At 45.2% G+C, this 72,089-nt stretch overlaps 1 protein-coding gene across 1 annotated transcript; it reads left to right on the top strand.

The window, feature by feature from the left end:
* Window positions 1–33,727: 33,727 nt before the first annotated feature.
* LOC308105273 (uncharacterized protein) lies at window positions 33,728–64,478 on the top strand. The gene is made up of 3 exons (XM_080455917.1): window positions 33,728–34,022; window positions 51,243–51,350; window positions 62,932–64,478. The coding sequence occupies exons 1-3, from the start codon at window positions 33,746–33,748 to the stop codon at window positions 64,359–64,361; spliced, it is 1,815 nt and encodes a 604-aa protein (XP_080312043.1). The 5' UTR covers window positions 33,728–33,745; the 3' UTR covers window positions 64,362–64,478.
* The last annotated feature ends 7,611 nt before the right edge of the window (window positions 64,479–72,089 follow it).

Genomic DNA, 72,089 nt, shown 5'->3' with positions numbered 1-72,089 from the left:
TGTAAACAATACTTTACAAAAAAAAAGAAAAAAAAAAAAGCTTTTGGACACATTTTATCACACTTTTATCACACCGTTTCAATGTCAATGGCATTTCAACTCAAGTCTTTCTTTTCAAAGTAATAGTGTGTGTGTGTGTGTGTGTGTGTGTGTGTGTGTGTGTGTGTGTGTGTGTGTGTGTGTGTGTGTGTGTGTGTTGGCTCAATTGTTACAGGGTTATTACAGGGTTGTTACAGGACATACTGAAGCAAGAAAACACAGAGTTGATCCATCATCATCATCATCATCATCATCATCATCATCATCATCATCAGTCAGTCCTTGACTTCTCTGGTCAATAGTTGCCCATGTTACATGAAATGCAAAAAGAGTGAAAGCGTGTGTGTGTGTGTGTGTGTGTGTGTGTGTGCATGTTTTTCAAAAATACTTCTTCTTACAGTGATACACCGTGTAGCAAAGAGGATGCAAGGGGACCTTGCAGACTTTGCATGCGTACCTTGTCTCCTTCCGTTCCCCCTGGCGCATACAGACTCGGCATGCCCTAGTTGGACCAGACTTGTTCTCAGTGGGTGGGTATGTGACCAGATGATGGCCTGCAGAGCGATCCAGTCTGGTCTCAGGGTCATGGCCCTTTGGGCCCGCCTCCGCCGCCGCCTCATCCGGCGACCACTCCGCCCACTCCACCTCCTCCTCCTGCGCAACCTCCTCATGCACCTCCTCATGCACCTCCTCCTGCACCTCTTCCTGCACCTCTTCCTGCACCTCTTCCTGCACCTCTTCCTGCACCTCTTCCTGCACCTTCTTCCGCTTCTCAGGAAGCGGAGTGCCGGTCCAAGACTTCACTACAGCATGGGTGAACTTGAACAATGTTTTTACACGCTCTGCTGCCCCCTGGTGCTTTACTTTGTAAAGCACAAAGCTATTGTACAAAGCCAGCTGGATCAGGTACACTGCAAATTTCTTAGGCCACTTCTTGGTCTTCCGGGTGAAGAGATAGTAGGCCAGGTTCTGATCGCACATGTCCACACCATTCATGTAACTATTGTAGTCTACAACGCACACTGGCCTCGCCTCGGACACCTTCTCGCTGTGGTGTTTCTTCTTTTCAGCCACAGTGGTCATCTCATCTTTGTGGATGGTGGAAACCATGGTCACAATCTTGGCTTCCTTGGCCCGCCATGCCACGACCATCACCTCCCCCTGATGACGCATCAAAGTGGACCCAACTGGCAGCTTGGACTTTTTCACATTTGCTATGGCTGGTGGCTGCCCTCTACTTTGGCGGAGGGTCCCGCACACATGGGTGCCCTGCTTGAGGAGGGCTTTACTGTGCTTCACACTGTTGTAGAGGTTGTCCATCCACAATCGGTACCCTTGACCTGCAAGGCCTCCTAGCAGGAAGGTGACGGTTTCCGGGATGGTATGCTTGATGCCACAGTATGGCTTCATGTTGTGAAGATAGCCGGTTGTGGAGTCACAGAGCATATATGATTTGATGCCATACTTTATGGGCTTACACGGGTTGTACACTTTGAAACTTAGGCGACCTCTGAAACACAGTGTTCCCTCATCAATGGTGATGTTCTGGCCTGGTGTATACATTTCCTGGAAATTTGCCAGGAGGGAGTCCAGGAGTGGGCGCACTTTCCACATCGGGTCTTCAGAAGGAGTGTCATTGAAATGAAGGTTGCTCCAGATCAGCTGGAAGCGGTTCCTGCCCATGATCCTGCCGAAGAACGGCGTTGTGAGGTTCTCGTCGGTTGACCAGTAATGTGAAGTCTCAGGTTTGGAAATAAGCCCAGTGAGAAACAGCAGCCCCAGGAAACGCTTCAGCTCTGCAACGGTCAATGCTATCCAAACGTTTCCTCTGGCATGTGGCTTCTCTGAAAGTCTCTGCTTATCATATGTGTTTTTAGCATATGTGTTTGTATAGTTGCATATCTCCTGGAGCAGAACATCAGGCAGGAGTAGCTCTAGATAGTCAGCAGGGCAGTCGGAGTCGAGCTCAGCAGCAGCACCCTGAGGGCCCGGATTCACGGCAGTAAAGGGGATGAGTTTAGGCTGCCAGTCTGTGTCAGACCACACATCCACAGGAGCTGCAGCTGTAAATATACATAAATAAAATATCACTTTAGGCTTTTAGCAAACACTCTTATCCAGACAGAGCGACTAAAAATAGCAGATGTTGGTGGTGCTACAGTGTTGTGTGTGAATTTGTTGACATGAACTGGACAGGACAGGATCAAAATGTTGTTTACTTCAAGGTTGTTTACATGACCTGACCTCAAATTCCCTTTGAAGCATTTCATTATGACAGAACAGACATGGTCAGAGGGGGGGGGCTGTGTGCACCTGCATCCCCCTCCAAAATAAGAATAAAAAGAGCAGATCTACAAACTCGCGACAAGTTTGTAGATCTGCTACTTTTATAAAAGGCATCACACACATGCATAGTAAATATATAGGCTACATTTACCCTTGCGAGATGACTTGCGAGATGACTTGCTAGATGACTTGCGAGATGATCCAGCCAGGGGTACAGCCACCTCCTCCTCAACCATGTCTGCGCCTGCAATAAAGTGAAATAAGAATGTAGCAAACACTCTTCCAGACAGAGCGACTTACAATAAAGCCCACCCACCTACCCCCCGCCCCCCCAAAAAAAGAATAAAAATAGCAGATCTATTGTATTCCTGTGTACAAGTGTCATACAGAAAAAGTTCTTACCTCTGCTAGATGGTCCGGCCAGGGCTACGTCCTCTACATCCTCAACCATGTCAGAGTCTGAAATGAAATATCAAATACTTGGTAAATATTATGAACATCAAATCAATTTAGGTATTTAGCAAACACTCTTATCCAGACGAGAGTGACTTACAATAAAGCACACCTGCCTACTCCCCCCCCCAAAAAAGAATAAAAATAGCAGATCTACAAACTCACAACGAGCTTGTAGATCTGCTATTTTTATAAGGCATCACATAATATAACATAGTAAATATATAGGCTACATTATCATCATTCATAATCAGACAGAGAGTGTCGGTGGTGCTACAGTGTTGTGTGAGAATCTACTGTCAGACCAATTCAGATCAAAGAGGATTTTTGACATGTCAACAAAAAGTTTGTTGACATGAACTGGACAAGACAGGATCAAAATGTCGTTTACTTCAAGGTTGTTTACATGACCTGACCTCAAATTCACTTTGAAGCATTCAGAGGGGGGGGGGGCTGTGTGCACCTGCATCCCCCTCCCAAAAAAGAATAAAAATAGCAGATCTACAAGCTCACACCACACTTGTAGATCTGCTATTTTTATAAGCACAGTAAATATATAGGCATCATAATCAGAGTGTGTCCCTACGCTGCTCTGTGTGTGTGTGTGTGTGTGTGTGTGTGTGTGTGTGTGTGTGTGTGTGTGTGTGTGTGTGTGTGTGTGTGTGTGTGTGTGTGTGTGTGTGTGTCTTATAACTTATAAGCAGACCTGGCAACAACTTATCGTGTCTAGTCCACCAAACACACAATAAAACACAATAAAAAAATATTCTTACCACTGCTGAAGTGAGCAGTAGAAAGCTTTCTCTTCCTTGGATCCCAGCGATCACCAGAGCCCTCATCACTGCTACTGGAGGAAGAGCTGTCGCTGTCGCTGTCGTTGTCTGTGACAACTGGGCTGCGAACGGGCTCCGGACGGGTCCTGCCGCTCCGACGAACACCGTCGGTCGGTACCGCGGCAGTAGATGGGCCCGCTACGGCCGTAGTGGAGATCGCCCCCACTAACTGCTGCTTGTCGGGCTCCGGACGGGTCCTGCCGCTCCGACGAACACCGTCGGTCGGTACCGCGGCAGTAGATGGGCCCGCTACGGCCGTAGTGGAGCTCGCCCCGACTAACTGCTGCTTGTCCTCGCCGTCCACTGCAGAAGAAGGGCCCGCTGCGGCCGTAGTAGAGATCGCCCCCACTAACTGCTGCTTGTCCTCGCCGTCCACCACAGTAGAAGATGGGCCCAATCCCAGTAACTGGCGTAACAGTTTCTTGTCGTCCACAGGAGGTGGACAAAGCGGCTCTGGTTGCACTGGCACTGCTGGTTGTGTCCGAGGAGTAGCCCGAGTCAACGACTCCAACAGTGTCTGCTGGCGTAGCGAACCGGACGCTTGTTTAGCGCCCCTGTTTGAGCGTTTTTTGCCCCTCATCTTGACTTATACTACACTATATCTGATCTCTTTTTTTTTCTTTCTCCTCTCCTCTCCTCTCCTCGATCACTATAACTGACCACTTCTCCTCTCCTGTCTGCTCCGCTCTCCGACCACACCAAATGATCTCTCCTCTTCACACTCCTCTTCTCTACAAGCTTATCTCCTCTCTCTCCGACTACACTACACCAAAAGATCTCTCTCCTCTCCTCTCGATCCTCTCCTCTCCTCTCCTCTCCTCTCGATCCTCTCCTCTCCTCTCCTCTCCTCTCCTCTCCGCTCCTCACTCGACTGAAATAAACTAAACTGAACTAAACTAAAGACACTCAACCGCTCACAATTTCTAACACACTCTCATGCAGTCTCACACACACACACACACACTCAATCACTAACTGACTCACAAACTGTCTCACACACTGACTGACCTGTCTCAAAAAATTGCTGTTACCAACCCTCACTCTTTTCACTCCGATCTCCGTCTCTCTGAAATGTTTGGGCGCACAGGCCGAGGCGGCACCACCGTCTCCTTTATAAAACATTTGGGCAAACAGCTGTTTGTGATCAGCTGACTGATCACGTGTTTTTTCGGTTAACCCCTTCATCTACAGGTCCAATATTAACGTACAAGCTGCGCAACAGTGTAATATACAGTAATCAGTGAAAAAACCCATCAACGGTTTAAACCGTTGATGGGCCCGTGGCAGTTAAAGGGGTACATTTTGATTCACGAGTATAACCGTGGATGGCAGGTAATGTGTTAAGAAGACATAAAAAGTGTGTGATGTCTTGTTGTTTTCTTTGGATAGTTTCTGCTAAAGTTGGTGAACCAAGTCAATTGCAGAATATATTTCACACACACACACACACACACACACACATGCACGCACACGCACGCGCACACACACACACGCACGCACGCACGCACGCACGCACACACACACACACACACACACACACACATTCCATCTTCCGTCATAGCTTTTTACCCACTCAAACACTCTATAATTAGTATACTGGACATGGTGGTGTGCTCTTTTACCCTAGTCTACTCCAAATCTATTTGCCAAAAATAGCCAATCTGTACCCAGTGTTGTGCTAGTTACTGAAAACCAGTAACTAGTTACCATTACTAGTTAATTCATTTAAAAGTAACTCAGTTACTTTACTAGTTACTTACTGTTATTGCATTGGAGAATAATACAATCTGTTGATCAACTTGACATGCATTTGCATCACTGAACTCTGCTAAGCAATGTGGTCTATACCAGGGGTCGCGCTATAGGATTGTAATATGCTGGTCCCAATGTCCGGAATGATTCAAATTTATCAGACATCTGATAAAAAATACCGGTCATAATTATGTTTAAGCATTAATTACAAGCAGGTGCGTAAATACAGCCTAACACTTAGGCCTACAGCATTATATTTTGGATTGAGCTATTTGAACATAAACCATGATGAACGAGTAATATACACATTTTATATACAGTAGCAGGGTCATCTTGCACAAATACATTAATTACCTACACTACCATTTGCGCCAGGCAATCTCTGCTTCTCACCCAAGATTCTCACCCTAGATTTAGAAGAGATTTTGAAGCTCTTGCTCCTGAAATGATCGATTATTTTTAAGGAGAAAAGCCATCATTTAACATGCAAGTCAACACACACGTGCATGTTAAATGATGGCTTTTCTCCTTAAAGATAATCGATCATTTCAGGAGCAAGAGCTTCAAAATCTCTTCTAAATCTAGTCAACAAGGCCTGCAGTAGGCTATGCACTGGAAAATGTTAGTCCCAACACTGTCTGTACCCAACAAGCTTGTAGACCTGCTATCGTTTGGTGAATGTTCCCCTGAAACTGAATGCTTGGGTTCATGTGGATTCCCCATTCACCCTGTCTCTCCATCCCCTAGTACACACGCTAGCAGCCTGAGAGACAAGTATCTCTGTCAGCAGTGTCATTGTTACCAAACAGACACACTTTAATGATTAGTCCGGTTAATGTCAATGATTGTCGAGTCTCCTGTCACAGTCTGTCATAGAACTTGGCTAAAGCTTTTATGGAATAAACCAATATGCCACCAACTGCTGATGGTAAACCACCTTTTCTAAAGTTGTTTTATCTTAGCCTATAGGCAGAGGTCTGTCTGTCTGTCTGTCCGTCCGTCCGTCCGTCCGTCCCGTCCGTCCATCTTTCTCAACTAGGTTAAAAATCAGCAACATTTCCCTTTAATAATGCAATTTCACACTCTCTGTTTCTCTTGTGGCACAATGATCCTCTCTCTCTCTCTCTCTCTCTCCCTCTCTCCCTCTCTCTCTCTCTCTCTCTCTCTCTCTCTCTCTCTCTCTCTCGTGTGCAATAACTTACTCAGAGTACAACCCTGTCAGTATTTTTGGCAACAGGCCAATTCCAAGTTGCCACATGGATGTAGAACTCTTTCACCAGACGCTCCATGGCACAGTAAACATACACGGATGTCAGAATAACAAAACAATATCTTACCTTGAAATTCAAAGAGGAACACAAATCCAGGGATCCAAACGGCGTGTATCCAGAAATAATCCATGATGGTCCTTTAATCAGGTCCAAATGGAGACTCCCTCACAAACGTCACAGGTCTTCTTTATGAAGGATGGGTTTCACACTGTGTTTTCTTGAAGCCAACCTGCTGTCCTGTGAAGAGATGCGGCTGAAACAGTGAAAACCTCACAGGCTGGTCTGTGATGATGCAGAGTGATGCTGAGCACACAGTGAGTAAAGAGATGGAGACTGAAGAACCAAGCAGCAGCTCTCTCTCTACAGACATGACACTACACGGTACGTGACACATGTGGTCGTTTCATGAAAAAGGCCAGCTCAACTGTGCAATGCTTTTAGGGCGGATTCACACTATGGTCCCGGGTGCGCACCCTGGACCACTTGGCTGATGTTGTGATAGTGTGAACGTTGCGTATCGTTCCCCGAAACGGATCACCGTACCGTACCCGAGACCGCCTCCGGAGGTAGTCTCGGATCCGGATCATGCGTATTCGGGTACGGAACGATGCAATGTGAAGCCATCCGTACCAACAGGAGGAAGTGGACTGCTAATCATATATCATTTATATATTTTTATAGTGACACATTATTTTAGCTGGGTTATACCTTCTCATAGTTCTACTTGAATGTTGACAAGAAATAATAATCCCACTTGTGTTTGAGTAGCACGAGCCGTGAAAAATAATAAACAAAAAACTCATGTGTAGCGAACGCGTATATAAGGATAAATATACTAAGGATTAGTCTGTGACGTCACTGCTAAAATACCAAGGATGCGTCCGTGACGCCAATATCATATTAACAGAGACAACGTTACATTTCGAGGTTTCAAAGACCAGTGCACACACTGCTTTGGTTGTGTATTGTTGATCTGTTGTTATTATAACTCAAGACAACGTCAGGAACACAGTCAAACTTTATTATTCACTCTAGACTCTGACAAGTGACTTTTCTTCTGTGAATGACATTCTCTCTCCCTAAGCCCCATAGTCCACACCATTACTGTTAAATGAAATGGTCTCGAGTGCGGAAGAATCTCTCTCTCTCTCTCTCTCTCTCTCTCTCTCTCTCTCTCTCTCTCTCTCTCTCTCTCCCTCCCTGTCTCTCGCTCTCTGTCACTCAGTCCAGTGTAATTTTACAATTTGCAAATCGAATTTTGATCGATCACAAAATTCTGTTGTGACACCTCTAAGCACATAAATGCTTAAAACACTTAATAACTGAAACTGCTCATATTACTTTGATAACCAGTAATTCAAGTCTACTGGATTGTTAGGCTGGAAACGCCCCCGCGGTGCGCCCCGCACACGCCGGATTGATGCCATCACCAGGGACTTACAACAAATGGGCTTGTCGCTAGCTGAAGCCGAGCCCCTAGCACAGGACCGACCCAAATGGAGAAGACTGGTGAAGCTGATTGGCTCTACGCATGGCGACGCCCCCGTCGTCGAGCAAGAGACCTGATGATGATGGATTGTTAGGGCAGGCTGGGAGTTGTTGTGGCTCTTCTTGCAAAGATTGTTTTTGTCAATGTCCCTCATGATCAGGGCAACAAGGTTGTGTCCCACTGTTGTAGAGTAATATGCTGAATTGCTAATATATTTTTTTCAGTATAATCCTCGATTCCTATTGTTAATTTAAAATGAGATATTCCTCTAAACCTGGGTAGAAATGTAGTGGTGCCCTTTTGAAATTCCAGCCCCTGCCTCTTCAAATCCCTCTGCACGTCCCTGGCCAAATTAGGAAAGTTAGGCTCACAATCAGGAAAGGATTCAGGCCTGGGGTTATGATGAGACATTTAGAGGCTAGGTTTAGGGCTCAAAGTCAAAGCATAGATACTGCTGGGTAAATCTCACTTCTTAACTACAAGTGATAAGTTAATAGTATTAGCCTACATGAGGCTCTATTGAAATATAGCCATTTCCCCCACAAATAATAAAACAAAATGTTTTGAAAATTGCAGATATGCAAGCTCTCTCTCTCTCTCTCTCTCTCTCTCTCTCTCTCTCTCTCTCTCTCTCTATATATATATATATATATATATATATATATATATATATATATATATTTATATTTATATAAACATACATATATATATATATATATGTATGTATATATATATATATATATATATATATATATATATATATATATATATATATATGTATGTATATATATATATATATATATATATATATATATATATATATATATATATATATATATATATATTAAAAACTTTTGAAAATAGCAGATCTACAGCACAAAATGCGACGCATTGTGAGCTTGTAGATCGGCTATTTTCAAATGGCCCAAAAGTGTTTAATGCATGTTTTGTAATAATAATCAAAATCTACAAAGTAACTATAGTAACTAAAGTTTTCAAATAATTATAGTGGAGTAAAAGTACAATATTTGCCTCTGAGATGTAGTGGAGTAGAAGTAAAAGTATTGGAAATTGGAAATACTCAAGTAAAGTACAAATACTTCAAAATGTTACTTAAGTTCAGTACTTGAGTAGGGTACAGTAGTTAATTACTTAAAAACTCAAGAAAGCCTATATGGCTTGTTTCCATTGGGGTCAATGACAGTTACACAGCTCCTCCACCAGGGGGGGCGAAAGGCATTGAGCTAACAGTGTCTGAATCATTTATTGCGCATGCGTGAAACAGTTAACAACTAACCAAGGAAATTAGAAAAGAAGGTAGGGTCAGCCTAAGGGCCGGGCAGACGCCATTGCATGCATAGCAGAAGCCATTGATGCGCATGGGAGCCAAAACTGGAACCGGAAGTTTGGTGAAATATATTGAAGTCTAGGCAGCCAGCTGGACCAGCTTGTGAACAAACACTATTTCTGAACGATTGTGTCCTTTGTCAGATAATCGGTTCAGGAATATAAAGGAAGACATATCAGAGTAACTACACACATGGACTCCCGCGGCAATTCTATTGGAAGTGGTATAAAACCCCTCGCGTAACTGGGGGTTACTTCACTCTGCACAGCGAACTCTGCACAGCGAATGCGCACGAGCCAAGACACAATCTACGGAGAAACCTACCTCGAAATCCAGCTGATCCCAGAGCGAGGGGACTTGTGTTACTCCCGCGGCTATTTATCTTATTTTATTTTAATTTATCTTTCCTATCCTCTCCGTTTTCCTGCGTGGCTTCGAGCTAGCTTGGAAGCTATTAGCAAGCTAGGCTGCGCTAAAAGCTAAAGCTAGGCTAGGTGGCTACTTAGCCTTTTGTCTCGCCACGTGTCGGAGAGAAAGAGAATGGAGTCTCCGAGGGAATGCGGCCTGGAGGGCTGCTGCCTCCTCGTCGCAGCGGATGATGCACACCGCGTCTGCATGTCCTGCTTGGGGGTGAACCACGCATACGTCGCCCGCTACTACCCAGGTGACGAGGAAGCCTGTAAGGCCTGCGCGTGCTTCACCGTTTTCCACTTGGATCATCGGCTCGCGAGGGCCAGGAACCTCGCGGCCTCGACAAGCAGCGGATGCAGCGGTGCTTCCCTCGCCGCGGGGCCTAGTGCCCCGCTAGAAGACGAAGGCCTTGGGGCCATGGGCCCACCATTGCACACCGCCCCGAGGAGCAGCGGTGCTGCTAAAGGCCGGCGTGAGGTCGCCTCCGGGGCAATGACTTCATCGCCGGTCTCCGCCATTGCTGCTGTGTCCAGCGGAGTGCAGCTCCACTACAGCAGCGGCGCCTCTCCCTCGCCCCCCCCCCCCCCCTCTCCTCCTGGGGCGACTCACAGACGCCAGAGGGCAGCGCCTACTCCGACGTCGGGGAGATCGACGATGATGATGATGATGGCCCAGGAGATCACCATGACCATGACCAGCCCAGGGCCGGCCGATCCTCCTGGACCCACAGTGGTGGCCTCTGCCGAGGACACAGAGCCCCCCGAGCCCGTCTCGGCCATCTTCAGACGAGCCATCGCCATCTGCGGCCTTGAACAGCCGATGGAGACCCTGAAGGTGTCCGGTGGAGCCCCGGTTCCAGGTTTCCAGGGTCTGGCACCCCTTCCTATCCGGCAGGTCGAGTCGAAGCAGCTACCCGAGGCCAGCGGCATCAGGGAGGCGTTGCAGTTCTCGTGGACGGAGAAAAGAGAGCCCACCAAGCTAGGCTTTGTGGTGGAGATCATCTCCGCAGCGGACCTGGGGATCGCCACTCTCCCCCCAATGGACCCAGTCCTGGCCAGGGGCATCGAAGACGGCAGGAAAGGCTCCGTGGCGCGGTCCTCGGAGGCCAGGCCCGTCTTCGCAGACAACGCCAGGAGGGCCAACACCGCGGCCTTGAATGGGGTCTACAAGGCCTCGGGTCTGGCAGCCAAGGCCTTCAACGCCGTGTCTCTACTCCAGGGGTCGGCCAACGTGAAGCTCGAGGAGCTGATGGCCAAACCTGTGGGGACCAAGAGCGCGGAGGAGCTCCACTGCAAGTGGGTCGGAGACGCGAAGGAGCTCTACCGCCTGATGCAGCTCTCCATCCTCTGTACCTGCAACGGCGTGATGTGGACGGGCCGGGCCATGTCTCTCTGCGCGGACTTGGAGAGAATGAAGTGGCTCGACCTCGCCGCGAGCTGTGAGAGGAGCATCGCCTCGGAGCTGATGCGTCTCCCCCTAACAGAGGACAACTTGTTCCATGGCGCCTCCGAGCTGCTGCGCAAGACATCAGCGGAGGAGAAACAACGAAAGGAGGCAGCGTCCGGCCTCCTGGCTGCAACCCCCCCTGCTGAGGTTCAGCCTCGCCAGCAGACGTCCGCAGGTAGGGCACGGGCCCCCGCTCGCCAGCGGGGAACGTCCCGCTCCTCTTCGAACAGAACCTGCTCCCGGGAGGGTCGGCCCGGTTCGCTCGGAGTAGGCGACGTCAGGCGTAAGGACGAAAAGCCCCCCTCCCTTTTGCAATGAATCAAATGTCTCAAATGTGTTGCTTTCAAGGTATAAAACAAGTGCCCGATGTAAACGCCAGTTTTTTCCTCCGTCCGGCAGGCGCCGTCCAAGCGCCACTGTGGGACGGGGGGAAATCAAAATGGCCGCTCGAGCCTCTCACAGCCCTTCCAAGATGGCGGGCGAGGTTGATTCCATCCCAGCAGGCCACCTTCATAGGGATCTCACTGGACTCGACCACACTGATGGCGCGTCTGTCTCAGGACAGAATAGCCGGCTTTCAGGCATGCGTGAGGTCTCTTCGCCTGGGGCGTCGAGTCAAGTACAGAACATGCATGCAAGCGGCGGGTCTCATGGCTTCGGCCATACACCTGGTTCGGTTGGGCAGACTCCACATGAGACCCTTTTAGAGGTGGATGCGGGCTCTAGGGATCCCGCACACCATGGGTTCTCAGAAGGTGGTAGTGTCGCCACGGTGCGTGGAGGCACTCCGACCGTGGTCACAAGCGACCTTTCTGTCCGAGGGGGTCAGAATAGGCGCTGTGGTGTCACGGAAGGTTATTACCACGGACGCCAGCCTTTCAGGTTGGGGGGCTGTCCACGAGGGCTACTCGGCCAGGGGGACGTGGGACTCCGATCTGAAGGAGGCCCACATCAATTACCTGGAGCTGCTGGCTGTCTTCCTCGCTCTCGAGCATTTCGAGAGCCGCATCCTGGGGTGTCATGTCCTGGTCAGGACGGACAACACCACAACGATGTGTTATGTCAACAAACAAGGAGGCTTGGCTTCCCGTGTGTTGGACAAGCTGGCACGCGATCTGACGCTTTGGTGCGACTCGCGCCTAGCGTCGATACACGCCTCTCATGTACCGGGCCTCCTGAACAGCGGGGCGGACCTGCTGTCCAGGGGCGGGCTTCGGTACGGGGAGTGGTCCCTCAACCCACAAGTAGCGGACCTGATTTGGGCCAGGTTCGGCCGGGCTCAGGTCGACTTGTTTGCATCCAGAGAGAACGCGAAATGCACACAAGTGGCCGAACGTACTACTGTATGCTTTCCCGCCTCTAGAGCTGATCCCTCCAACTCTGGAGAGGGTCAGGCTCCAGGGCCTAGCAGTATTGCTGGTGGCCCCGGCGTGGGGCGTGTGGAGGTCGGAGATTACTCCCCTCCTTTACGGCGAGCCGTGGCCCCTCCCTCTGTTCAGAGACCTTCTGAGACAGGGAGGGAACGAGGTGTTCCACGAGAACCCCCAGGAACTGGACCTGTGGGTCTGGCCCGTGAAAGGGCGAATCTGAGTTCGCAGGGGTTGCCTCCTGATGTGGTGGCTACCATACAGGGGGCTAGGGCCGTTTCCACGAGATTGGCGTACGACGTCAGGTGGAACATGTTTGTGTCCTGGTGCTTGGAACAGTCACCGTCAGTGGTGGCTTTCCAGGCACCGGTGGGCAGCATCCTTGTTCTCCTGCAAGACAGGTTGAATCAGGATCTGGCTTTTTCTACCATTGAGGTGTACCTGGCGGCCATTTCCGCTTGTCACGAGGGGTTCGATGGCAAGACGGTGGGTCATCATCCGCTGGTGCGCCGTTTCATGAACGGTGCTAGGCGGGCCAGGCCGGTTAACAGGCCTCTGTTCCCGAAGTGGGACCTGACGGTGGTGCTGGATGCACTCTGCCGTCCTCCTTTTGAACCGTTTGAGTCTGCAGATCTGAGGATCGTGAGTCTCAAGACGGTCCTCCTGGTGGCCCTGTGTACAGCCAAACGGGTCAGTGACATGCAGGCACTCTCTGTGAGCTCGGAATGCATGTGGTTCTCAGACGACGGCAAGAGGGTTTTGCTTAAACCCAACTTGGCGTTTGTGTCTAAGACTGGCATGGCCAGGCCAGGGCCCCGGTTGAGCTGGTGGCTTTCCATCTGCCACCGTTCGCGTCGGTGGAAGATAGGCGGCTGCACTGTCTTTGTCCAGTAAGAGCGCTGAAGCTTTACTGCCAGAAGACGGCGGCCGGCCGTGGGTCGTCACAGTTGTTCGTCTCTTTTGGCCGGTCTGGTCAGAGGAGGGCGGTGGCTAGGCCGACTTTGTCCAAATGGATCGTAGAAGCGATCAGATTGGCCTATGTGAGTAGCGGCTCTACAGTCCCTGTGGGACTGAGGGCTCATTCTACTCGGGGTGTAGCTGCATCTTGGGCCCTTTACAAGGGGGTGTCGATGCAGGAGATATGCTCGGCGGCGAACTGGTCGTCTCCTTCGACCTTTGCGGCCTTTTAAAGCCTGGACGTGGCGGCATCTGCGATGGCGCACACGGTCTTGGGTGTAGCGGCTAATTCAAGCCAGGGGAGAGATGAGCAGGCCTAGGGGCATGCTTCTCTTCCAGCTTGTTCTTCCTCTTAGGCCTCCCCTGGACCAGCTAGGCTTGGATCCGGGGGGGAGGAGGCCCTGGTTCTCATGTCAATATGGGGTAGACTGGTGTCTGTCCATTAGTTGAATGAGGCAGACCGTGTGGTCTGTCAGGGCCTTTCCTTCTGGTACCTTCTCCGCATCCTGGCCCGGTGGGCCGGGGCGCCCATGAGGCTGGGGTCTCGCCTGGGGGCGGGACCTGGGGCCCAGGGCATGCGGATGGGTAGGGTTGTGTGACTTAGCTCCCCAGGGGAGTTTATGTGTCCCATAAGTTAATATATTACAAAGAAGGGACAAGATAACTAGAGGTTACGTATGTTAACACAGTTTCTTTACCTTCGAAGAAATATATTCACCTAATACCCCTTCTGTGCGCATTTGGCGTGCAGAGGGAAGTTATTAGAGGGCGTATCCCAGTTACGCGAGGGGTTTTATACCCCTTCCGGAGTACCAGTTTCGCGTAACATGACCCTATCCAATAGAATTGTCGCGGGAGTCCATGTGTGTAGTGCTCTGTGCATCGCCAGGGGGCGATGTTATCCCATAAGTGAATATATTACTTTGCAGGTAAAGAAACTGGGGTTACATATGTAACCTCTAGTTTTTATCCAATCAATTATTTTTAGATTGGATTTTTTTTAGCACACTGTATAATTCTATTGAGGCATCTAAACAGAGGCATGTATCGTTTTTGGCAGTGTTGCCAGATTTTGTGAGAGAAATAAGCAACCAGGTCTAGGAAAACAAGCCCAAAAGAAGCACCGGGGGCCAGGGGTCTTCAACGTTTTCCCAATTGTGTTTCATAAACATACATGTTATTTTGCATCAATAATCAATACTAAGTTATTAAAAATAGACATATTAATATATGCATGCTTTTATTTTAAACATAGATGTAAAAGGTACAGTGAGTATGGTGGCTGTATTACTGCCATTTATAAACATACCTTATCAACTGAGAACAACAATCTGTCAATTGCGCAATAATCATGTATAGGCTATTCAAAATGGACAAATCACGATTTATTTCATGCATAAATGTGGAAAATGTTTTAAAAATATATGAAGACAAATGGAAATTAACTGGAAATGGAACTAACTAATGGAAATATACATACACATATATAAAACATAAATATATATATATATATATATATATATATATATATATATATATATATATATATATATACATATATATATATTATTTTTTAATTGTCAAATCAAGCAACGATTTCGTGGACCCCCTGCAGTACCTCACGGACCCCTTAGGGGTCGCGGACCCCTGTTGAAGACCTGCACTAGGCCATTATGAGCACTTTAAACCTTATACTTTGAAAATAGCCGATCTACAAGCTCACAACGCGTCGCGATCATAGACCGTAAAAAATATGGACGAAGGGAACGGTGACGTCACCTATTGGTTTCTACAGACCGTAAATGAAGCCGATTGTTCAGAAACGTGCAATCTGCCATCTTTAATATATACCATTGGGCACGGCGTTACTCAAACGCTATTGCTTGAGACCAGACATGTGACCAGGGAACCGGAAAACGATCCCCAAAGAGTGCTATTGGTTGGGTAGCTTGTCAATCAAGAGCGGGGGCGGGGAATGAATGCTATTGGTTGTGTAGGTTGTCAATCAAATCACCCCGCCCCTCCTGGAGCATAACCTACTTTATCACTAATTTTAGAATAAATGGGACCATAATTTAGCAAAACGCATATGATGATGATTGAAAGGAGACTTTAAACTAGCGACTGGAAGCATATAGTATTTATGACAATTTTTATTAAGGTAAGAAAATCTAGTCTAAAGTTCGTCAGAAACCCATCCGCTTACAATGAGAGAATATTCCTTCTGACACCTGCAGGGGTAAAACAGCGCCATACAGGCCATTCATATGAACTGTCTCTCTTCCGTATCGGCCTCATTGTATATTAGTGGGGCAGTTAAGGGATATAATCGTTCACTTCCGGATACAAGCGCCAAAATTGGTGCACATACTCCTTGGGTAGTACTGTTTTGATAAAACCCGTTAGCCACCTGAAAATTCAAGATGGCGGCCATTTTTCAAGATGGCCGCCATTGAATATGCAGTAATTCGCAGTAATTTCACAATAAAATGTCATAGATATGCACCAAAATTGGCACACACACTCTTTGGGTATCGCTCTTTTGATGAAACCTGTTACCCATGTAAAAATCCAAGATGGCGACTATTTTTTTCAAGATGGCCACCACCTTAGTGGAGCAGATGGTGATATAATCTTTCCGGTTACACAAGGATGATATTTGGCACAAATACTCTTCAACGTCCACTCTTGTGAAAAGGGGAGCAGGCCACCCAAACAATTCAAAATGGCTGCCATTTTCCAAGATGACTTCCAGGAGTTGTACCATTATGTCTTATATACTGTAGCTTATTATAATAGAGTGAATGTCATTGCACAACCAGGACACAATGGTGGCATCACTGCTGTGTAACTCAGCATGGGGTTCAGTGTCAGCTAATCTAGTTTTTGCCAGACCCAAGGGGTCGGGCTTACATGAGGCTTTGTATCTGTTTCGTCCATACATGGGCAGGGGTCATTTGTCCTCCGGCCCCAGCCACAAAAATGTTTGTGACGTCCCCTTTCGTCATACATGGGCAGGGGTCATTTGTCCTCCGACCCCAGCCAAAAAAAAGTTCTTGACCTCCCCTTTCGTCACAAACTATTCATGACATCATGAACTTCAGTTATAAAGTGGTTTGTAGGTGTGTTACATACTAGGACTTCATTTTGGGTCTGGCAGAACCAGGTTTCCTGGTCTTGTTACTAATACTGTAGTAATAGTATATCTTATCAGTGTCCCAAATGCTGTCTAACAGCCCGGGTCAATTAGCTAGTAATAGTTAGTAGATGTAGTTAGATAGCCGTGCCTGAATTGACAGGGTGTGCCAGCGCGGGAGAGCCGAGCCAAGGGTAAGCGGAGCTATTCATGACCTGTGCATGTATACTTACCCGGAAGGTGTACAGATCACTCAGGACTTAAATGGCACTGGATGAATGATCGGGCTAGGTGTAGGTCACCCGAACCTAGTTGTATCCCATACCTGAATGTGCGGTATCACTTTGATTAAGTTGGTAAAAGGATAGCCCCTCGGCCTTAATCAGATATCAATCCACCAAAAAATGGCAAACGCAAATCCAATGTTAGCCAACAGGCAAACTGATTGGAAGAAATGTTGTCTTTGTCAGATAGACAAAACTAATGATGCCCTAGTATCACCACCAACCCATCATGTTCCTCAACATGATGGCTATACCATGCTTGCCACCAATGTTCCACTCTTTCGTGAGATCAATCAAATGCCAATGATCCTGAACCCAGCAAGGCTGGATGAAGGTGGTGGCATAGAAGCTACTTTGAGAAGAAACCAGGCCAAGTATCACACAAGTTGTCAACTAATGTTCAACAACACCAAATTAGATGGAGCGAGGAAGCGACAGTCAGATGCTCAAAGTAGTGAAATAGATGAAGGCCACACAAACCGCCGTACAACCAGTCATGATAGTCTGGCTTGCATATTTTGTGATAAAATATCCCCTGAATCTGACCTAAGACAGGTAATGACAATGAACCTGAACAACAGACTACATGAATGTGACCAGACACTAAATGATGGCAAACTATTGACAAAACTGTCAGGCAGGCTGCATATGGGGTCAGTCCAGCGTCAGCCAGAATCAGAAAGTCCAGCTGAATGGGGATAGAAGAAATTTGGTGAAGAATGGCAGGTCTTCTGGACAGCCAATTCACCACTTGCAGAGAGTTGTCAAGAACTCACCAAATGTGGCTGCCAAAAAGGGTGCAGTGGAAGGTGCAAATGCTTCAAATTGGGTTTTGTCTGCACAGCACTGTGCAGTTGCAAATGTGAGTAAAACTAATTGGGCAAAAACAACATCTTGGAAAATGGTCACCATCTTCACATTTCATGTGTTTGTGATTGTTTTATTGTCAAATGACTTTTGGAGACTGTTCCTCCCAATTTCCATGCTTGTATCACGACCTGAAAGATTATATCACTATCTGCTCTGCTAAGTTGGCGGCCATCTTGAAACAAATGGTTGCCATCTTGGATTTTTGAGTGGCCAGTGCCTTCTTCCATAACAGTGGCCCTTAGAGTATGTGTGCCAAATTTCATCCTTGTATCACAACCTGAAAGATTAAATCACCAACTGCTCAGCCAAGGCGGCCATCTTGAAAAAAATGGTCGCCATCTTGGATTTTTGAGTGGCTAGCACCCTTTTCTATAAGAGTGGCCCTTACAGACTATATGTGCCAAATTTCATCCTTGTATCACAACCTGAAAGATTATATCACTACCTGCTCCACTAAGGTGGTGGCCATCTTGAAAAAAATGGTCGCCATCTTGAATTTTTAAGTGGCTAATGGGTTTTATCAAAAGAGCGCTACCTAAGGAGTATGTGTGCCAATTTTGCTGCTTGTATCCAGAAGTGAACAATTCACCTGTAATTCGCAGTTATCTACCCTACTATATGTCAGGCTGGCCCCTTGGCCGTGACGCGCGTTGTGAGCTTGTAGATCTGCTATTTTTTTAAATATCTGAAATATTTGAGGATTTTTGAAACACTAACAAATCTGGTACAGGGCTCCCTGGCACAAAACATTTTCAGATGGGGGTTATGGACAAATACATAACATTAATTTGAGGGTCCATCACATAAACATAATTGAGAACCACTGGTTAAAATAATTCCAGTCCAAAGTCCAAATAATCAACTACACTTTAGAAAACAGCCCATGAAACCGCAACCCGCAACTACCAATATTTACAAGCAACTTCACAGAAAAATAAGCCCAAAGTCGCTTATAATAAGTGGACATGGCAACACTGGTTTCTGGCTCGGCAGTATCACGTACTTTGTGCTCTTTAGATAGCTCAATAAACTTATACAGAGGACACATCGAAAAGCAACACAGCAGAAAACAATGTGTGATATGTCTTCTTTTATTTTCCAGAAGCAATTACTTTACAAAGGTCTCAGTCATTCAGAAATATATTTTGTTCATGAGCTGATCCACCGGGCTTTCATTAACTCCAATGCATAGAGACACACGGGGACTACAAATTTCACGCCCACTTTTGAGACAGCGCCGCTACTCGAGGTCCGTTAGAACGATGAACAGCAGCTGCCAATGCATTCCCTATGAGAGGATATGAAAGTTAGCCTACTTTTAACATTATCCTGCATTAACTGAAGACGATATTGATTTAAATAAAAATATGTTTCCAAATGTATGGAGTGTCTTTGTCAACATATCTTCTTGTTTTCTTAATACTTGATGTGTTTCACATTTAATTTGCCACTTTAACGAGTTACCCATAATGCTAACACAGCAGAGGGTAGACAGCAGACGGGCATTTCAGTGACATCACTGTCTTTACGAGTGCCGAGCGCCGACCAGTGGCGTACCCACTGTAGAGGCAGGAGAGGCGGTCGCCTGCCCAACTAAGATCTCGCCTCCCCTAAACAAAAAAAAACCCGAAAATGTGTCATTGCGTGCTTAATGTCCTCAAAGTCACGCATCCAACAAGCTTTGAACTGAGCAGATTGGACCTTCTGTTCCAGAGATAATGACCAAAACCTATTGAAAACGGCCACTTTCGCCAGTTTTCTGGGTATTGAAAACCTCAAGGGATGCGTCCGTGACGTATATACCATGCGATCACTTAAACTCTAGATCTCCGATGCTAGCGATTTTGACATACTGATGGAGTATATTATAGTATATTGTGGGTAGTATATCGAGATGAAAGATATGGGACATTAAAAAGGACAAATTAAACAAATGGCACAGATTATTAGAACACAAAAAAAATCGCTACAGCCTCAGTAGTTAACCAGTGAAATGACGGTATTTTACAATGCCTCTCATAGAGATTGCATTGAGAGCTGCAGTTCATCGTTCTAACGGACCCCGAGTGTCAAAAGTGGGCGTGGATTTGTAGGCCTTCCGCTTCCGGCCGTGTGTCTCTATTCCACTGAACTCATGGCTGCAGTCTGGCTCCCATGGTGCGACGAATCTGCCGGCTGGAATTGCATGATAGCGAAAATGACGTAGATGACCCTACCTTCTTTACATATACCTTGCAACTAACAAGGAAGTACGACGTGTCGTTTTTCAGCTCCGTTCCGGTAGCAAATATAACACATCCGGTTTCTGAGCTAGCAAATATAAGGTTTCCGGTTGCCTTCAAAGTAAGAGCATCGCATTTAATGTTTTATGAAAGACATACATGCATTTCGAAAAAGACATTTATACAGTGGTGGAAAGTAACTAAGTACATGTAATCAATTACTGTACTATGCATTTTGAAAAATACACGTATACAGTGGTGGAAAGTAACTAAGTACTACTCCACTACATTTCAGAGGCAGATATTATACTAGTTACTTGTTACTTTGTATATTTTTGATTATAATTACAAGACCACTTCAGCCCTATTTAAACTTTGGAAATTTGAAAATAGCCGATCTACAAGCAAAATATTTTTATATTTATACAAGACCACTTCAGCCCTATTTAAACTTTGGCAATTTGAAAATAGCCGATCTACAAGCAAATATTTGTATATTTAATTACATTTTGATACCAGTACTTTTACTTAATTACATTTAGAATTCAGGACTTTTACTTTTGCAGAGTATTTCTACATTGCAGTATTGATACTTTTACTTAAGTAAAACATTTTAGTACTTTTTCCACCACTGCATTGATGGATGTATTTATAAGAATTAGCCTACGCCCTAACAGGTCGTTATTGAAATTGGCCTTTGATCCACATTCAATGGGCACTTAGCACATTTTCCATACACCCATGTTTAACCACTGTGATTAGACTGTAAACAGGTTTCAGATTTAAATTGGAATGCCAAAGATGGCAATCCCCTTTCTATAAATAATAATAGTAGCTTGTACAGGTGTAACATGTGGGGGGTTTATAAACATATTTAACAATACAATACAGTGTGTGTGTGTGTGTGTGTGTGTGTGTGTGTGTGTGTGTGTGTGTGTGTGTGTGTGTGTGTGTGTGTGTGTGTGTGTGTGTGTGTGTGTGTGTGTGTGTGTGTGTGTGTTTGTGTGTGTGTTTGTCATGGCATGGTGTTTTTTCCCCTCAATTTCTTTAGAGCACAAAGCCCAAATACCATTGAATATAATATATATGTATATATATATATATACGTATATGTATATGTATATGTATATGTATATGTATATGTGTGTGTGTGTGTGTGTGTGTGTGTGTGTGTGTGTGTGTGTGTGTGTCAATGCAACAACTACAGTTGTGTGTGTGTGTGTGTGTGTGTGTGTGTGTGTGTGTGTGTGTGTGTGTGTGTGTGTGTGTGTGTGTGTGTGTGTGTGTGTGTGTGTGTGTGTGTGTGTGTGTGTGTGTCAATGCAACAACTACAGTTGTTAAAAAACAGTTTTGTCTGAATCCAGCCACTGTAGTCCACACACTAAACCTATATTTTCTACAGAGGTTGTGAATATTTGATTGTTAGGTTAGTGCATCAATGATCTTGTTGTACAGTATGTTAAAATGTTTTGTTGAAATGTATATACAAAAAATCTGTTATTTCTAATTATGCTGCCGGTATCGTGTCTGTGATTATAATGAGCAGGGGATTTGAGCAGGTCACAGCTGATTAGAAGGTTGTAAAGTAAGGGTTTTTTTTAGGCAAACTTTGCAGCATTGGGTAAAGAGTAAATAATATATATATATGTGAGTGTGTGTGTGTGTGTGTGTGTGTGTGTGTGTGTGTGTGTGTGTGTGTGTGTGTGTGTGTGTGTGTGTGTGTGTGTGTGTGTGTGTGTGTGTGTGTGCGTGTGTGCGTGCGTGTGTGTGTGTGTAAAAAATTAAGCACATTAAAATGGAAATGGTCATTTTCACTAAATGTCACTACATTTCAAAGTAAAAATGTTAAATTATAAAGAAAAACATTACTTAGTGATGTGGTATTAGTAATTAGGGCACATATATATGTTTCTTAAAACAAAAGATGACTAATATATTTCAAGTGTGTGTATGTACACATATATATATATATATACAAATCACAATCACATCACAGAAATAGATCACCATTCCCCTGCACTTCTTGACGAAGACGAAGAGCCTTTTGTGGAAATAAATAACTCTCCTGCACTTCATGAGAGCCCTGTAGATGAAGTTCTTGTTGTGGAAATACCGGTAGATCACGCCTATGCACTTAGTGAGAGCCCTTTAGATGAACAGGATGACATACAAATGCAGACTCTAGATATTAGTACTGTTCAGAGTGTCATGGGACCTGGTGCAACATTAGGACCCTTCAAACACGATGCCCTTGAACCTGCTAGCTTTACTTTGCAGGCTTCTGATTGGAAAATGTTTCACTCCTACAGACCCAAAGGAAGTAAACATTTTACGAGGTTTGAATGGCAAGAGTTATTTGCCAGAAAGCTGAAGGAATCAAATCCTTACTGTATAATACGTTTTGCTAATCACAACTTTTCTATTGCTACCACCAGAAAAACATACAAGCCATGTCTCACGATCAATGGCTCCTGCCGGCATACTTCATGTGAGATGACTTTCAAAATACTTCTCCATTCAGTCGAAGAGGGCATATTTCATATAGTTTACACTGGCAACCTATATCACACAAAGGACAGATTGAGAAGTAGATATATTAGGGGCCAAGAACGTAAGGAGTTAGGGATATCAATGAAGGACAAATCGCCATATTGTGCTTACGTCGATGCAGTAGGAAAGGCAGATCCTAGGTCTTTAATAGCTGGTAATCGAAGTGGAGTGGGTAGAGACTCCGCTCCGTTTAGAAAGGTCAAACATGAACATCGCAAACTAAGCTGGATGAATGATGATGAGATTACAGCTCTGCGCCTACTGAAAGCTGACTGGGAAGATGAAGACACAGAAAGTGTAGTTGTAAAAGGATTCATTCAACTTATTAAAGTTAGTCCCCTTAAGGTTATATGTTTTAGTGAAGCAGGAGTGAGACTGTGGCACGATGTGATTAAGGACAGCGCTGCATCATGGGATGCCACTGGGGGAATCATTAAGAGTAAACTAACAAAGAAAAGGATTTTGTATTATGAGATTGTAGTAAGTTCATCCACTTCGTCCGCTTCAACTCCTGTAGCATTTATGATCAGTGAACAACACACCCAGACTGCTGTAGAGGAGCTCCTCACGGAATTGAGGTGCAAAGAGAAGGAGATATTTGGTGCCAACACAACACCCATGCAGATTAATAGTGATAGGTCCATAGTGCTTTTGAAAGCCAGTATGCATATCTTCAATGGAGATAGCATGAAAATGTACTTGTTACGCTGCTGGAGAATAGTGAATGGAAAGGCAGATAGCAAAGATTTGAATTTTTGTACCATAAGAGCATGTAAGAGTCATCTGATGAAACAGGCAAGTCACATTTGCAAACAACAGTACAATACTAGAGATTGTAGGTTTAAGTTGGCTATGTTCATCTTCAGCGCTTTAGTTAATGCCAAAACACTGAAACAAGCAGGTAATATAGTATCTGCTGCTTGTATTGTACTTGGTAGCAAAAGGAACTCCAGCGAGGTGGCAGCTAGTCTTGGCCGCATTGAGGATGAAACACAGAAGCTGCCAGGAATTGCAGGAATTATTGATAAAGAGCATGATCGACAAGACAATTCATATGACACTGCGGTTGATGATATATTTGACTTGACTGCTGATGTTTGTGAAGGTACATCTCCCTTCAAAGACTATTTTGAACAACTAAGGGCTACAGCCAATAATACAATTAAAACCAGCAATGACACAGGTGAAAATCAATACCATGGAGAAACTATTTTAAACAAACTGTTCTCAAACTTCCTCCCAACTATTCCAATATGGCCAGATCTACTCTCAGGTGATTTGCAGCGATTCTCTGGAGCCTATGCTGCACAAATAAACCATGGTAAGAAAAGCACAGCTATTAGTGAGGCCATGTTCAAAAACACAAAAGTGTTGCTTTTACGAAATGAGAAACACAGAATTGACGAATGTATACAGCGCATACGCTCACTATACAAGCAGTCAGCCATAGATTTCATTGCCAAAGTAGGCTACAGGATATCACAGGCATCACAGCGTCCACACCCACCACCTGTAGAAGAGTGGAACAAAAAGAGAACTCTGCCGCCACAGCTGAGACGCTCTTATCAAAATAAGCCACAAGCAAATTCAAAGATTTTCTTACAAAATGACAGCTCAGCAAGTGTGCCAGACAAAACAAAGGCACAAAACAGAGGCACAAATGAGGAAATATGCAATAGTATATGCAGGTTTGCAAATAATGAGAGTAATTGTTGGCTAAATGCAACCCTACAATCGATACTGCATCTGCAAGTAGTACAAGATAAATTGAAACAGTTGACACCTACTTATATGGTTGCGATGTCATCAATGCCAGGGAATTTAGCAGCTCTCATCCAAGCGTTTTTTCAAAATCCAGGGCACACATTTGATGCTAAAACAATCCATGGTGTCACTCAAGAATTAGTCAAGAGCATCCCAGCGTTGTCCTTGTCAATGCACAATGACCCACTAGATTTGATACACAAATTATTAATCTGGTTGCATGATTGTAGTGTCCAAACAACTGCTATGGCAAAACATACAGACATCTGTAAAAAATGTGCATCGAAAGTTGAAAGCATTTCATGCGCGCCTACTGTTTTTGCATTACCGCTGACACAGAAATGTGAGTCCCTCAATTCTCTTTTCGAACACACAATCATGGAAGGTGAAGGTCAACAGAGATGTACAGCATGTGGTTCAGAAATGAAGAGACAAATATGTTGGATTGATGCTCCTGATGTCATTACTCTTTCTGTGTCCCGTGTTGATAATGGTGGGACGGTGCTCCACACGCCTGTAGTCCCATCTGATATAATCGAAATTCCCATTCGTGACAGCAGTAAAATTAAGTATAAGTTGGGCTCAATCATTTGTCATGTAGGCTCAGTGGCCAAAGCCGGACACTTCTGGGCACATTTGCTTTATGACAATGTTGTAATTAGAGCAGATGATACAAATATAGACATCCTTCAACCAGCAAATGCATTGCAATTGGCAAAACCACATGGGTACATTTATTTCTATGTGAAATGTAATGATGCATCACTTAATGCTGTTATCACAATAGAGGACAATTTGGAAGATATTGGCCATGGTGTGGATGTGTTTTTTTGCAATGAAAGACCAAATCACAATATGTGTGAAGCCATACCATTACCAATACTAACATTTCTAAAACAGACATCTGCTTTCCAAAAATGTCACACACGGCTTGCAGCAGCAGCAGCAGCAGCGCAGTCCCCAGCATTGTTTAAAAGAGCGCTTGAGAAACTTGCCAACACTCAGGTGGTGTCATTAGTGTCTCGGCAATTTTCTATGACAGACGTGTACCACATATTAAACAGCTTTGTGAATGACACACTTGGGGCTCCTTTCCTTGGAAATGACCTGCTTTGCCTTAAAAGTCTTGGTCGCTATATTTGTACTCAATGTGGTGACCAGGCCGTACCATCTAGAAAGAACATATCAGAACTCATAGTGCAGCCACTTGAAGTGTCACAAAAAGGCATCTTGGACACAGTTGCCAAAATATGTTCTGCTCAACTTGACCAATGTGAAACATGTAAGCAGGACTTAAGCTTATCAACCTATCAAGTAATTCACAGCCCACAGACTTTACTTCTCCTGCTAAGATCTGGTGCAGAAATTCCCAAAACGTTCACTCTCTCCTGTCTGTACCACCAAAATGATTATGCTGTGTCCAGCATTTGTGCATTTTTTGACAAGTCACCATATGTGTCATTGTACACGTGTAAAGACCAGCAATGGCATATCATGACAAAAGCATCCAATGACACAGCAGGCTATACCTTTGAGCTGATGCTAAAAATACTGACCACAGCTAGTTGCTTTGTCGTGTCATACGAGAAAACTAATAGTGTGAAACTAATCAACTTTCAGCAGGTCGAACAAAAACATAAATGCACAGACAGATGCAAACTACACAAGCAGACAAGGGCTAGAAAAGGGAGATCCATTCCAACGGCAGCTGTGGAGAATAACGAGTGGCTGAGTGATAAGATGATCGATGAGTACCATAAGCTCTTGCTTTCGAGTGTTGAAAGAAAAAAAAATGCATTTATTTGTCCCAGCACTTTTGTAAGCCAACAGTTACAGAGTTTTTGGTGTGATGACATCAGTGTCCTCCCAGATGTACCACGAGCATCACGCAATTGGTGGAACTACGAGTTGGTGATATTGCCCGTCAACGCAAATAAGTCCCATTGGGGAGCCATCGCGGTAGATTTCACCAAAAAGACAGTGAATGGTGATGTTATAGTATTAGATGTTGTGATAATGGATTCACTACGTGTGCATGAGCAAGACCTGGTTAAGGCATTTTTTCCACTGCAAAGGTACTTAGCATTACAGTACTTTGCATTGTATGGTAGAGGTATGGGTATTACATTTAGATATGAGTGTTATCACAGTTGTCCCAATTTCATAGAACAAACTGACGGCAGCAGCTGTGGTATTTTCACTTGTTTGTTTTCCAAAGCTGTTCTGTTTGATGTGAGCCTCAACACTTTCAAAAGCCACCGTGAAAAGCGAGATTGTGTTATGCATGAGTTGTCAGGCAAAAAGATATTTATCTGAGTACAAAGTTAAAGCATGTACTGTGATTTACTGTATCTTGGACAAACTACCTAAAAGGCTCTGTTGTGTCTGTTGTAGGAGAACGTCACAAATGGAGGATGCGAGGGACCAGAACTGACATGTTCCCAAGACACCAGGAGGGAACATCATTTTGGTCTTCCTTTTTTTCCTTTAGGTTTTGATTTAATCAAATGTTTTCTTCTTTTTTTCTTTTGTCTTTGTGCTTACTGTGATCATCTAAAAACAAACATTAGAGCACAGGACTATGCAATGTTTGGACTGAGCTGGTTCTGCTTTATATACGTACATCTATCTATTGATCAATTTGTGTGTGTGTGTACAATGTTTGCACTTTAAGTTTGCTGTGTTGCACTTTTGAGTGATGTTTGCACTTCAGTATATTGCATGTTATACTTTTTTATACATTTGAGTGATGTTTGCACGTTGGTACATTGCATGTTGTACCCGTTTATTATACATTTGAGTGATCTTTGCACTTAGGTACGTTGCACGCAGTACCATTTTATACTTTTGAGTGTGGTTTGCACTTCCTAGAACTTCCACATTTTTACAGTTTTGCATGATGATTGTGTTTGAATAATGTTTGCTGTTATTAACACACACACATATAGTAAATTGATCAAATCTGTGACTACTAAACTACTAAAGTAGCCTCTCAGTCCACCTTAAGACAATTGGCAATGTTTAAAAACAAATATTGGAAAATGTATTTATATATATTCTGTTTTTGATAAATTGTACACTGTTTTATTAGTAAAGAGTAATTAAAAGGTCTTTTTTTAAACTTTCAAAGCCTGTCTGTATTCTTTTATGGTGTGGGGTTGTGTGGCCACTTGTATACACTATTGGGTTAGGGTATGGCCACTTGTATACACTATTGTCTGAAAAGGGCCCTTTTCTGACCCCTGACCTCACTGGACGGCCCGCCACTTTTTTCTACACCTTAGTGCCGCTTAGCGGAGAGTGTGGCTGTGTAGAGGGGGTCTCCCCGAACGCGTGCGTACCTCAGAAGTTCCGGCACTAAGCACCGTCTCCTGTCCAGTGTCCAATTTGTATAGGCTATGCACTGAAAAGGGCCCTTTTCTGACCCTTGACCTCACTGGACGGCCCGCCACTTTTTTTTACACCTTAGTGCCGCTTAGCGGAGAGTGTGGCTGTGTAGAGGGGGTCTCCCCGAACGCGTGCGTACCTCAGAAGTTCCGGCACTAAGCACCGTCTCCTGTCCAGTGTCCAATTTGTATAGGCTATGCACTGAAAAGGGCCCTTTTCTGACCCTTGACCTCACTGGACGGCCCGCCACTTTTTTTACACCTTAGTGCCGCTTAGCGGAGAGTGTGGCTGTGTAGAGGGGGTCTCCCTGAACGCGTGCGTACCTCAGAAGTTCCGGCACTAAGCACCGTCTCCTGTCCAGTGTCCAATTTGTATAGGCTATGCACTGAAAAGGGCCCTTTTCTGACCCTTGACCTCACTGGACGGCCCGCCACTTTTTTTTACACCTTAGTGCCGCTTAGCGGAGAGTGTGGCTGTGTAGAGGGGGTCTCCCCGAACGCGTGCGTACCTCAGAAGTTCCGGCACTAAGCACCGTCTCCTGTCCAGTGTCCAATTTGTATAGGCTATGCACTGAAAAGGGCCCTTTTCTGACCCTTGACCTCACTGGACGGCCCGCCACTTTTTTTTACACCTTAGTGCCGCTTAGCGGAGAGTGTGGCTGTGTAGAGGGGGTCTCCCCGAACGCGTGCGTACCTCAGAAGTTCCGGCACTAAGCACCGTCTCCTGTCCAGTGTCCAATTTGTATAGGCTATGCACTGAAAAGGGCCCTTTTCTGACCCTTGACCTCACTGGACGGCCCGCCACTTTTTTTTACACCTTAGTGCCGCTTAGCGGAGAGTGTGGCTGTGTAGAGGGGGTCTCCCCGAACGCGTGCGTACCTCAGAAGTTCCGGCACTAAGCACCGTCTCCTGTCCAGTGTCCAATTTGTATAGGCTATGCACTGAAAAGGGCCCTTTTCTGACCCTTGACCTCACTGGACGGCCCGCCACTTTTTTTTACACCTTAGTGCCGCTTAGCGGAGAGTGTGGCTGTGTAGAGGGGGTCTCCCCGAACGCGTGCGTACCTCAGAAGTTCCGGCACTAAGCACCGTCTCCTGTCCAGTGTCCAATTTGTATAGGCTATGCACTGAAAAGGGCCCTTTTCTGACCCTTGACCTCACTGGACGGCCCGCCACTTTTTTTTACACCTTAGTGCCGCTTAGCGGAGAGTGTGGCTGTGTAGAGGGGGTCTCCCCGAACGCGTGCGTACCTCAGAAGTTCCGGCACTAAGCACCGTCTCCTGTCCAGTGTCCAATTTGTATAGGCTATGCACTGAAAAGGGCCCTTTTCTGACCCTTGACCTCACTGGACGGCCCGCCACTTTTTTTTACACCTTAGTGCCGCTTAGCGGAGAGTGTGGCTGTGTAGAGGGGGTCTCCCCGAACGCGTGCGTACCTCAGAAGTTCCGGCACTAAGCACCGTCTCCTGTCCAGTGTCCAATTTGTATAGGCTATGCACTGAAAAGGGCCCTTTTCTGACCCTTGACCGCACTGGACGGCTAGCCACTTTTTTTTACACCTTAGTGCCGCTTAGCGGAGAGTGTGGCTGTGTAGAGGGGGTCTCCCCGAACGCGTGCGTACCTCAGAAGTTCCGGCACTAAGCACCGTCTCCTGTCCAGTGTCCAATTTGTATAGGCTATGCACTGAAAAGGGCCCTTTTCTGACCCTTGACCTCACTGGACGGCCCGCCACTTTTTTTTACACCTTAGTGCCGCTTAGCGGAGAGTGTGGCTGTGTAGAGGGGGTCTCCCCGAACGCGTGCGTACCTCAGAAGTTCCGGCACTAAGCACCGTCTCCTGTCCAGTGTCCAATTTGTATAGGCTATGCACTGAAAAGGGCCCTTTTCTGACCCTTGACCTCACTGGACGGCCCGCCACTTTTTTTTACACCTTAGTGCCGCTTAGCGGAGAGTGTGGCTGTGTAGAGGGGGTCTCCCCGAACGCGTGCGTACCTCAGAAGTTCCGGCACTAAGCACCGTCTCCTGTCCAGTGTCCAATTTGTATAGGCTATGCACTGAAAAGGGCCCTTTTCTGACCCTTGACCTCACTGGACGGCCCGCCACTTTTTTTTACACCTTAGTGCCGCTTAGCGGAGAGTGTGGCTGTGTAGAGGGGGTCTCCCCGAACGCGTGCGTACCTCAGAAGTTCCGGCACTAAGCACCGTCTCCTGTCCAGTGTCCAATTTGTATAGGCTATGCACTGAAAAGGGCCCTTTTCTGACCCTTGACCTCACTGGACGGCCCGCCACTTTTTTTTACACCTTAGTGCCGCTTAGCGGAGAGTGTGGCTGTGTAGAGGGGGTCTCCCCGAACGCGTGCGTACCTCAGAAGTTCCGGCACTAAGCACCGTCTCCTGTCCAGTGTCCAATTTGTATAGGCTATGCACTGAAAAGGGCCCTTTTCTGACCCTTGACCTCACTGGACGGCCCGCCACTTTTTTTTACACCTTAGTGCCGCTTAGCGGAGAGTGTGGCTGTGTAGAGGGGGTCTCCCCGAACGCGTGCGTACCTCAGAAGTTCCGGCACTAAGCACCGTCTCCTGTCCAGTGTCCAATTTGTATAGGCTATGCACTGAAAAGGGCCCTTTTCTGACCCTTGACCTCACTGGACGGCCCGCCACTTTTTTTTACACCTTAGTGCCGCTTAGCGGAGAGTGTGGCTGTGTAGAGGGGGTCTCCCCGAACGCGTGCGTACCTCAGAAGTTCCGGCACTAAGCACCGTCTCCTGTCCAGTGTCCAATTTGTATAGGCTATGCACTGAAAAGGGCCCTTTTCTGACCCTTGACCTCACTGGACGGCCCGCCACTTTTTTTTACACCTTAGTGCCGCTTAGCGGAGAGTGTGGCTGTGTAGAGGGGGTCTCCCCGAACGCGTGCGTACCTCAGAAGTTCCGGCACTAAGCACCGTCTCCTGTCCAGTGTCCAATTTGTATAGGCTATGCACTGAAAAGGGCCCTTTTCTGACCCTTGACCTCACTGGACGGCCCGCCACTTTTTTTTACACCTTAGTGCCGCTTAGCGGAGAGTGTGGCTGTGTAGAGGGGGTCTCCCCGAACGCGTGCGTACCTCAGAAGTTCCGGCACTAAGCACCGTCTCCTGTCCAGTGTCCAATTTGTATAGGCTATGCACTGAAAAGGGCCCTTTTCTGACCCTTGACCTCACTGGACGGCCCGCCACTTTTTTTTACACCTTAGTGCCGCTTAGCGGAGAGTGTGGCTGTGTAGAGGGGGTCTCCCCGAACGCGTGCGTACCTCAGAAGTTCCGGCACTAAGCACCGTCTCCTGTCCAGTGTCCAATTTGTATAGGCTATGCACTGAAAAGGGCCCTTTTCTGACCCTTGACCGCACTGGACGGCTAGCCACTTTTTTTTACACCTTAGTGCCGCTTAGCGGAGAGTGTGGCTGTGTAGAGGGGGTCTCCCCGAACGCGTGCGTACCTCAGAAGTTCCGGCACTAAGCACCGTCTCCTGTCCAGTGTCCAATTTGTATAGGCTATGCACTGAAAAGGGCCCTTTTCTGACCCTTGACCTCACTGGACGGCCCGCCACTTTTTTTTACACCTTAGTGCCGCTTAGCGGAGAGTGTGGCTGTGTAGAGGGGGTCTCCCCGAACGCGTGCGTACCTCAGAAGTTCCGGCACTAAGCACCGTCTCCTGTCCAGTGTCCAATTTGTATAGGCTATGCACTGAAAAGGGCCCTTTTCTGACCCTTGACCTCACTGGACGGCCCGCCACTTTTTTTTACACCTTAGTGCCGCTTAGCGGAGAGTGTGGCTGTGTAGAGGGGGTCTCCCCGAACGCGTGCGTACCTCAGAAGTTCCGGCACTAAGCACCGTCTCCTGTCCAGTGTCCAATTTGTATAGGCTATGCACTGAAAAGGGCCCTTTTCTGACCCTTGACCTCACTGGACGGCCCGCCACTTTTTTTTACACCTTAGTGCCGCTTAGCGGAGAGTGTGGCTGTGTAGAGGGGGTCTCCCCGAACGCGTGCGTACCTCAGAAGTTCCGGCACTAAGCACCGTCTCCTGTCCAGTGTCCAATTTGTATAGGCTATGCACTGAAAAGGGCCCTTTTCTGACCCTTGACCTCACTGGACGGCCCGCCACTTTTTTTTACACCTTAGTGCCGCTTAGCGGAGAGTGTGGCTGTGTAGAGGGGGTCTCCCCGAACGCGTGCGTACCTCAGAAGTTCCGGCACTAAGCACCGTCTCCTGTCCAGTGTCCAATTTGTATAGGCTATGCACTGAAAAGGGCCCTTTTCTGACCCTTGACCTCACTGGACGGCCCGCCACTTTTTTTTACACCTTAGTGCCGCTTAGCGGAGAGTGTGGCTGTGTAGAGGGGGTCTCCCCGAACGCGTGCGTACCTCAGAAGTTCCGGCACTAAGCACCGTCTCCTGTCCAGTGTCCAATTTGTATAGGCTATGCACTGAAAAGGGCCCTTTTCTGACCCTTGACCTCACTGGACGGCCCGCCACTTTTTTTTACACCTTAGTGCCGCTTAGCGGAGAGTGTGGCTGTGTAGAGGGGGTCTCCCCGAACGCGTGCGTACCTCAGAAGTTCCGGCACTAAGCACCGTCTCCTGTCCAGTGTCCAATTTGTATAGGCTATGCACTGAAAAGGGCCCTTTTCTGACCCTTGACCTCACTGGACGGCCCGCCACTTTTTTTTACACCTTAGTGCCGCTTAGCGGAGAGTGTGGCTGTGTAGAGGGGGTCTCCCCGAACGCGTGCGTACCTCAGAAGTTCCGGCACTAAGCACCGTCTCCTGTCCAGTGTCCAATTTGTATAGGCTATGCACTGAAAAGGGCCCTTTTCTGACCCTTGACCTCACTGGACGGCCCGCCACTTTTTTTTACACCTTAGTGCCGCTTAGCGGAGAGTGTGGCTGTGTAGAGGGGGTCTCCCCGAACGCGTGCGTACCTCAGAAGTTCCGGCACTAAGCACCGTCTCCTGTCCAGTGTCCAATTTGTATAGGCTATGCACTGAAAAGGGCCCTTTTCTGACCCTTGACCTCACTGGACGGCCCGCCACTTTTTTTTACACCTTAGTGCCGCTTAGCGGAGAGTGTGGCTGTGTAGAGGGGGTCTCCCCGAACGCGTGCGTACCTCAGAAGTTCCGGCACTAAGCACCGTCTCCTGTCCAGTGTCCAATTTGTATAGGCTATGCACTGAAAAGGGCCCTTTTCTGACCCTTGACCTCACTGGACGGCCCGCCACTTTTTTTTACACCTTAGTGCCGCTTAGCGGAGAGTGTGGCTGTGTAGAGGGGGTCTCCCCGAACGCGTGCGTACCTCAGAAGTTCCGGCACTAAGCACCGTCTCCTGTCCAGTGTCCAATTTGTATAGGCTATGCACTGAAAAGGGCCCTTTTCTGACCCTTGACCTCACTGGACGGCCCGCCACTTTTTTTTACACCTTAGTGCCGCTTAGCGGAGAGTGTGGCTGTGTAGAGGGGGTCTCCCCGAACGCGTGCGTACCTCAGAAGTTCCGGCACTAAGCACCGTCTCCTGTCCAGTGTCCAATTTGTATAGGCTATGCACTCCTTTGAACAGCATCTATCAATTTAGATAAATAATTAATGTTTTAAATCCGTTTTTGTTACACAGAAACATAATATGTGATATATAGCTTCGTTTAAATGCTTAATTTATAGTTTTAATGTGCAAATGAACCGTTTTTCAATGGTTTTCAATGGTTTCTTTTTACTCTAGAGGGTACTCTTATTCTGAAGAGATCGTCCACCGGAAGTCTTATATTTGCTCCGTTATATTTGCTGACTGAACACTGCTTCGTTTTTCAGGGTGTCGTTGCGGAACAAAGCCGTTAAACTCTATGAACAGAGAGCTCGGTGAAAATGTCTCATAAAGGAGGTCAAATGCGTCAAATGGAGTCTCTACAGCTGAAGATAAATGAACACATGACGTCGGTGGGAGAGGAGATATTGTGTGTTTTGGACAAACAGCAGCTGAAGCTTCATGTCAGAGTGTTTGTGTTGGAGCGCCTCAGTGCGGCTGCAGAGTTCATGTGCAACCTCTTCCGGAGAGAGATAGAGCCACTAGAAACTCTGCTGGAGAGACGAGACAAACTTCTGGACGTGATGCTACAGCCACACATCAAACTACACAGAGCAGGTTGGTAAACAGTGGTGGAAAAAGTACTCAAATTCTTTACTTAAGTAAAAGTATCAGTACTGCAATATAGAAATACTATGTTACAAGTAAAAGTCCAGAATTCAAAATGGACTTGATTAAAAGTACAAAAGTATTGACATCAACAAATACTTAAAGTACCAAAAGTGAAAGTACTAAAATGTTTGAAAATAGCAGATCTACAAGTTGTGACCTTGTATTTCAAATAGCCTAGGTACAAAATAGGGCTGAAGTGGTTAATGTATTTTCTATAATATCATAATTTATATCTGAAAAGTAACTAGTAACTAGAAAGTACTGTTCCTGAAGAAACAGTGTGGGATCGCTAAGAATGTTGATGGTATTCAGTATTGAATTGAAACCCAGGGTTACGTATGTAACCCCGGTTTTATTAGTAACGTAAGTAAGATACTTACTATGGGATATCATCGCCCCCTGGCGATCACACAGAGCACACACAGACTCCCAAATTCAATTTCCTATTGGAGTAGGGTCGTGTGACGCAAAACACCGGCGACCGGTGGTGGTATAAATACCACTGCGTCATATGAGCTCGTCCTGCGTCATATGAGCTCGACCTTCCACTCTGCACGCCACACTGCTCACAGAGGGGGATAAAAACGTAAGTATCTTACTAACGTTACTGATAAAACCGGGGTTACATCCGTAACCCTGGGTTATTATGACGTAAGCTGCAGTAAGATACTTACTATGGGACACATAAACGTCCCCCGGGGGAGCCCATGCTTACCAACCCTACCCAAACACTTGCCCAAGGCCACAGGTCCCGCCCCCGGCAAGACCACGGCCCCCAGGCAACCCTGACCCTTCGGGTCAGGAAGTGAAAGGATTTATGGTAAGACCTTGACAGACATAAGTCCTGTCCCTAGTCACCAGCCCGACCAGACCCCCGGTCTGACCGGCCCGTGACAGAGAAACCAAGGCCTCCTCCTCCCAGACCATGCCTAGCAGGTCTAGAGAGGACTTGGAATGTGAGCCAGGCAGGGAAAGAGAAACATGCCCCCAGGCATGGCTCGCATTCCCCCTGCACCGGCTGCTGCCTACAAGTAGTAGGAAACCACATGCCACCAGGCATGTTTATGTTACCTAACCTTGAAGGCCGAAAAGGCCAGCCAGGCAGGGAAAGAGAACATGCCCCCAGGCATGCCTCGCATTCCCTGTCCTGAACCAGCTGCTGCTCACCAGTAGGAAGGAACCACATGCCGCCAGGCATGTCTGTGTCCACCTAACTTCAGCCAGCCGCTACACCCAAGATCGTGCGTGCCATCTCGGATGCCTCCACGTCCAGGCTGTAGAAAGATGCAAAGGTCAAGGGAGACGACCAGTTAGCTGCAGAGCATATTTCCTGCATCGACACCCCTCTGTAGAGGGCCCAAGATGCAGCAACACCCCGAGTAGAGTGGGCCCTCAGTCCCAACGGGACAGCGGCCCCGCTACTCACATATGCCAACCGAATCGCCTCCACGATCCATCTGGACAGAGTCGGTCTAGCCACCGCCTTCCTCTGACCCCGGCCAAAGGAGACGAAAAGCTGAGACGACTCACGGCCGACCGCCGTCTTCTGACAGTAGAGCCTTAAGGCCCTTACTGGACAGAGAGAGTGCAACCGTTCATCCTCTGCCGAAGTGAACGGCGGAGGATGGAAAGCCCCCAGTTCCACTGGGGCCCTGGCAACCGCGACGGTCTTAAACACAAACGTCAAGTTGGGTTTCAACAAAACCCACTTGCCGTCGTCTGAAAACCACATGCATTCCTCGCTCACAGAGAGTGCTTGCATGTCACCAACGCGTTTTGCCGTACAAAGGGCCACCAGGAGCACCGTTTTAAAACTCACGATCTTCAGATCCAACGTTTCAAGAGGCTCAAAGGGGGGCCGACACAGTGCGTCCAGCACCACAGTCAGGTCCCACTTAGGAAACAAAGGTCTGTTCACTGGCCTAGCATGCCTGGCGCCGGTCATAAACCGTCGCACTAGCCAGTGCGCGCCCACCGACTGGCCATCAAATCCATCGTGGCAAGCGGAGATGGCTGCCAGCCACACATTGATGGTAGAGAAAGCCAAATCCTGGTCCAACCTGTCCTGCAGGTAGACCAGAACGCTTCTCACAGGGGCCTGAAAAGCCACCACCGGAGGTGATTGCTCCAGGCACCATGTCTCAAACATATTCCACCTAACGTCGTATTGACGTTTGGTAGAATCTGCCCTAGCCCCCTGTATAGTGGCTACCACTGCAGGGGGCAGGCCTTGTGAGGTCAGACTCGACCTCTCACGGGGTAAACCCACAGATCCAGAGTCTGGGGGTGCTCGTGGTAAACCTTGTCTCCGCCTTGTCTCAGAAGGTCTCTGAACAGGGGGAGAGGCCACGGCTCGTCGTAGAGGAGGGGAGAGATCTCCGTCCTCCACGTGCCCCATGCTGGTGCTACCAGCAGAACCATCCCACCCTGGATCCTGATCCTCTCCACTGTCGGACAGATCAGATCCAGGGGCGGAAAGGCAAAAAGTAGACCGCTCGGCCACTCGTGCGCCAGAGCGTCTACTCCCAAGGACTGGTCCTTGGCCCTGATCGAGAAGATCCGTGAGCACTTCGCGTTCTCTCTGGACGCAAACAGATCGACCTGGGTCCGGCCGAACCGGGCCCAGATCAGATCCACAGCTCTCTGGCACAGCGACCAATCCTCGTACCGGAGCCCCCCTCTGGACAGCAGGTCCGCCCCGCTGTTCAGGTGGCCCGGCACGTGGATGGCGCGCAGCCGTGCCAAGCGTTGCACGCTCCAGAGCGTCAGCTCGCGTGCTAGACTGTCCAACACAAGGGAACCCAAGCCTCCTTGTTTGTTGACATAACACATCGTTGTGGTATTGTCCGTTCTGACCAGGACATTGCACTCCACGATGTGGCTCTCGAAATGTTTGAGAGCGAGGAAGACCCCCAGCAACTCCAGGTAGTTGATGTGGGCTCTCCTCTGGGAGGAGTCCCACAACCCCGGGGCTGAGTAGCCTTCGTAGACAGCCCCCCAACCGGAGAGGCTGGTGTCTGTGGTGATCACCTTCCAGGACACTACAGCGCCTATTTTGACCCCCTCGGACAAGAAAGTCGCCTGTGTCCACGGTTGGAGTGACAATACACAGCGTGGTGACACTACCACCTTCCGAGAGCCCATGGAATGCGGTATCCTCAGAGACCGCATCCATCTCTGGAAAGGTCTCATGTAGAATCTGCCCAGCTGGATCAGATGTATGGCCGAGGCCATGAGACCCGCGGCTTGCATGCATGTTCTGTACGTGACCTTGCGCCCCAGGCGCATGGAGCGCACACATGCCAAGAAGCCCTCTATCCTGTCCTGGGACAGGCGCGCCACCATCGTGGTGGAATCCAAGGATATCCCCACTAAGGTGGCTTGTTGGGATGGAATCAAAACGCTCTTCTGAGCGTTGATTGTGAACCCTAGGGACTGCAGGTGCGCAATGGCCATCTCCGTGTGCCGCGCTACCTGTTCCCTCGATTCCGCTGCCAGCAGCCAATCGTCTATGTACGTCGCCAGACGCAGACCCTGCTGACGCAGCGGAGCTATCGACGCCTCTGTGCATTTCACGAACACCCGGGGGCTCAGTGACATGCCAAAAGGGAGCACTGTGTACTCGTACACCTTCACTTCGTAGCCAAAGCGCAGGAACTTGCGGTGTGGTGGGTAGATTGGGACGTGAAAATAGGCATCCTTGAGGTCTATACTCGTCCACCAATCTCCTTGACGTATAGTTTGCAACAACGTCGCCGTTGTGAGCATACAAAACTTGAAAACCTTTAGAAACCTGTTCAAACCCTTGAGGTTCAGAATATGTCTTACGCCCCCCCCTTTCTTTTTCACCAGGAAGTACTCCGAATAAAAACCCAGTCGGTTCTGATCCGGAGATAATTCCCGGATTGCGAAGAAGGTACTGCAGTGCAGAGATGCAGATGGCATTAAAGTTTTGTCCACAGAGAACCCACCTTTTACACAAAGCATTTGAGACATTTGATTCATTAGCAAAGGTTTCTCTACCTGCGATTGACTCATCATGTTTACAGCATGCACAGTATTTGTCCCTACAGTGTTTGGGATGTCTTCCTGACTGGTTAGGGGACATGGCGAACACTGAGGGCTCATGAATGATTGCAGAGGACAGTGTTTCCCTCCGGGAAATATGCTGTCTTGACTTTTCATGACATGGGGAAAAAATGGGCATTTGTGATTTTGGCAATAGATTTATTCCACACACAGGAAGCACATTTTGTACACTCATCACTTGAGAATAAAGGCACACATGACTTTGAACCGTATTCATTGTCTTTAGCGTCTTTCTTAGTCTCTTTGCACCGGTGGACTGGTCCTCGACTCCGTCCGGTTGGGCAAGGAAAGCGCCAGTTCTTTTTCCCAAGTGGGAAGCTGACCCTGCATGATGCCGGCCAAGAGGCTGTGACGGGGTAATCAGCTGGGGGCCCGATAATCGGGCGATGAGTGTCACTTCGGCTGCGTCCCCCTGCGACTAGGCCCGTTTTCTTTGCGTTGCGGTCTAGGCGAAGGTGTAGGAGGTGGAGCGCGTTTCTCATCCTTGCGCCTGACACCCTGAGCGCCGAAAGAGCCTTGAGGACACTCCCAGGAGCTGGCTCTGGTGCTGGATGCCTTGGACGCGCCACGCTTGCGTCCAGAGGCGCGCTTGCCACCCGCAGCTCCCTGCTGTTGCTGCCTGGCCACAGTGGGGGCGGTGGGTAGTGAGAGGAGGCCTGCGGCTGTCTCCTCGAGCTGTTTCTCCGCTGCCCTGGTCCTGGTGATCAGGTCGGCTGCGGTGTCAAACAGGTTGCCGGCTTTGAGTGGTAGGCCACGGAGACCCTTAGTCAGTATGGCCTTGCACCCAGCGGCTAGGTCGAGCCACTGGAGTCTCTCCAGGTCCGCCGTGAGAGCCATGGCTCGGCCCGTCCACATCAGCGCGTTGCAGGAACAGAGAATCGCGAGCTGGACCAGCCTCGGGAGCTCCACTGCATCGTCGAGTGAGGCGGAGTGCACATCCGCCGCTGTGTCTGAGTCCAGCAGGGGCCGGGCTATCCGCTCTTTGAGCTTCGCTGCGGCCGAGCCCTGGAGCAGCGAACCCACATTCAAGGCCTTGACAGCCGTAGCAGAGGCCTTGTAGAGAGCAGCGTGTGTGGTGGTGATGGACCTCTTACCGTGGTCAACGAAGACGGGGCCACTCCCGTGGCTCAGTTTCACCGACCCCGCTTTGGCCCTCTCGATGGCAGCAGCGAGGTCTCTGTCCATCGGCGGGAGGCCCGCGACCCCCAGGTCGGACCCGGTCAGGATGTCGGAGACAAACCCCAGTCTGTCCGGCTCTTTCCTGACCACCCAGGAGAACTGCACCGCGTCCCTGATGCCGCAGGCTTCTGGAAGCAACTTGGACTCGATTGCTCGAGGGGGGAGGGGGGTCAAACCTTGGAACCCCGGTATGGGGACTCCAACGGACAGCTTCGTTGGCTCCATGGGCTGCGCCAGGCCGCATCTGGCGATCGCCCGTTTGAGCACGACGGAGACGGCCTCCTCGGATATCCTCGCCTGGCCAGGAATCTCCGGGGTCACCGCCGTCTCTCGTGCAGGCACAGGAGGAACCGGGCTGGTCATCGTCACCTCCTGTGACTGCTGGTAGGATGTGAGGCCTACGTCCCCCTCCTCGTCCGCCACCACGACGAGGCCTTCGTCGTCCTCCTCGGCGCCGTCGAAGTCACTGCAGTAGTCCGGAGTAGCAGTGTCTCCCCAGGCGGCGATGGAGGTGGTGGGGGAGAAGATGAGGATGTCGCTGTTTTGACGGCCCGACGGCCTCGACAGCGGCGTCTGGGTCCGGGGATGAGGAGGTGGTCCTTAAGGCCTCCTCATTCCGGATCTTGCTGATGGCTCCACTGGAACGTGGGGCCGAGTAGAGAGGAGGGCCCATGGCCCCCAGGCTAGTGCTAACCGCCGGCACCCTTGGTGCTTTGGCGGGCGGCGCCTCGGGGCTAACACAGCCGTTACCTGAGGCAGCTAGCGAGGTGGCCCTGGCCAGGCGTCGCTCCAACTGGGCCTCAGAGAAGCGCCTGCAGGGGTCGCACCCGTGTTCGTCTCCGTCTCGGTTACGGGCGAGCCAGGCGTGGTTAGGCCCCAAGCAGGACAGGCAGAGGCGGTGGTCATCGTCCGCAGCTACGAGGTATTCACATCCTCGCATGGCGCATGGACGAGGCGCCTCCATTCTTTCCTTTCTCCGTCGAGCACGAGGCAAACAAACAACAAAAGGCTAGGTAGCTAGCCTAGCTGCTTTGTTAGCGTTAGCGTTTAGCTTAGCTTAGCTTTCGCCTCGTGGCGAGAAAACGGAGAGGATAGGAAAGAAAGTAATAAAAAGAGTAAATACATTTGAAGGAACTCGGGAGAGTTAAATAACTGAAAACTATTTTACGAAAGCGCCCGTAAAGTAGCACGCCAATGCACTCGCTTTGGGTTGTGTTGGAATTCGTCAAGTTTTCTCCGTAGTGCTAGTTCAGCTCCGTGCGCAGTCGCGTAAGCAGAGTGGAAGAAGAGGAAGAGCTCATATGACGCAGTGGTATTTATACCACCACCGGTCGCCGGTGTTTTGCGTCACACAACCCTACTCCAATAGGAAATTGAATTCGGGAGTCTGTGTGTGCTCTGTGTGATCGCCATGGGGCGATGATATCTTAAGTAAGGTAAGTATCTTACTGCAGCTTACGTCATAATAACTTAAAGGTTTAAGGTTTGAAAGGTTTGAAAGGTTTAAGGTTCTAAAGGTTTGAAAGGTTTAAGTTTTGAAAGTTTTGAAAGGTTTGTTTAAGGTTCTAAAGTTTTGAAAGGTTTGAAAGGTTTAAAATGTTTGAAAGGTTTAAGGTTCTAAAGTTTTGAAAGGTTTGAAAGGTTCTAAAGGTTTGAAAGGTTTAAGGTTCTAAAGTTTTGAAAGTTTTGAAAGGTTTGAAAGGTTCTAAAGATTCAAACGCTTTGAGAGGTCTAAGGTTATAAAGTTTTGAAAGGTTTGAAAGGCGTTAAAGTATTAGTAGTGTTAAAACGTTTTGATAATGTTGACAGTGTTGAATACTTAAAATATAGTTTTTGGGCGGTGAAACCGCCCCTATATGTGAGGTTTGGACATCGACATTCGCTGCACTGTGATTGGCCACCATTGTACCCCCCCCACCCATTGCACCCCCCAACCCTGCGCTGTGATTGGCCACCATTGTACCCCCCTAACCCTGCACCGTGATTGGCCAATCACGGTCTATTCAGGACTGTGATTGGCTAGTGAAACATGACACATGTGCATAGCCCTATAAATAGGACTATGCACTTAAAAAAAACACATTTATGTATTTTTTTAAGTTAGGGGTGTACAATGGTTGGTCCACAATATTACTTTTCTTTAAGTGAACTTCCATCACTGTGATGACCAGTGTGACCACACCGCCCACTTCACACTGGGTGTGTTTTTTATGGTAAAACAGTGATTGCTAGGGTCTAATAGGCGGTTGCTAGGGTCTAATAGGCAGTTTTTAGGGTCTATTAGGAGGTTAATAGGGTCTAATAGGCGGTTGCTAGGGTCCAATAGGTGGTTGATTGCGAACGCGGAAGGAGCTTACTACGACCAAGTGGAGCTTACTATGTAACCGTGCTCGGGTTGTGTGTGTGTGTGTGTGTGTGTGTGTGTGTGTGTGTGTGTGTGTGTGTGTCTCTGTGTGCAGCCGCGCTCTCATTGGTTGCTAGGGTAAAACTGGTGGTTGCTAGGGTAAAACAGTGGTTGCTAGGGTTGTAGAGTTGGAACGGAGTGTGTAGCTAAAAGTATGAAGGACTAGTTAGGGGTCAAAAAACGGAAATAATTGATTTTTTAGCAATTAAAAGTGAAATATCTCTAAAAGTACAAATTATTTAAAAAATGCAAATGGTAGCCGACATGTCCTAAGTAGGCCGAACGTTGTAGAGTTGGAACAGAGTTTGTAGCTAAAAGTATGAAGGACTAGTTAGGGGCCAAAAAACAGTGGTGGGAAGTATATAATAACTAGAAAGTACTGTTCCTGAAGAAACAGAGTGGGATCGCTAAGAATGTTGATGGTATTCAGTATTGATAGTTGTATACGTTTTAAAGGTGTTAAAGTATTAGTAGTGTTAAAGGTTTTAAAGGTTTACAGTTCTAAAGGTTTGAAAGGTTTAAGGTTTGAAAGGTTTGAAAGGTTTGAAAGGTTTAAGGTTCTAAAGGTTTGAAAGGTCTAAAGTTTTGAAAGGTCTAAAGTTTTGAAAGGTCTAAAGGTTTGAAAGGTTTGAAAGGTCTAAAGTTTTGAAAGGTCTAAAGGTTTGAAAGGTTTAAGGTTCAAAAGGTTTGAAAGCTTTGAAAGGTTTGAAAGGTATGAAAGGTATGAAAGGTTTAAGGTTCTAAAGGTTTGAAAGGTTTAAGGTTCTAAAGGTTTGAAAGGTTTAAGGTTCTAAAGGTTTGAAAGGTTCTAAAGGTTCTAAAGGTTTGAAATGTTTGAAATGTTTGAAAGGTGTTAAAGTATTAGTAGTATTAAAAGTTTTGTTGACAGTGTTGAATAGTGTAAAAGTGTTTTAGGGTAAAACAGTGATTTCTAGGGTCTATTAGGCAGTTGCTAGGCCATTTCTAGGGTCTGATAGCTGGTTGCTAGGGTCTAATAGGCGGTTGCTAGGGTAAAACTGTGGTTGTTAGGGTCTGATAGCCGGTTGCTAGGGTCTAATTGGCGGTTCGTAGGGTTTAATAGGTGGTTGCTAGGCAGTTTCTAGGGTCCAAAATACAGTTTATATGGTGTAATATGCGGTTGCTAGGGTAAAACTGTGGTTGCTAGGGTCTAATAGGCGGTTGCTAGGGTATAATAGGTGGTTGCTAGGCTCTAATATGGTGTTGGTAGGGTCTAATACGCAGTTGCTAGGCTCCACTGTAGCTAAATGGCTTTTCCCCTAACCCAATGAATGGGATTTGGGAAGTGAAAAATCTCTAAAAGTACAAATGATTTCAAAAATTCTAATGGTAGGCGACATGTCCTAAGTAGGCTGAACGTTGTAGAGTTGGAACGGAGTTTGTAGCTAAAAGTATGAATTTCCCCATTGAAATGAATGGGTTTTTTTTTTGCAATTAAAAGTGAAATATCTCTAAAAGTTCAAATTATTTCAAAAATTCAAATGGTAGCCGACATGTCCTAAGTAGGCTGAACGTTGTAGAGTTGGAACGGAGTTTGTAGCTAAAAGTATGAAGGACTAGTTAGTAAGGGTGGGACGATAGCGCGATATATCGCGATACTTTCTCCCGCAATAACTAATCGATATACTGCCAATTTTTTTTTTTTTTTTTTTTTTTTTGTGATACGTTGTTTTTCCTACTCTGTATTTGTGTAATGATGATTTTGAACTGTTTGGTGCTATTTTATGTGTTTATGAATTGAATACAAGGACTATCGTGATATATCGTTGGTGAAATTTCATGCAATATATCGTGATATCGCAATATATCGATATTTTCAGATATCGTGATATATAGTTGGTGAATTTTTTTGCAATATATATTGAATATCGTGATATCGCAATATATCGAATATTGTCGAATATCGTGATATATATTGTTATCGTGGGCCTAATATCGTGATATATATCGTATCGTGAGGTACCCATATCGTCCCACCCCTACTAGTTAGGTGCCAAAAAACGGGTGGAATAAATAAATAATAAATAGTGGCAATAACATTAGTGTGATCGCTAAGGCGATCCCACAACTAAAGTTTTCAAATAATTCTATTGGAGTAAAAGTACAATATTTGCCTCTGAGATGTAGTGGAGTAGAAGTAAAAGTATTGGAAATTGGAAATACTCAATTAAAGTACAAATACCTCAAAATTGTACTTGAGTACATGTACTTAGTTACTTTCCACCACTGTTAGTAAACACATGGTTACATTACATTCAACACTAGCCATGGTTCACATGGTTCTCAAGCGTCAGACAACGGAGGATACGGGTTCTTAGACCCGGGCGCTTTAACTGTAGGTGTACGGGTTGTAAATGGAGATCATTCAAAAACCAGGAACGTGTGTGTGTGTGTGTGTGTGTGTGTGTGTGTGTGTGTGTGTAGCCACACTGAGGTGTATGCAAAGATGATTTTAAACTCACCATGGTGACAACTGATGATGTGTTTAAAAAATTGAGCGCCCTACAACAAAACAAGGCCACTGGCCATGACAATGTCCCCTCCAAATTTCTCAGAGACTCAGCCGCCTCCATTGCTCCAAACCAGGGGTCATCAAAAGGTCCGTACAAGGACAAACCGTCCGTGGCCAGACTTGTCCATGTCTGTGGCACATTTTGTATTTTGGTTATACTATGTACATTATCTATCCTGTACATAGAATTTGTTTGAATGATTTTGGCGACTCGTAAAGTGTTGTGATGACAAGCTCATTAATATGTCATGTTGGTACCCGTACATGATTGCAGGTGAGGATGCAAGACAAGACGGCTAGAAATAATGTTTGCTAATAGCTGCATTTTTTCATTGTTCCACTGGCATACCTTACATCACACCACCTATGCATGGTCTAGACGTTCTCATCAACATTGAATACTTGTTCACCTTAAAGGCATACTAGGTAACGTTTTCAACAAAACTAAACTTAAATTGTATATCTTTTGTGAGTGGCAAAAGTTTCACAACACCCACTCCATGTATTTCACCCCCGGAAGCCTTTTATTTATATATTTTCTATTGAACGTGGACTGGGGGGACTTTCCCGGGGAAATGACGTCATCTGGCCGGAAAACGGAGGTGGAAATGCACTGGTTTCCTGTTTGGCCAGGAACTACCGCAACGGTTTCCTGTTTGGCCAGGAACTATCGCGCTAATAACAAAAAGGAACCTCACGCTGATTTTAATAGAATGTAGGATTGGAAGATCGAAAAAGAACAGAAAAAGAAAGCACAGCTCATGGTAACTAATGCTCCACTGGCTAAGAGAAACGATCCGTAGATAGTATAAAACAATTAAAAGATCGCTTTTTGAAACGCTTCCGGCTTCCGGTGAAAACGAATGGAATTCTGGGTAATCGAGGATTACGGAAATTGTATGCAGTGACGGTAGTGACCAGCAGAGGTTGCTAAAAATCGTTAGTTGTGAATTTGCATTGTACAACTTTAACGGAAACCACAACTCTTGAAACTAACAAATGAGTGGGGCAGTGTGAATGAACACAGGATTGATACTGGCAGCATATTAATGGTATATGTGTGTCACTAGCCTTACGTAGCCAGACTATATCACAGCGTGGATATGAGTCTGGTGCTTCCATGAGGAAGTTTTTTTTCCCAAGGGGCGGGATCAAAACAATGGCCCTCGACGCAATTGGTTAGACCTAACACCAACTACCAATTACAGTCTCCCATATTCGAATACTGGGCCCTGATTGGTCACCCACGTCTTCTGGAGCAGGAAATGGATTCTCTATGGAGCGGTGCCAGACCCAAATCGCAGTGCAAATTTTTTTTGCACTCGCATATTCGTCTGGTCCCAGGCTAGTGTATCACCTGTTTATTAAGCTCCTACAATTTTTCAACCACATCTAATGAGACAAGACATCAGTTGAATGAGTTTTGGACCAGACGTCATGAGACAAAATACATAGTATACAACAAATTATTGATGGGAAAATTAATTGCAATGCATTGATAGTGAAGAAAGGGAACTAGGAAAGTCACATTGCGACAAACCACAAATCATTTGACTAGACCTTTCCAGCAGACAGAGAACTGAGAAAAATAAATAAGGAACTGAAATCTCAGCCTTTTGTATTTGTGTACCATATGTGGAACTGGTTAGAGCTCTCTTATTCTAAGGCTTCGTCCACACGTACACAGGTATTTTCATAAACGCAGATTTATCGTTTTTGTTTTTGTAAACCTCCGCGTCTACACGGCCCCGTTTATAAAAATCTCTCTGTCCACATGAAAACGCATTAAGACGGTAAAAACGCAGCTGTCATCGCGAGACTGTCTATTCACAGCAGTCAACAACTGTAGTCTCGCGATGACAGACAAATATATCTTATTATTAAAGATTTATCTTTAATAATAAAATACAAACCAATGCGCTGTTGCGCCTGGCCCAGGAATTAAAGTGCTACGTCAATGCTGCGCCATGCCATTCGCTCCAAATGACACACTTCAGTTTTATTCATGGATTACAAAGGAAATAATGAACTGATTGCAATAATATAAAATTCTCTCAAATCAGTAACAGGTAGGTGATACAGATGTGTCCATCAAATATGGTTTTATTGAAAGGCAATCCAAGGTTAAGAGCTTGGAATCCAACCTTCGGGGAATGTCTGACGTTGTGTTTTTATCACCGGTGCCAGTAGGCTATTATTATTATTATTGTTAATAGACAGGCTACTTTGCAACATATATGTTAGAGCAACTTAAGTGCTTGCAGAACATAACAAATTATTATATATTATTATTATTTGGTCCCTCCGTCCCTGAGTCCCGATGAGACAGACGAATCCACAGCGCCTATATTTATTTTATTAAAATGTCAATAAAAATATGTATTCTCTAAATATTAATATAATAATATTTCCTGAATGAATGAACTTGGTAAAGTGTCTCGTAGGGTCGGGATGACATGTTGCTATAGTCATTAATTACCCCAACCAACATCGAAGCACCCGTGTGCATTAATCCTTCATTAATCCTCCTTTTATTAAATAAAATAAAAGTTTATATCTGTCTTGTAAACTTTCTATCTAATCTCTGAAGTGTCTATGTTACTTCTGTGTATCAATTATGATTTGATTACCACTCAATAAAATGCTATGTTGAAATGTATATGTTGAAATGTAACTTTTGGATCTGCGGCGCGCACGTGTGTGTGTGTGTGTGTGTGTGTGTGTGTGTGTGTGTGTGTGTGTGTGTGTGTGTGTGTGTGTGTGTGTGTGTGTGTGTGTGTGTGTGTGTGTGTGTGTGTGTGTGTGTGTGTGTGTGTGTGTGTGTGTGTGTGTGTGTGTACAAGCTGTGTGACGTGGCTATTTTGTGGCCAAACTAGCAATAGAATACATTTCCAATCTTCCAAAAAAAAAACAATGATCTCAGACATTTCATAAAAGCTAAATATAAGATATAACACCGGTGATAAAAACAATGTATTGACACAAGGAATTAACAGTCACACTTTTGTGGATTACAGTAAAATTGTAATGACAAATTCCAAGATGAACTCTGCAGCCGCACTGAGGCGATCCAAGCCGTCAGACATTCTCCGAAGGTTGGTTTCCAAGCTCTAACCTTGGATTGCCTTTCAATAAAACCATATTTGATGGACATACGTATCACCTACCTGTTACTGATTTGAGAGAATTGTATATTATTGTAATCAGTTCATTATTTCCTATGTAGGCCTAATCCATGAATACAACTGAGGTGTGTCATTTGGAGCGAATGGCATCACGCGGCACAAATTGTCTTCTTTGAATAGACTATCATCTTATTTAAACACAATAGACACAAGGAATTGACACTCTCACATCTGCTGATAATAGGAAAATTATAATCACAGACATTCCTGGAGAATTAGAAGATAGAATGTTGTGTGCCAGGCTGTGGGTGTGTATAGATATAACCAACAGCGCATTGGTTTATATTGTATTGGACCAGTGCGCAACGAATAATGTTAATAATATTATTATAATAATAATAATCCTTGAATAGCAAACATTTCTCCACCACAATAAAGAATATGATGAATGCACATATAGGCTATTATGTTGCATAATCCAAGTAAAAATGTCTCTAAAAACATGGCCTGAGTACATTTACTCAAGCACTGTACTTAAGTACAAGTTAAGTAAACTCGTCCTAACTATCTTGTGGCCTCAAATTAGTATTTTGTGGGCTCGAAATACAAATTCATCCGAGGCACGCATTAGTAATTTGAGGCTGTCACAGTCACTCCAGCGCAAGGTGACCAGCTCCCCTTAAAGTTAATTAAACCATAACATGACATGTTGTGGATATTCAGCCAAACTAGTGTGATTGAAAACGTAGGCCTGCATTCTTCATGTCCTCAACTCAAAGTAAACGGTGGATTATTTCTTCAAATAGACCGTCGGCGATCACAGAGGCAGCGAGGTTACGAGGTAACATGGGTGATTCACATCCAGTTGTTTTAGTTTATATTGGATGTGATTTCTCCATCGCAATGCTTTCCCATCAAACAAAGTAGCCTAAATAGCCTTAACTACTGTATAGATGTTTTACAGACAAACCATAGATAGACTATCTACTTCAGAACGACGTCAGCATCACCAGCTGGCTCCTGCCCAATGCGCAGCTCTCCACCGGAGCACAAACTGTCCTGCAACTTTTACTACACTCACTATTAAATGGTGATTATTGAATTAGCCTACGAGAAGATGCACACATTGACAAAAATATGCTGTGGCTCTTTGGATGCAAAAAAATATTCTATTGTTTCTCGACGTCATTGCTGACATCTCGCACCTGGCTGTAACTTTTGGTAAAGCCTTTTCTGTCAGAGCGCAAACCTTCCTACCTTATTGATTTTTTATTATAGTCCTACAGGGTTTGCCAGTGGGATTACCATATTCTGTGACGGTCACGGTATAAACTTTCTTTGTCAAGAATGATACCATCACATCGTACCGAATGGATTAGGTTTGTATTTTAATTTAACCCATTAATAGAGCAGTGCGCAATGTGCGCTCTGTGGAGACCTGACTGCTGCTGTTTTGCAAATAAAAAGCCCATAACACCATGCACATTCATGAGGGATAGCCTGCCCTGGTCAGAATGTCACAATCTGAACGTTTATGGAGTGAGTGATTAATGAATGCTTAAACATTAATGGATAATGGCTGGTGTTTGGTGGGAGTTACCCATCTCCAATCTCCTGCTGAAGTCCTGTGATCAAAAACACACAACGTGAAGAAGAGCTCCTGCGCTTATGTCGGTTATATATAACTGTAGGCTACCCAAGTTGAGAGACCGCTCTCTCCATGAAAATATTCCAGCTAAATCTTTTAGATCTGTATGACTGTTATGGCACTTTTTAAATGGGTGAATGATTAAGCATCTAACTTATAACATTGTAAATATGTTAGATTGTTTTTAAATCGCTTGATTTTAATTGCTTGTAGGCCAATTATGTAATTATGTCACTTGGAAATATTTGATAAATGAGTGCCTGTGTCCCACAACCCAGTAGCCTATTAAATGGCGATTTTTTTAAATGATAAAAATGCAGATTTGAATGCACATCACTTGTTGGGGTGCTGGGTTAAAAAGAGGAGCATGAAAAGGTCATTGTATGAAATTTACTGGAGCGACGAGTCTACACGTTTGATTTGATTGTTAATTATGATTGACAGAGTAACATTAATTTTGCAAAATGTTTCTTCGGTGCAAACTCAATTTTGTTTATTCATAGGCCTACAGAATATAATTCGTTCCTATATGTAGAACATAGCCTACCATTAATGGAAGACAAGTGTATGCGCGGTCAACATGCAATGACAGTGAGGAAAGGAATATTAAATAAATGATGTAGGCTATAGGCTAATTATTATATCATATTATATTATATTACAGTACTCTCAACTGCGCATGCTTATAATGTGAAAAACTCCGTTTACGCCGTCCACACGGCGACGCATAAACGCCGTTTTTAGAAATCTACACTGTGGCCGGAGTTTTCAAAAAGATGCGTTTACATGGACCAAAAACGCGTTTCGTGTGGACGAACCCCCCAAAACGCATATAAAAAGCTACGTTTATGAAAATACCCGTGTACGTGTGGACGAAGCCTAAGTATTTGTCTCGTCAGCACGAACTGCACAGTGATGGTGAAGAAAGAGAACTTGGAAAGACACTTGCGGACAAACCACACGTCATTTGACGAGGCATTTCCAGCAGAGTAAAATAAATAAACCAAGGAACTGAAATTTCAACCATTTTGTGTTATAAAAATATCAAGTCAAGTGCAATCATCAGTATGTTAATCATAAGTAATTGTATTATTGTTTGACATGCATTACACTTTTTCCATAATTGTACATTGACTGACAATGATTGACTTATCCTTTTTGCATTATTTGAATTAGGGGTCTAAAATAAGATGAAAAGGCAGTGGCTAAATTTGGGGTCATACCTATGTTCCCCGGACCTATGTTCCCCCACTAAGGTTATGGTTAGGGTTAGGTTTAGGTTAGGTCCTATATTCCCCGCTCTCCTAGGAAAGCGGGGAACATAGAACCTGGGGAACATAGGTACGGTCCCCTAAATTTAGATCTCATACCCACAATGAAACTGTTGGGGCCCAGAGCAGAAAATCCCATGGCCCTTCTGTTCTAACCTTCTTGAATTAGCACTCATGTCACATATGTGATTTGTTTTAAAATGTGTAGCATACTGGCATAGATACTATGGCACATTACGAGTCCATTAGTTTACATTTAGGGCTAGTCGTTATTTTGTATGTCCGTGACAAAAATGTAATATTGATCATGTCCATCACAAGCTGGCATGGTGATGACCCCTGCTCCAATCATTGCCCACATAATAAACCTCTCCATCAAACAGGGACGCATCCCCCAAGATTTCAAACTAGCGAGAGTAACCTCTCTGTACAAAAAAGGAAGCAAATTAGACCCCGGCAACTTCCGCCCTATTTCTATTCTTAGTTCCATCTCGAAAGAAAAAATACTTTATGAACAGGTTGAAAAGCATCTTGCTGAAAAACAAAAACAAATGTACGAATTCCAATCTGGCTTCAGAACATTCCATTCCACTGACACATGCCTTCTCTATTTGAACGACCACATCAAACATGAGGTGGACCTGGGCAAATACTGCGGTATGGTCATGCTGGACCTCCAAAAGGCATTTGAAACGTAAATCACTCTATATTGATTGATAAGCTAAAAGCAATCGGTTTTGATAGCACATCAGTGAACTGGATGAAATCTCATTTCACACAAACTCTCATTTGCCCCACACACACACACACACACACACACACACACACACACACACACAGAGAGACGCTGACAAAACTAAACAATAAATAGAATAATGCTGATGCTAACTCTTCTTTCCTTCTTATGTCTGTGTGTAAAGAGGTTGCATCTGAACATGAGGAGAGGAGCCCCAGTCTGGTCCAGGAGGAACAACCTCCACAACATGAGGAGAGGAGCCCCAGTCTGGTCCAGGAGGAACCACAACCAAGTCAGTTTCACTCTTATTTTGAATTTTTAAAGTGAAACCTACTTTCTTAGGACGCTAAATTCTTGTGTTTTTAACTCTTTATGTGCTAACAGATAAAACTCAAACACAAACAATAGAGTACAGAAGTCCTGACGTCACTCGTTCATCCCCTGGGTCGCAGAAGTAATTTATCTATGGAGAATAACATTTGGTCATCTTAGAATCGTCTCACATAAGAATTGTGGTCCAAAAATAAACAAACAGTCTCTGCGATATTGTTAGGGAGGTGGCTCTGTATTGTTTATGACAGTCTGTTTCTGTCGAAAATTTGACTAATTCAGCAGAAGTAACATTAGCGTATTCTCACCATCAGTTGATGCTTCATATCCATAAGAGTCAAACCGCCAGGATCATTTGTTTATTTTTGGAACACAGTTCTTATTTGATGCGATATTAAACACGTCTATGGGAATTCAGAATGGGGGGGGGACGCGGACGCGACCCAGGTAGGATGCGTAAATTACATCAGACTATAGCTGGCTCTATAGCTGATGACCCAAGACGATGATGAGGCACCTTAGCATGTTAATTAATTAGAAAGAAAACACGTTATAGTGACTCACCTTTAACATTTATATAGGCTATTATATAATTATTATATAATAATCAGCATTCAGGTCTGTATGGCCCGACCACATTCAAGCTCACTATGAGAAACTAGGGGCTGAAAAATATTCCTTCTTTTTCAAACCTGTATTGACTGATGATGTGCAAAACAAACTCCTCGCCCTAAAGCCAAACAAGGCCACCGGCCTTGACAACATCCCCACCAGATTCCTCAGAGACGCAGCGGTCTCCATTGCTCCCATAGTAGCCCACATTACAAACTTATCCATCAGTCAGTGTCACGTCCCACAAGAATTCAAGTTGGCAAGAGTAATCCCTCTATTTAAAAAAGGAAGCAAACTAGATCCTGGCAACTATAGGCCTGTTTCCATCCTTTGTTCCATCTCAAAGGTTATAGAGCGATCAATCCAAGAACAAATCAACAGCTACCTCAGCGAGCGTAAACTGTTGTTTGAATTCCAATCGGGCTTCAGAACATCCCACTCCACTGACACATGCCTACTATATTTGACCGACTACATCAAACGTGAGGTAGACTCGGGCAAATACTGTGGCATGGTCATGCTGGACCTCCAAAAGGCGTTTGACACTGTAAACCACGCAATTCTACTTGATAAGCTGAGGGCGATTGGTTTTGATTGCACATCACTAAATTGGATGAGATCTTACTTGGAGGGTAGAGAACAAGTGGTTGACATCAACGGAACCATGTCCTCATCCCTCCCGGTGAGCTGCGGGGTTCCTCAAGGCAGCATTCTAGGGCCGTTACTGTTCTTTCTATACATTAACGACATGAATGCTGCCTGTAACTGCAAACTGTTCCTGTTCGCTGATGACTCGGCACTCCTGATCTCGGGTGAGGACAAGTTGCAAGTTGAGGAAGCTCTCAGCTCTGAACTCTCAAAAATCCGTACCTGGCTTACCGATAACAAACTGTCTCTACACCTTGTGAAAACTGAATCCATCCTATTTGGGACCAAACATTCCCTCAGTAAAATGAAGGTAAATGACTTCAAGGTCAAAGTCGATGACACAATCATCACTAGCAAAGAAGAGATTACCTATTTGGGATGTATTCTTGACAAATACCTGACAGGTGAAAGCATGGCAACAAAGGTGGTCAAAGGAGTAAACCAGAGAACCAGATTTATGGGCAGAGTTTCCTCTTTTGTCAACCCTCAGGCCCTCAGGACCCTCTCAGGGGCCCTGATTCAGCCCCTTTTTGACTATGCTAGCTCCTCTTGGTACTCCAACACCTCAGTGTCACTGAAGACTAAGCTTCAAACCTCCCAAAACAAACTGATCCGACTACTTCTCGGACTGGGGCCCATGACCCACCTCTCTCCCACTCACTTTGCCAGCCTAGGCTGGCTCAGGGTGGAAGACAGGGTTAAACAACTAAAAATGGGTCTGGTCTTCAAAATTGTAAATGCAGATTTGCCCGAAATGCCCCCTATACCCGCATATCTGTATAAATACCTCGAAAAAGTTAGTGACACCCACAGCCACGAAACTAGAGGGAGCGTAAACAACAATCTGGTACCACCCACCCATAAAACAAACATGGGTAAATTCTCCTTCTATAGCACAGCCACCAAGGAATGGAATAGTCCAACCCCATCCCTCAAAAAATGCAGTTCGCTGGGCTCATTCAAAACAGCCCTAAAAACTCATCTTTCTGGAGGCCGAAAGAGGAGCTAGTACCAGTTTTCCTGTAGACAGACGACCCCCCCCCCTCCTCTTTTTTGTACATATTTTGTATTTCCTCAAGCTTTTTTTGTATATGATTTTTATTTTTCCATGCTTCCCCCCCCCCCCCTTTTTTGTACCTTTTTTTTTTTTTTCATGCTTTTCTTTTTTTTTGTACATAGTGGTATTTTTTCTGTATTATCTGTATTTTCATGTTGATTTTTGAACTGTTTGGTTGCTACTATATATGTCTATGAAATTAATTCAAGGACCCCAACGGAAACAAGTCCTCAAGGACTTTTTTGTCCGGACCTTTTAGACAAAAGCATTATAAATGTAACTGTGTTGTTTTACATTCTTTTGCCTAATAAAAATGTCAATCAATCAATCAATCAATCAATCAATCAATCAATCAATAAGTTGGATGGCATATTAGACCTACTCATTATTATCCTACAATTTAGCGTCTGCAAATAAACGAGACAAAAAAGCTACGCAATTACTTCATACTAAACTTTTGGTGATGCCTCATCCATTCATATAGACTTATTATTATCCTACAATTAAGCGTCTGCAAATAAACAAGCGGTGCACTTACATTTACTTTAGCAGTGGAAGATGGGGGACTTAAAGGGATATTTCACTTTCAAAAAAACTTTGGGTCATTTTATCGTCTACTCAGGCTTTTATAAGCCCCCCAGACAGTTTTTAAGTTGCTTGATTCACTATTTAGATATTTGATATTCATTTTATCAGACACGCCCCCTTCCAATACAAACCCATTATAACTTCAAACTAAATTTTTAACATGTTAGATTCATCAAAAACACCCGTCATTGGTTTTGATGACTCACCCTGCCCTCCTAATACGCGAGGGGGCCGTGTTTTTTCGATTACTTTTTTCATTTATTTTATTTAAGTTTTTTATTGTATTCAATTCTTTTCATTTTCCCCAAAAAATATTACAAATAAATGAAAAAAGTTATCGAAAGAACACGGCCCCCTCACGTATTAGGAGGGCAGGGTTAGTCACCAGAACCAAGGATGGGTGTTTTTGATGAATCTAACATGTTAAAAATGAAGTTTGAAGTTACAATGGGTTTGTATAGGAAGGGGGCGTGTCTGATCAAATGTATATCAAATATCTAAATACTGAATCAAGCAACTTAAAAACGGTCTGGGGGAATGACAAAAGCCTGAGTAGACGATAAAATGACCCAAAGATTTTTTTAAAGTGAAATACCCCTTTAATATCGCTCATGTCGTTACCTTTTGCAATACTGATATTGTGCATTTTCATATTGAGATAACACTATGATAACGATATATCGTGCAGCACTAATTGGAACTAGAGATGCCACCCAAAATGTATCGTATATTTTTGTCAGTCTCCATATTCGTAATCGATGGTGCTAGGCCAGGGGAGAGTCAAATTGTATCAAACATTTTTAGGATTTATCTGGGGGAATTCATTAATTAATTATCATTTTTTCCCCCAAAATATTAACGAGTTGGTGTGATGATGGAAAACACAACTACATTATGCTATTGATCAGGCGTTGGCTGTGTACTGATCCCAGTACAGCCTGACAACACAACACCTGGTAATAATATGAACCAACCCACACTGATCCCAGTACACAACACCTGGTTATAGAACATGGGTCTTCAAGGTGGTTAGATTTACAATAGGAGGGCCACCCAAATGTTTGTGTGATAGGATTTATTTTATTTCACATTAACCACTTGAAGCCTAGCATCCTTATTCTGAGGGGAACATTTGCCGAAAATAGCAGATCTACAAGCTCCCTATTTTCGGAAGAGAGTGTACAGGGGAAAAAAGAGTGAACCAAGTAGTTGACGGTTTAAGTGGTACATTTCTGAAAATCAACATAATAATAGAAAATATAATGTGTAAACAAACAAACAAACAATCATCATAAATGTACACATCACTGATGATAGTGCTGTCAAATAAGTCTATGAAGCTATCTATGAAATCTATGAAAAAGTTTAATCTGCAATACGTTATACAATATGTAGCGGTGGTCCCTGCTTCATCTCTCTGACAGCTAACGGGGCCTTGGCCTAAAAACGTTGAAGACCCCTGATATAGAACCAATACCACACTGATCCTATAACATCCTAACAAGACAACACTTGGTTATATTGACAACCAATGTCCAACGTCTAAAAACCAGGTTAGAACAGTAATGCACTACCCCCCCCACACACACACGCACGCACGCACGCACGCACGCACGCAAGCACAGTACGAGCTTTTTGTCCGGGAATTCTCGGTGTCGGTGGCAGTGGCCGGCTAGTCTCATCCTCCTGACTGCTATCTTTTCTGATACACTTGGTAGTGCCCCGTAGAGACGCTTTTATTCTGGCTTGTGTGTACATTCCACCCGACGCTGTTGTTGAAGAGGCACAGAGCGTGTTAGCCGAGCATATAATGGATGCCAAACGTGTATTTCCGGACAGTGCTGTGATCGTGTTGGGGGATTTTAACAAAGCAAATCTGAGCCGGGCTCTCCCCAAATATCGGCAGCAGGTTAAATGCCCCACTCGAGGGGAAAGGACGCTAGACCACTGCTACTGTACCATCAGGAACGCCTACCACACTGTTTCCCGAGCTGCGCTGGGAAAATCTGACCATGACATTGTCCACCTGATCCCATCCTACAGACAGAGACTAAAAGTGTCAAAGCCTGTAGTGAAGTCGTACAGAACGTGGAATAGTGAGGCTATAGAGAGAACCAGCGCCTGGTTAGAGCGGGCTGGCTGTGACGAGGGTTATGTGGAGTGGGCGGGGGCGGGGGCTGAGGCTGGTAATGACCTGGATGTGTACACTGACACTGTATCGTCATTCGTCAGCTACTGTGTTCCGACTCGGACCAGGGTCAGTTACAATAATGACAAACCCTTGTTCACAGCCCAGCTCAGAAGGCTGAGGTTGGAGAAGGAGGATGCCTGGCGGAGGGGAGACAAGAACAGGTTTAGAGACGCCAGGTACAAGTTTGAGGCAGCTGTTAAGAAGGCAAAACATCGCTACTCTGAGAAACTGCAACAACAATTATCAGATGGTAACGCTGCCTCTGTCTGGAAGGGTCTAAAACAAATAACCAACTATAAACCAAAACCCCCTCAGACCACGGAAAACACTCTCCTTGATAATGAGCTGAACAAGTTTTACTGCAGATTCGAATAACAGTCTGCCCCCTCTGCTCCTGCCCCCCCTCTCCCCAACCTCCTCTGCCCGCCCTTACCTCTCTGTCTCAGAGAGAGATGTGAACCGCCTGTTCAAGAGTCAGAACCCCCGGAAGGCGGCCGGACCGGACGCTGTCTCACCCTCCATCTTGAAGTTCTGTGCTGACCAGCTGTCCCCTGTGTTCAGTAACATCTTCAACTCCTCCCTGGAGCGCTGTCAGGTACCAGCCTGCTTCAAGACCTCCACCATCATCCCTGTCCCCAAAAAGGTGAGGATCACAGGCCTAAATGACTACAGACCCGTTGCCCTGACCTCTGTGGTTATGAAGGTCTTTGAACGCCTCGTCCTTGCCCACCTGAAGTCCATCACAGACCCTCTCCTAGACCCCCTGCAGTTTGCGTATAGAGCCAACAGATCCGTGGAAGACGCGGTCAACATGGCTCTACACTACGTCCTGAAACATCTGGACACTGATGGGACCTATGCCAGAATCCTGTTCGTGGACTTCAGTTCGGCGTTCAACACCATCTTGCCACCCATACTGGAATGTGGGCTCTCTGCGCTGCAGGTGCCTGACTACACCTGCAGGTGGATCACGGACTTCCTGTCCAACAGGACTCAGTGGGTGAAGCTCGGGAAGTCCATCTCCGAGCTGAGGACCATTAGCACCGGTTCCCCGCAGGGCTGTGTCCTGTCTCCCCTTCTGTTTTCCCTTTACACCAACTGCTGCACCTCCAGTCACCAGTCGGTCAAGTTCCTTAAGTTCACGGACGATACCACCCTGGTAGGACTCATCTCCAGGGGGGATGAATCTGCTTACAGGAGTGAGATCGACTTGGTGGTCTCCTGGTGCAGCCGGAATAACTTGGAGCTAAATGCTCTTAAGACGGTGGAGCTGATCGTGGACTTCAGGAGGAACCCGCCCCCTCCGTCTCCGAGTCATGCCGCTTCCTTGGGGTGACAGTCTCTCGGGACCTGAAGTGGGGGCCCAACATCGACGCCCTCACTAAAAAAGCCCAGAAAAGACTGTTTTTCCTGAGGCAGCTCAGGAAACTCCACTTCCCAAGGTCAATGCTGGTGAACTTCTATACTGCCGTCATCGAGTCCATCGTCACCTTCGCCATCATCATCTGGTTCCCCGCTGCAGCGGCCAAGGACAAGGCCAAGCTGCAGCGGGTGATACGCTCGGCGGAGAGGGTGATTGGCTGCCCTTTGCCCCCCCTGGAGGCCCTGTTTAAAAGTAGGGCTTTGGGGAGGGCCAGGAAGATCATGGCTGACCCCGCACACCCAGGCCATGGTCTCTTTGCCCCGCTCCCCTCAGGCAGGAGGTTGCGGTCACTAAAGACTGTGAAGGCACGACACTCACACAGCTTTTTCCCCACGGCCATCCGGCTACTGTATGCTGCTGGTCCCCCCCCCCCCCCCCCCCTGACCTGTCCTAACTGAACACTTGATCTTTTTGGCACTTCTCATATTTATTTTTATTTATTACTTGCACTATGATGTGGTTTGCACTTGTCCTGTCTTGCACCAGTCCTGTTGTAAACTGCGCCCCACTGCATCAAACCAAATTCCTAACATGTCTACATGTCATGGCAATAAAGTCTTCTGATTCTGATTCTGATTCTGATTGTTGGTAATGTGCTCGTCCTGGTTGATGTTCAGTACTAGCCTGATTATCTGCCCTTAATCAGGCTAGTAGAAATTGGCTCCAGTGTCGGGGATTACAAGGGGGAGGGGATTAGAAATTCCCTAAACCAATCCTAAGGGATCCCCACGCCCACCTCCGCCTCTGATTGGACAATGCATTTTGTACCGGAGAAGTCCTAGGTTCACATTTACAAGTCCAGACCAAGAGGCAGTCCACTCAGAGAGTGGGCGGGGTCTATGGTATGGAACCAGGCTAGTTCAGTACCACACGTAACATTCTGGTCTAGCACCCGTCCAGGGACTTCTGTAAGGCTTGCTTTAGTGTCCAGCATTCACAGCCGTAGAGGAGAACGGACACCTCGGTCGCAGAGAAGAAACTGATCTTGATGCGTCTGGAGAGGTTGGATTTCCACACACTGGTCATGCCATTAAGAGCTCTCCAGGCAAGTGCTTTCCTCACCTTAAGGTCCTTTTCTGTGGAGCAGACCCATGCACCGAGGTATTTAAAGTCACTGACTCCTTTAGCACAGTGCCTTCTGTTGTTGTTAGGGGCGGATGTTCTTGGGGGATGTTATAGGTCATGACCTCGGTTTTCTTTGCATTTAGCATGAGGCCAACCCTAGCACACTCTAACTCCACTCTGGTCAAGAGCTCCTGTGCCTGCTTTACATGGTCAGATAGCAGGCAGATGTCGTCAGCGTAGTCGAGGTCTGTCAGGGTTTCTGCAGGGTGCCTCGTAAAACTTCTGGGCGCGATAGTGAAGCCGAGCTCATGCTCCCTTCCTTTCATAGCTTGTCTCAGAGCACAGTCCAGTAATGTTATAAAAAGGAAGGGGGCTAGGGTGTCACCCTGCAGCACTCCGGTTTGGATGTTGAACTCCTCGTTTTTACCGTCGGGCGTTGTCACTTGGGCTCTCGTTCCCATGTACATGGTCCCAATGGCTCGATAGCACTCCGTACCCTGTTCAGTATCATGCGGTTGAACATTTTTGCGATGATACAGGTCAGGCTGATACCACGGTAATTGTCAGGTTTTGAGAGATTAAATTCCCCTGTTGTGAAAGGGCCGTCATCAATGTTGAGATCCCTCAGGACTGCAGGTATTCTCGGCACCTTCCACTGTCTGGTGTGTGCCAAGAAGGTTCCTGAAGTGAGTTAACCAGGTGGTCACTCTCTCTTCTGGGCTGTTTCCTGCCACCTGTCCCTCTTTCGGTCTTTTCCTTCCACACATCTCATTGATCACCTTCCATGATTCGCTGTACTGGTGTTCTCCCTGAGCAGCTTCCACTCTGCAGACCTTTTGCATCAGCTCCTCACCTCTGATTTTGTCGTACTCAGCAAAGAGAAGTCGCTCACGTTGTGTTGTCTTGACCAGCTGCGTGGTGTGCGTCCTCCACTTTTTGACTTGCTGCTATGACATCCGGGTGTTTCGATCTCGCAGGGCTTCTGCATCACCGGTACACAACTCGCTCTTGCTGCCTCGTTTGCTTCCATGAACTTCATGTACACTGCGCCCGTTTCCTCCTTCACATCTTGTATGTGAACGTGGTCCCTGACCTCCCTGACCTGCTGTGTATCTGGCTTGTAGTTCAGGGTTTGTGGAGAATGTCATCCAGTCATGGCGTACCCTGGGCTCGGTTTTGGGATCTTAAGGCTCAGCCTCACTCTCATGGATACCACCCGGTGGTCAGAACCCACAGAGTTGAAGGTGTAGTAGGGTTCCGCATTCAAGATGGAATTCCTCCATTTTCGCCTCACTAGTATGTAGTCTAGTTGACGCCTCATACCAGTAGGCCGGTCCTGGAAGGTCCATCTTTTGCCAGTTATTTTCCTGAACATGGTGTTTGCAGCCATTAGTTCTTGTTCCAGGAGTAGGGCGGCAAGGTATGCTCCATTCCGGTTTGTGTCGTCATGGAATGTGTAAGGTGCGTCCTTTTGACCGAGTCTTGCGTTGAAGTCACCCAGAATCGCAAGAAAGTTGTGAGCAGGGACGCTACGGACTGCTGTTGCCAGGTCCCTGTAGAACTTCTCCGCTTCCTCCTTGGACACCACGTTGGTGGGTGAATACACTGCCATGATGGTTGTTACTGGGCTGCTATCAAACTCAGCGATGACGATCCGCTCTGAGAACCTCCTTGCTGCCTGGGCTTCGTTCCACCATGCCGAGGAGGTGACGAAGGTGTAACTCTCAACCCTGCAGTATTTGATGTTAATCTCAGCATGCACTCTTCTATGCTCCTGGACTCCTAGGATCTCCACTCCTCTGCTCTCTACACAGTGTATGAGTTCCTCTAGGCTGCCCTAGCGTGTCTCATATCTGGCATAGAGGGGCAGGTTCAAAATCTCTGGAGAAAAAAATCGTGAGATCCCATTGGTTCACCGATCTGTCCGTCAGCCCCCGCCCCACCCCATGCCCCTCCTCCTCCCCAATGTGTAGCAGTGAGAGCCCTGACGACACAACATTTGGAGCGACGCCCACTGCACTCTGGTTGGTTGGGGAAATGAAACACTCAACAGGCTGGTCCAGGCTCTTATTTTTTAGCAAAACTAAAAAATAAAAGCCTGGAGATCGAGGCTAGAGTTCCTCCAACCTCCCATCTTCTCTGACTGTGCATGCGTTGAAGGTCCCCAATGTAAATGGTTTCCTGCAACGCAAGATTGCGTTAGACCGTGTGCTGTTTTCGGACTGAACCCTCCCTTGCGGGTTTGGGGTCCAGTCGTCATGTTGTCCTCCATGAGGAGGACCAGCACTCCAGAAGTATAGGATTTGAAATAACTAGAATAGACTCTCCATGTTGGGCTTTACAATGATATATAAGGACTGTGGTTGCCTACCATAGCTATGAGCCCCATCTGCCCATGTTATTTGCCCATAGCTGGGACAGTGGTTGGCAGGCGCCAGGGCATGTCCACACGCCGGTGGGCCTGCACGCCTTGCCTCTGGGGCCCACTGTTGCTCCGAGATCCCCTACAGTTTAGCCTGGGACCTCACGGTACCCAGTTACCATGTGTGGCCACGGGGAGGCACTGTAGGAGTGTTGACGGTGGAGCGGCTTTGTACCGGCAGAAGGAGACTTACTCACTCGGCTCCTCTTTTCACCCTCCATGAGGAGGGCTAGCCGGCGGCGGTAGCTGAAAGCAGAGTTGCAAGCAGAAGCAGCATGCAGCATGCACGAACTACAAGCACGACTAATACAGATCTACCGCACTACGCATCACACAACCCTGCATGCGAGCACACACACGAATCAGCCCTATTCTTTAGTCCAATAAGCCTAATTATGTTCCGTTATATTGTCGCTTGGCGAACGTAAAACGATAACGTTGGATGGCTCACGTTGCAAACACCATGACTCGGCGACAGATAAACTGCGTTGTAGTTTTGTAACTTTTGTAGCTGCTGGGAGCGCAGCATAACTGTCCATTCAAGTGTGTGTGTGTGTGTGTGTGTGTGTGTGTGTGTGTGTGTGTGTGTGTGTGTGTGTGTGTGTGTGTGTGTGTGTGTGTGTGTGTGTGTGTGTGTGTGTGTGTGTGTGTGTGTGTGTGTGTGTGTGTGTGTGTGTGTGTGTGTGTGTGTGTGTCGCTGCACGTGCAAGCAGCTGTTCGTTTGTTTTGTCGGAATGGAATATAAGAACGCTCGTCCCAAAACACAATGCGATTTGCGGCGAGGAACGGTTACGTGCGCTTCTCATCAAACTCAACTGCGGAAATAATATTATGGGGATATAATCCTATAGGCTACACAATATATTGGAAATTACAAAAATAAATATAATAGCAGATGCCTATACTGTAATATGGGCGGCAATTTTGTTTTATTGAAAACATTCCTGAGCCTTGCGCGTGCATTGCAACAATGGGGGCGAGTGTGTTTTGGGGCGAGTCTTCCCGTTACCTTATGGACTACTGTCATTTATTTTCCGAGGCGAACTTGTCAACCCAGCCCAATACTTATGGAATACTTTCATTGCCGTAAGCAAGGAAATACTTTGTTTTGTTGTTACTTTTGGATCAATTTATTTATTTATTTATTAAGCAGCCGTTTAATAAGTGGGATAATATATGAGGAGGTGGTCATTATTGAAATTTAAAGCCCGTCAGGGTGATTATGCACCTCCGCGTCAGTGCTTAATCACCCTGAAGGGCTCTACATTTCAATAATGACCACCTCCTCATACATTATCCCTTGCATAAATGACACTTTTTTTACCCGGACAAGTGACAAGTGAGTAAATGTTCTTGTCCAAAGGACGACTCTAAGAAGGTAATGTCAAGTCCTGACAAAATGTCTATGATAAATTATGACTTCTTGTTTGGAAATGGAGAAGATGAAGTTCCTCCATCTACCAAAGTTATAAAAATAGGAAACACTGCATGGAAAAATTCAAACATGTCATGGCTCTCTTTTTAACTTGTTTTCTAGACGTCCTGCACCTCCCTGTGTGTAAGGAGAAGCTTTTCACTGAACAACAGGAGAGGAGTCCCAGTCTGGTCCAGGAGGAACCACAACCTCCACAGATTAAAGGGGAACATGAGGAGCTACTTCAAAGACCAGAGGAGGCTGATGGATCAACTTTGACATTACTAGCAGTGAAAAGTGAAGTCGATCATGATGGTAATGATGATTTAGATGAAAACAGAGAGACAGAGCCTGTAGCCAGTACCTCAACTCAACACATGAAAACACAAGCTGATGTAGAGGACTGTGCAACATCACAACCAACTAGTGACGACCAGCTCCTCTCTTCACACTGTTCTGAATCTGACACTGAAGACAGCGATGACTGGGAGGAGACCAGGGAAGGTCGGTCGGCTTTAAACACACTGAAATCACACAAGACACAAAATGTGGAAGGACAAAGATTGTCTTTGAGCAACAAGCTGTCCCAGGACCTGAAATCATCGAAACAAACTCGCACAGGGTTAAGTTGTACAGAGTGTGGCAAAACATTTAATCATAAGCTACATCTGACGAGACACATAATGATTCATACAGGGGAAAGGCCCTTTACGTGCACATTTTGTGGCAAAGGCTTTATTCAAAAGGTTAATCTAAAAAAACACATTTTGACGCATACAGGGGAAAAGCCCTTTGCTTGTACAGCATGTGATAAAGGCTTTTCTTCCATGAGTAATCTGAAGAAACACATGCGGACGCATACCGGGGAAAAGCCCTTTGCTTGTACGGTTTGTGGTAAAGGCTGTGCTCTCAAGAGTCATCTGAAAACTCACATGAGGTCTCACACCGGGGAAAATCCCTTTACTTGTACCGTTTGTGGCAAAAGCTATGGTCAAAGTTCTGACCTACAAAGACACATGAGGAGTTACACGGGAGAACTGCCCTTTACTTGCTTAGTTTGTGGTAAAGGCTATAGTCAAAGCAGTGGACATAGAATACACATGATGACTCACACAGGGGAAAAACCCTATACTTGTACAATTTGTGGTAAAGGTTGGAAGCAAAGTAGTGACCTTAAGGTACACATGACGACTCATTCAGGAGAAAAGCCCTTTGCTTGTACACTTTGTGGTAAAGGCTGGAGTCAAAGTGGTGGACTCAAAATACACATGAGGACTCACACAGGGGAAAAGCCCTTTACTTGTACAGTTTGTGGTAAAGGCTGGAATCAAAAAAGGTACCTGAAAGTACACATTAGGACGCATACAGGGGAAAAGCCCTTTACTTGTACAGTTTGTGATAAAGGCTTTACCTCCATGGGATACCTAAAAACACACATGAAGACGCATGCAGGGGAGTGGCCCTTTACTTGCACAGTGTGTGATAAAGTCTCTGCTACCATGGGTCTTCTGACTAGACACATGAGGACTCATACAAGGGGGAAAACCCTTTAGTAGCAGTTGGCGGCAAACACTTGGGTCAAAATCCACACCCAAAGATAATGAGTATTCATACAGGGGAGAAGCTGCTGCCAAAAACGTTTCAACATGTCATTTAAAATACATCACTTGCCTGCCAAAGACGTTTTAAATATATATATATTTTTTAATATATATTTTTATATATATACAGGGCAGGAATTTTACGGCGGCCACGACGGTCGTTGCCCCTCTCTTTGGCCGTGTGCCCCTCGGAAAATGACATGCCCTCACGGCCACAGTGGCCGTGGTGCCCCAGCTGCGCCCAGTGCGCCAGCAGCAGATTTTACCGTTTTTCCTCTGCGCGATTTTCCTTTTTACACCAGTCAGTGCCTTTGGTTGAGGTTGGTACGTAGGTTTTATGTGTAGCCTATATTCCAGTTTAAAATGCTGCGGATCAAGCAATGCTTTTGAGAGAGAGAGAGAGAGAGAGAGAGAGAATTCCGTAGTAGGGACTGAACGATGTGCCCCGATGTTTTTTTAACAGCAAAATATATATTAATGCAATAGACAAAATACAGCGAAATCCCCAAATTAGGAGAGTCTTAACTCATTCACTGTCACTGACGTAAAAAACGTATTTTTTTCTAATTACCAAATCCGCCACTGACGTAAAAAACGTAATTTTGCAAATGAAATGTATTTTAAAAGATCTCACCGTCCTTCATCTCTCGCAGTGACACATTGCATTGTAGCACACCCAGATACGGAAATGACGTCAATCGAAGATTTTCGTTTCTGCCCGCTTCCTGTTTAAAGTCCCCCTCTAAAACGGCATTATCTCGGCTTTGTGTTTCTCCGCCGTGGAACGCTGTTTAGAAACGCTGTTTAGAAACTGCTACTACTGCAAAATGGAATGTCGCCGATTGAAAATGTCTTCTCCGGGCCGCTCACACAACTACCCTGTGTGTCTACAAACAGTTGAACAGGCGATCATAAGGGATTTAGCGAGGTCTGTGGCGAGGTGAAAAAGTAAGTGAGCCGTGACGTTCACATGGCGATACATGGTGTTTTTACACTGGGCTGAAGGAGAGAGACCCCGTCCCGATCGGAATGTTTGTTGTCTGAGCGGCGTGCACGGATCGCCTGTGTGTTCCGAAACGATTGGACTTGCGATCATAATGAAAACAAAATTTGATTTTGTGAACAGGGCAGATCCCCGCCAGGCCAGGGTGACCTACCCAGGCCCATGAAATTCATAGGCAGTCATAGTAGACAATTAGAATGAAATCTGCTAAAACTGACTCATATACTGATACAGAACCATATATTGGCTATTATATGTATTGTCACTGTCGGGTGGAAACCTTGTATGTTCCTTTTTTGAATTATAATTTAAAAACAATTTAAAAGGATGAAAATAGCCAATCTACAAGCTATAATTATTATTAATAATTAAGAAATACTATATTTTAAAGGTAGGGTAAGTGATATTTTTTGGTTAAAGCAAAAAGTATTTTGTTAAAAGGTTAAAGCACTATAGTCTGATAGTAATCATTGCTATAGAGTGTTTGTTCAGTCTCTCCAGCTCTTTAATAAACAGAACATACATTTTCCGGTAGGTGTCAAAATCTCAGCCAATCAGGAGAAAGTACCAATTTTTAAGCTTCATTTTTATAGTGTTCCAGTTCCAATTTTGTATGCTCATTTCTTAGTGTCATCACTTCCAATTTCACTTGTTTAATCTATATCCTGATTGAGTTCTCTATCCTAATTGGATAAAATTGGAAATGAAACTGAAACTGAAACGAAAATGCATTTTCTGTTTTATAAAGAGCTGGAGAGAAAAGGAGACTCCTTTTACTGAACAAACACTCTATAGCAATGAGTACTATCAGAATATAGAGCTATTTAACACCTATTTTAACCAAAGAAAATCACTTACCCTACCTTTAAGTAGTGAAAAATCTACTTATTTCATTATTAGTGCAAGTTAAATCACATTTAATTTGAATGAAAATAACTTAAAACATAAAATCTCTAATGTGATTAATGTGATCCGTACTTCAGTCAGTGAAGTCCAGGGCTGAATGTGACATTATATTGAGACAAATATTGGTCATTTGCCATCACATTGTTTTGTGAAATAAATGGGTTATATTTCACAGATAGTTATACTATTCTTACACTATATTAAAATGAAATCATCCTTAACCCTCAAATTAAATTCATTATTTCTGTGGACTTCAAAATAATATATTTTTTGGACTTAAAAATGTTTTATTTTTTGATGGCCTTCCTGCCCTGGCATTTGGCCTTTGTGCCCTCAAAAAAAGTACAGCACCAAAGGCGAAGTGGCCTTGCCCCTAAAATGATGAAATTCCAGGCCTGTGTGTGTGTGTGTGTGTGTGTGTGTGTGTGTGTGTGTGTGTGTGTGTGTGTGTGTGTGTGTGTGTGTGTGTGTGTGTGTGTGTGTGTGTGTGTGTGTGTGTGTGTGTGTGTGTGTGTGTGTGTGTGTGTGTGTGTGTGTGTGTGTGTATGTATGTATGTATGTGTATATATATATATATATAAAAACATTTATTTTATTTTATTTACATCAGAATCAGGAGATAATGTGATCCAAAGATGTACTGCTCCATTCACTCACTTCCTGGTTTAAGTATTGGGGAAATATTCTGTATCTCAGCTCCTGTGTTGCTGTGATGTAACTTTGGCGAGACATGCTATTTTCAACGGCGTATAACAAGCGAACGGGAGGTCGCACAGTGAAACCCTAAATATTCTGTGACTACTTGAAAAGGTAAGAAGATTATAAATAATGCTGGCAGAGGCTGCAGCCTGTTTTAGAAAACCCCTGGCAGTGAATGTGTTAAATGTACAGTTCTAAATGCAATTGCTCCCATGAAGCCATTTGAGTTGACACGTGACATCACGCTAGAGGTCTTCACGGGTCCAATATGATGGACCCAAATGGACCCGTGAAAATTGTACCCGGAGCCGACGAGGCCCGAGCTATTACTAGACAACTGAGATCCGTCAGATCTCAGATTTCTGAGAAATCTGAGATGTCTTTCTTACATTTTTTATGGTCCTGCCATAGACTTGTCCTGTTTTGGGAGAATATATGTTCCTTTATGTCATCTTGTCTTGACCTTAGGCTGATACCCTCCCCTCGTCTCTGTTTGATCGGTAATTTCAAATGTGGTGACAGTTACCAAAGAAAATTGAGCAACCTTGCATTCATCGCTGCCAAAAAATGTATTGCTGTAAATTGGAAGGCCCCTTCCCCCCCAACACTGGCCCAGTGGAAGAAATATCAAGTTATATACCTCTAGATTACTTGCATTACAACATGAAGGTAAAGTTGGACATTTATGATAAAATATGGACTCCTTACATATTCTCAGATGGGCTGATGTGAGGACAAGACCCTAGAAGGTGTTAAAAGGGCAGATGCGTCCGTAAAAAAGTTTTTTTAGTGTCTTTTAAAAAAATATTATTGTAATGTTTTGTCTGTTTTTTGGTGGTGTTTTCCTTTTGTATCGTCTGTTATACAATGTACTGTCTCTAAAATAAAATAAAAAATTGTTATAAAAAAAATAAAAATTTGGTCCGGACCCGAGGAATACCGTGAGATGATCGGACACGACCCACATAGAACCATGAAATACCTGACCCGGAGCCGTACAAAACCTGAGAAGTTTTTTTGCGTTAAATATGTCTTATGTTTCTTACTTTCTTACGTAAACGTAGCCTCCCTGGTTGCTGCTGCTGGCACTGCACTCCCCTGCTGATGTATAATCCCAGTCAATGCTCTTTGAACAGTTTTTTAAATTAAATTAAATCCACGTTTTCTTTAAATGTGTGTAATCCTTCTTCTTAGCCATTGCTAACACTAATCCACCGCAAATTTTCTTTCGCAGGACCATATCTTTCTTGTTTAATGTTATAATAGGCTTTGGAGTTTCCATTGTGCTTTGCAGAGCATCCCGGTAACAACACGCTATGACAACTCGATTGTTTTACCATTTTTAACCATCAACTCATTCAGTGCCATTGAAGTGTTTTGCCTGCTATTTTCAACGTCCTATAGCAAGTGAACGGCAGGTCGCGGTGAATCTTTTTTTCTTTCTTTGTGGAAGCACAGTGAAAAGCCCCCGTGATTACCAACCATCAGGGTATCGATCATACTAAAGATAAATATTCTGTGACTACTTCAAAATGTAAGAAAATGTTAAAATCGCTGGCACTATAGGCAATTATTTATTTATTTACTGAATGAGTTAACCAAAACATTACGTTAACGTCAACAATCTTTGATATAACTGCCCAAACCTCTAACCTTTGGCTTGAACCTTCAGCTTTGTCGTCATCAGAATGTGACAATTAGGAGTGATCCAATCATTTAGAGCTATCTTGTGGCGAGATTTTAGTTTGCACTTTGCAGTGCTTTTAGCATGCTGGGAACTGGAGTTATGGCATGTTGTTACACTTAGAAGCCATGTCTAGGGTAGAGCCCGACCGATACATCGGTGGAACCGATACATCGGTCATTTTGGACCCCGATGCTGACATCGGACATCGGTCATTATTTCCACCGATGTTCCGATGTTTTTTTTTTTTCTTTTTTTTTTTCTTTTTTTTTTGGTCACTTAAATTGTATTAAGTTTTCAAAAACAAAACACATAAAACAAAAAGACAAACAATAGACATCACATATGTTGCCAAACATCATCTTATATAATAATAAAATAAAATAGAAGGAGGGCACAGGTGCTGTTCAATGTTAATAAATGATAGTATATGAAAACTGAAATTTTTTTTGTTTAAAAGGTTTTAGCTCGTTCAATTCTTACAACAATCATTCCGATGTTTTTGTCAATAATATTTTCACTGATTGTGCAATTGCTGCGCAGCTGCGGTAAAGGTGTTTATATTTATTTATGTGAAATCCACAAAGATTGCTCGTTTTTCTCAACAATCTCTCAATAATACTGAGAGAGATTAAAGTTATCTACCACTACAATGCCTTCTAGAGAGAGACCAAGCTCAATTAATTAATAAATGATATGAATGACTCGACGCGAGGCTCGTTAATTTATGGATCATGATGCAACGGTTAGGTATATATTTTTATGGGCAATTGGGCATAGGCTACTACAATCTTCTAAGCTACTTGTATATCGCTAAAGAAATATATATTAACGTCTGTCTGAGTGAGACGTTAATTTAACATCTCCACGCTGTTTCTGAGCGGAGGAGTGCTGCTTGGCAGACGCACGGTGAATACCAAAACTCTCGCCCCAAAACACAGTCGCCCTAAAACACAATCGCCCCGGGGCAAATCCCGCGGTATTCACAAACGTAACTTCAGTAAACTATGCCTAAACCTACCTAACCTTATTTCTAAACGTAACCACAGTAAAACTATGTTCTAACCTTATCATCAAACAAATGCAAGAACCGTCGGTCCGCGAAAAAGAATGGGGGTGAGCGTGATTTGGGGCGAGTTTCATTTACTTTCACTTTTCATCAGACGCGGACAAGATGGTCAGTCAGATGAAGCCTAGGGATTCCTCTTACAACTTTGTAAAGCATTACCCTTACCTTGGGCCGTTCATTTTGCTCTCAGCAAGACTTTGTTCATAACTAAAATACAAGGACACAGTTTTGTTGTGCTCAAAGCCTCAAGCCTGTGTGACTCGACGCTCAAGTTGTACAATCCCATAGTTTAGAATGGATCCTATAGTCCGAAGGGACAGTTGTGGGTTTTATTGGTTGTTGTTGGTTGTCAGGGCGATTTCACAACCAATCGATGGACGGGCTCTGCATGAGCACGTCTGTTGCAGGATGCGGTGACAGCGTCATGTCAATGTAATATGAAAACTAAATCAATTGACCAAAACCAAATCCTAAATTTAGAAGTGCACTACACTCCTTTATATCATTATGTATGAAAATGTTTTCAAAATAGTAGATCTACAAGCTCACAAAGCACTGCATAGCAACATGTTGTGACTTGTGAGCTTGTAGATCTGCTATTTTCAAATAGCCAGTGGTGGAAAAAGTACTAAAATGTTTTACTTAAGTAAAAGTATCAATACTGCAATATAGAAATACTCTGTTACGATTAAAAGTCTGACATTCAAAATGTACTTGAGTAAAAGTATTGGCATCACATTTCAATCAATTTCAAGTTCTCAAATGTATAAAAATCTTTTGAAAATATCTAGCAGCAGATCTACAAGCTTGCAGATCAGCTAATTTCAAATGGCCCTATATAGGGCTGAAGTGGTTAATGTATGTTTTGTAATAATAATCAAAATATTCAAAGTAACTAATAACTAAAGTTTTCAAATACTTGTAGTGGAGTAAAAGTATAATATTTGCCTCTGAGATGTAGTGGAGTAGAAGTAAAAGTATTGGAAATTGGAAATACTCAAGTGAAGTACAAATACCTCAAAATTGTACTAAGTACAGTAATTTAGTAAATGTACTTAGTTACTTTCCACCACTGCAAATAGCCGAAGTTTAAAAAGGGCTGAAGACTTGTGGTTAATGCATGTTTAGTAATAATATTAATAATTAAAATCTACAAAGTGACTAGTAACTAAAGTTTTCAAATAATTGTATTCATGTTTATTTGTAATAATGTGATTGCATTTTATTTAAATGTTCTCAATCTTGTATTCTTAACTTTAATGAAAAAATGAAGTTTATACGTTTTTGAAAATTATTTTTTATTATTTTATTTAATTACAAAATATCGGTCAAAAACATCGGCAATCGGTTGTCCAGGACTCTCAAAATCGGTATCGGCATCGGACCCAAAAATCTGGCATCGGTCGGGCTCTAGTCTAGGGCCAGTTAAAAAGGTGCTCTTTTATGGCGGGAAGGAGTTACACTTTTTGACGTTGGAAGGACATTCCACATTTTGGTGGCATAGCAGCATATCCTCATATAACTGGTCCTCACTAATACTCATGATAATTGTGTGTGTGTGTGTGTGTGTGTGTGTGTGTGTGTGTGTGTGTGTGTGTGTGTGTGTGTGTGTGTGTGTGTGTGTGTGTGTGTGTGTGTGTGTGTGTGTGTGTGTGTGTGTGTGTGTGTGTGTGTGAGACAACATGAGTCAAAGGGATCAATAGGTTTTTATCTGTGACCTCTGAAAAAGTTCAAGTCCCAGCATATAGTACTTGGGGATTCTCTGTCTTAAAGGGCCAGGCCAGGAGTATTTCATTTTAAAACACTTCTGGGGGTCATTTTAACGTCTACTCTGGCTTTTATGTTTCACCCCAGGCAGTTTATAAGTTGCTTGATTAAATATTTACATATTTGATATTCATATTGACAGATATGCCCCCTTCCTATATAAAACTATTGTAACTTAAAACTCCAATTTCACCATGTTAGACTCACTGAAAACATCTGTCCTTCGTTCTGGTGACTGATGTCCTTCTAATGAATGTTATTATGCTATTAGTATAAATTAGGGCTAAAGTGGTTAATGTATGTTTTGTATTAATAATCAACTAAGTAACTAATAATTGTAGTGGAGTAAAATGTGTATGATATGTAAAGGAGTAGAAGTATTAAAGAACATAAATATAACTCAGTACAGTACAGTACTTGAGTAAATGTAGGCTACATAGTCACATGGTCTTCAACACGGGGTCTGGGACCCCTAGAGGGGTGAAAACGGTGTTACCGCGTTGTGAGCTTGTAGAGAAAAGTACTGAACCAAAGGTCAAGTTCACTTAGTCT

This window comes from Gymnoscopelus braueri (genome assembly GCF_963280865.1).
Source record: "Gymnoscopelus braueri genome assembly, chromosome: 17".
Classification (NCBI taxonomy): domain Eukaryota; kingdom Metazoa; phylum Chordata; class Actinopteri; order Myctophiformes; family Myctophidae; genus Gymnoscopelus; species Gymnoscopelus braueri.
The sequence above is the reverse complement of the archived record's forward strand: the minus strand, read 5'-3'. Positions and strand labels throughout refer to the sequence as shown.

Coding starts and splice junctions, on each gene's coding strand:
- LOC308105273 (XM_080455917.1), top strand. CDS start 33,746: ATGTCTCATAAAGGAGGTCAAATGCGTCAAATGGAGTCTCTACAGCTG. Junction 34,023..51,242: donor CATCAAACTACACAGAGCAG/GTTGGTAAACAG, acceptor CTGTGTGTAAAG/AGGTTGCATCTGAACATGAG. Junction 51,351..62,931: donor CCAGGAGGAACCACAACCAA/GTCAGTTTCACT, acceptor CTTGTTTTCTAG/ACGTCCTGCACCTCCCTGTG.